Source organism: Silene latifolia, chromosome Y (assembly GCF_048544455.1).
Source record: "Silene latifolia isolate original U9 population chromosome Y, ASM4854445v1, whole genome shotgun sequence".
In the NCBI taxonomy this organism is placed as follows: domain Eukaryota; kingdom Viridiplantae; phylum Streptophyta; class Magnoliopsida; order Caryophyllales; family Caryophyllaceae; genus Silene; species Silene latifolia.
The window spans coordinates 33,559,938-33,632,026 of NC_133538.1; the positions used below are offsets into that span (position 1 = coordinate 33,559,938).

Here is a 72,089-nt window from a genome sequence, read left to right on the forward strand (position 1 = left end):
TTATTGAGGAGTATTTTCAGTTCGGTTTGGTGAGTTTTGTGCCAAATGAAGGGCGTATGTGCTTAATCCTAATTGAGTTGGAAATGGATGTTGTCATATGGTTTTGTTTAGGTACTAGCTTGGCCGCCTATACCTCCACATTTCCATAAAAGTTTTGCCTTTTCTTACCCATTGCCTCACTTTACCATATTTTTGTAAGCCCTCGGCTGTGACAGGACCTTGTTTGGTTGGAATGTATGTACGGTAGTTAGAATTGTCTATCATATTAGTTGCATGCAAGTTTATGTGGGTCGTAGTCTAGGTGAGCGGCTATTTCTCTTCCTCTCTTACACATATATGCTTACCCTTTGCTTCATGAGAGAAGAGTGACCCGTGAGAGTCCAATTTTAAAGGTCTTGCAAGGTCGACGGTTCAGCGATTGTTAACGACTACATAACTCGTTTGCATGATTCATAGTTCTAATTGATTGTTGATTTGTAGCATTAAACTGGTTTAGGCTTTATAGTTGCATTTCGCTCTGAGATTGAAATCGTTCCAATTAGGTATTAAGACCGAGTCTAGTTCGTGCTTGGGGACAAACAAGGGTTTGGTTTGGGGAAGTTTGATGCGTGTCAAAAATATGATGTTTTACACCCTCTTTTACACGCATTTTAGAGCTCAAATGCGTAGTTTATGCTACTATTTTCCCTATTTCCGTCTACTTTCGTGTTTTTTGTGTAATATTGCAGAAATGTGAAGAATCCAGCGGAAAAGAGCCGAATCCGTCCCCGAGTGTTTATCATAGGACCTGACATGAATTAGTGACTCGAGAGATGAACTTGGTGCGCGTTTCAAGGCCTAAAAGATAGCAAAAGCATGGTTGCGTACAAGTTGCAAAGCTTAAACAAGCGAAGAAGTGCTTCTCGACATTGCAGCCTTATTCAGATGGCTATATCTTGAGTTCTAGAGCGGATAATCGACTGATTCTACTTGGAGGTGAAACCTTATCCTCCTATATTTCCAACGCCGCATAGAACGCTTGATTTGACCAAGTAATGAAGAAATGGCAGCTGTTTTAAGATCGGTGCGCGCTGCAGTAATTGTCAGAATGCATTATTGTACAGCGCCTGTGGTCGATCGACTGGTCCCAGTAGTCGATCAACCACTCCATGACCCTGACGCGCAGAATTACAACGAGACTAAGAAGCCCATATGTAATTAGGTTTTTAGGAAATAAGAGTTGCGTGGTATCTTATATATAACGTGACTATGATTCAGTTTGAGGGGGATATCAGAGACATTAGGTCTCGATTTTAGCATAGTTTACATTCAATTCAAATACTTTAGTTTCTCAATAAAGTTCGCTATTTTGCATCTGGATTTCCTTTCTGCCTTCAGTTTCGGTATTTCTCAATCATAATTTCAGTCTTTAACTTTATTATCTTTGTAGTTAGAATTGCTAGATTAGTTCCCTTAAGCCCTAATTTTCTTTATTGCGAATTTACTGTTAAATCGTTTTAATCATGCTTTCGTTTACTATTTTAATTGTTTTCGTAGTTGTAGTTAGAATTATTATGAGTAGCTAAATACCCTTTGATAAGATGTAGGGGATCTATGGCGTAGATGGCATTAGAATAGATGACCCCGAATTAGGTCTTGGTCGATCGACTGAGCCGGTTTGTCGATCGACTGGGGTAGCTGGTCGATCGACCGACTTCGTGTCTGATTAGCACCGTTGGATTCGTTAAGTGCAATATTTAACAATGAGACCGAGAGGAGACTTGTTAGATGCTTAGTTTTGACCAACCCGTAGATCGAGAGATAAGGAAAGGCATTAATTAATGAATTAAGACGACTAAATTGCTAAGATCGAAAGATAAGTGATTTAGGCTTAGGAATTACTTTTCAGGGCGAGAGCTAGTATTAGTGAGACTTAGGGACTGGTAGCATAGGCCGAAAGGAGCTACTAGTTAACTTGGACCGAGAGGACTTGTTTTACCCATCCCGCATGACTGTATTTCGGACTTACCTAGGATTATGTGCCATCACAGCTATAGTGAACCGACCGTTTTAGCATTTCTTTTATCATAGTTTACATCTTTTGCTACTATTATTTGTTTATTTAGTTTATGTTATTAGATTAAGTTATAATTCACATCAAAACCCCCTTCACTGTTACCGTTAGACTAAAATTAAAAGCAACTATAATCTCCCTACCTCCCTGCGGATTGACCATATTACCACTAGCTTCTGTTAGTTCTAATAGGTTTTATAAATATTATTTTTGGTGCAAACAACTACATGCATCAATTACTTTAACCACGCAGCATAATTCTACTAATAGCACCTTCACTACTGCTAATAACATCCAATTTTCATGACAACATAATGAACGACTAACAGGAAATAAGATCTAACAACATGCTATTCTATTCAACAATTATAAACTGTTACTCAATTACACAATAACCACTACAAAATCATCTAAGCAACCATTTAAAATACTTTAAAATATCATGAAAACACTATAAAATTGTTATAATTACGTCATTTTTTCTTTGCCACATTACTCTTCCCCTCTTAAAAGGAACTTCGTCCCCGAAGTTCGCCATCAAACAAATTTCTTGTCCCACAACCCATACATATTATTCCACATTGACATTACTTACAAACCACAATGCAAACTTTGACTCATGTTAACCAATATACTCCCTTGTCACTACACAACATGACTCGCATAAATATGAAATCATCGAATACATAAATCACACAACATGGTATACCATCATCAATTAGCAGCCATGTCAATTACTCTTTGTACAACCATACATACTATGCAACGAGAGTTATAACCCCAAAATATGGCATTACCTGAGGCAATTTGGTTTAGTATTTTAATTTATATATATATATATATATATATATATATATATATATATCATCGAAACTTGTATAATTCGCAAGACTATGTGCAACAATATAGCCACAACAAGAAATACTATAACAATAACCAACGACATGATGATACAAACAAGTTTCTAAACGAAATGAAGCTGTAACATTGTTACTCGATTGAGTTCGTGAGGCACTCGATCGAGTTCGTCAGTTACTCGATCGAGTTGCCTGAGATCAGAATACTCCCAAGATGTCTCCCCTACATTTACTCGATTGAGTGAGGGGCACTCGATCGAGTAGCCACAGGTCATACCCTCCCAAATTCGTCACTTGCAACGTCTAAAGTAATAAATACACGAGTCAAAAACGTGTTTCCGACAAAAAAATCCTACACCAAAGTCTGAGAAGCATTCAAAGTACGGCCTTATGGCCACAATACAAACCAAAGTGTATGAAATGTACTACTAACCAAATGTTAACAACCAAAATCATCAACCAAGTACGAAACATAACAAATCCAAGAGAAAAAGTGTATATAAAACAAGACCAACAAATTAAACATCACTCTCTGGCCTGCTCCTCCATCTCCTCATCACCACCACCGGCTCCGGACGTGCCTGCTCCAGCTGCATCCTCACCTGTGACACCACCAACACCGGAATCTGCTCCCATACTCCATGGGGCCAAGCAACCGTAGGGGTAACTCAAAGGCTCTCCCCATGTAGACAGCTCCACGCCAAAGGAATGGAAGACTCCCCTGTGATCCCCAACGCCCCTCCACCACACCGGCTAAGCTGCCTCGGTCCCGATGCCCTGCACATGCGCCATCTCATGGAGGTTCCGGAGTGGCAAAGTAGCAGACACCCTCTCCGTGAGTTCGCTCAATCTCATCTCAGGGATGTAGAAGTAAGGGTAGCCGGAAAACTACGGCTGTGAAGATACAGGCTGCGCTGGCTGGGTCTCAGCCATCCTCTCCCTCACCATGCGTGGTCCCCTCCCTACTCTAGGCTGTACACCCTCGGGTCTGGCCTGATCCCTCTTCGTCGGCTCAGGCATCACCTCCAAAATTTCATCATCAATGAGGTAATACTGCCAATCGGGGACCTCTTCCTCATCATCAGAATCGGCTGCCACCACTGTCGCCGGTAAAGGCTCGGTCACGGGAAGGTGCTCAGGGTCAGGTATCCTCATCCAACTCATCCCCTAAACTCTCTGATACGTGCATATTGTATAGTCTTTTTAGCCTATTTTAGCACGTATTTCCATGCATTTGTGTACTGTTTATATAGTATTACGCCCCGAATTGGCTACTTTGGTTTGTTTTGTCCGTTTTGTAGAAATGAACGCAAAAGTAGTAGAAACGTACCATTTTTCGTCCTTTTTGCATGCATTTAGAGGAGACGGGATTTTCTAGAGTGAGATACTGCATCGGAATGCGTCAAGACACGGTTTACGAGGCAGTCGGTGACGAGTTTAGGCTAATTTGAAGGAAGAAGACTCGATCGAGTTGTTTTATTACTCGATCGAGTTGTTTTATTACTCGATCGAGTTGTTTTTATGGCCTCAGTTGATCGATCGAGCAATTATTTACCCGATCAAGAGGTGCTGAAAAGAGAGGTTACTCGATCGAGTAACTATTCTACTCGATCGAGTAGATTTTCTGGTGTTTTGCTCGATCGAGTGGATTTATTCTACTCAATCGAGTGGTTTCTGTTGGCGTGAGCTTTAATTAGCCCGTAAGATTGTTTTACCTTTTGGACTTAGTTTATTTTCTATTTAAGCATTACGTTACTAGGTCATTAGGAAGCTATTATATTACCATCGACACTTTATTTCAGTTTTTCATCTATCATTTTCATCCTTCACTGTAACTTTGATTTCGGGATTATTTCGCTTGGATTTTTTCGTTCTTTACGCCGGATTCGCACGATTGTAATCTCTTTCTCCTTTCTTAATAATAATCGCTCTATTGTTTACTCTAATTGTTTGTTTTACTTCATTTAATTTCTGCCCTAATTCACTTTTATGCAATTTAATTATCGTTCTAATATGTTGAATGCTGGTCATTTATCTGCTGTTAGTTTTGATAATATTAATAGCGATATGAGTAGCTAAATCTATTTCATGTTGGGATTAGGGGATCTACGGTAGAAATGTGACGATTTAGTAAATAGGTTAGATGAATTACTTGTGAGATTCTGTCACCATAGCAATTTAACTTTATTTTTACCGACTTAGTTGAGTGCACGCTTCTGAGTCATCCTTTAATCTGGCTAAATTTAATCCTGGATCGGAAGGTTGGACTAAATAGGCCTACTATGAACAGTAGACTACTCTGACGAGGACGGAAGTTAAGTTAGTGGATGTTTAGGGTAGAAAGTGGACCGGAAGGACCTTTTCATATGCGTCTCGCATTAACTTGTCTAAGTTGTTTACAGTTGAGTCACTGGACTACCGTAGTGAACTGAAATCCTGACATGTCCCTTCTCTATCTGATAGTTTAATTCTATTTTCTTACCTTTATTGCACTTATCTATGCTTCTCTTTCCTTTAAACCTTTTAGTTTTGAAAACCAATTTAAACACCGCCCCCCCCCCCCCCATTTGTGACCAAATAGATGGAACTCGACAGATATCTTGCCTCCCAGAGGAGATCGACCTGACTTCCCTAGCTATATAGTTAGTTTAGTTAGTTTATTTTTGATAGGTACACGACAGACGTATCACTCTCCATGCTAACCCACCATCTGTCAAAGTCCTCAACCACTTGGTGTCAAGAATGTACTCACGATTCAAGGTAGGCACCTGTTTCTCCTTTCTTAATAATAATCTCTTTCTCCTTTCTTAATAATAATCGCTCTATTGTATACTTTAATTCTTTGTTTTACTTCATTTAAGTTCTGCCCTAAGAGAGAGAAAATGATGAGAGAGAAAAGCTCTGAAATTCTAACCTAAAATTTACTGAGGATGATGGCAGTTAAGGCTACTGAAAACCATTTTTCGCCATTAATGTCTTCTTCAAAAACTACAACACCTGTTAAACATTCAATACTATGTCCTTCTACATAAAATACTACTCAAAATAAACCTAAAGATGCTACCTTTCAGGGTCCTTCAGCTATGGATACTGGTAAAACGAGGTCTGTTAATGAAATTAATGGAATCCCGATACTAAACCTTAGTGAGGGTGCTCCTGAACAGCTCAATGATGGGTGGATGCTGAAACAGCATGGAAGGTGTGTCCCAATCATGGAAACTATTTCAGAAGAGGAAGAGTTCTCAGATTTACTGCAATTCACACATGAGGATGTTAAACAAGAGGTAGCCTTTTGAAAAAACTCTATTTTTGCTATATTTTGGGTGCTAACCCTTCTGCTGAGATTATTGAGAATTTTGTGTATCGTATTAGGGACAAATTTGGGATTGAAAGAGTTTCATTCTTAGACAATGGGATTTTCCTTGTTCGGTTTACTAAGTTTGAGAATAGGGAAGCTTTATTAAAATCAGGGTATTACATCTTTGATAATAAGCCTGTGGTCATCCGTCCCTGGCTTCCCGAAACTGAGTTGATTAAGGAGAAAGTGGATATTGTTCCAGTGTGGGCAAATTATCTGGTATACCCTTGAGATTTTGGGGGGCTTGTTTGCCTAAGATAGCTGGTTTGGTGGGAAATTTTATTCGTATGGATGATGCTACTATTGATAAGATTCGTTTGAGTTATGCTAGAGTTATGGTTGAGGTGCCTTTTAACCAAAAGCTTATTGATAAGGGTAGGTTTCTGGATGAGTCTGGGCAACTGGTTATTGTTAATTTGGAGTATGAATGGAACCCTATCTCATGTACTAGTTGTAATGGGATAGGGCATGACATGTCTCAGTGCAGGAAACCTGTACCCAAGAGGTCAAAAGTGCAGCAACCTAAACCCAAGCCTAAACAAGTTTGGAGGCCTGTACAGAAAGCACAACCTGCTGAGACTTCTGAGCCCCCTCCTGCTCTTACTCCTGAAGTGTTCCCCCCCTTGTCTATGGTGAGGTCCACTCCTACTGTGAAAGCTACACCTGCAAAACAAATTATGTGGGTCGGTAGGCAGGAGAATATGGTGGGAGTAAGGCTCTCTGGTAAGTTCAGTCAGTACACTTTCCTGGATGCACTGAATAGTTCTGCTACACCTAGGGTCATGGTAGAGAACAGTGGTAAGCACCCTCCTAATCAAGTTAATCATGCATAACATTGGGTTTTGGAATGTCAGGGGTCTCAATGACCTGAATAAACAGAAGAGTGTTAAGTGGTTCATGCATAATAATGGTGTAGGTCTTTTTGGCTTATTAGAAACTAAACTTAAACCTAGTAATTTACTGAATAAGGCAACTAAAATTTGTGATGGATGGAGTATCTCTACCAACTGCAGTTGGCATAAAGGAGGGAGAATTTGGTTACTTTGAAATCCTACTTGCTTTGATGTGTAGTTCCTAAATTATGGCTCATAGTATATCCATATGTTAGTTCAGTCCAAAGTAGACAACAATAAATTTTTACTGACTATGATTTATGCTTCTAATGACCTGATGTAGAGAACTATTCTTTAGAAGTTTTTAAAAGAAACAGCTTCTACTTGCACTATGCCCTGGTTGTGGGTAGGAGATTTTAACACTGTTTTATCTCCCATTGAAAGATTAGGGGGTAATACTACAGATGCTGAGATGGAACACTTCCAGGAGCGTGTCTCTTTATGTGAAATGAAGGATATTAAGGCTACAGGGGCATTGTTTACCTGGTCTAACAAACAGGCACCTACTGGAAGAGTCTATAGTAGATTGGATAGGGCAATGGGTAACCCTGAATGGATGAGTCTTTATGGAGATTATGTGGCCCACTTCCATCCTGAGGGTATGTTTGATCATTGTCCATGTACAATTGTAGACATCAAAGTTGAGTTTAATGGAAAAAAAATCCTTCAAATACTTTAATATGTGGGGAGCTTATGAGAATTTCATTATAAGTGTAGATGGTGTGTGGAAACAGACTTATAGATGGACTAAAATGTTTAATGTGGTGAAGAAATTGAAGGCTCTCAAACCTGTTCTCAAGAATTTAAATAAAAAATGTTTTTCTGATATTGAAAACAGCAATAACATTGCTGGTACTGTGCTGCAACAAATTCAAACGAAAATGGTTGAGCATCCTGGGGATTTGGACCTGATTCAGCAGGAGTATGACCTAGCTAATGAACTAAAGGAACTTATTGTGTCCAGGGATAGCTTCCTCTCTCAGAAAGCCAAAATTCAATGGTCAATTGCAGGGGACCTCAACACTTCATACTTTCACCAAGTCATCAAGAAGAGAGTGATGTTGAATAAGGTAATGCAGATTGAAGATATGAATGGTAATGTTTGTACCACTAGTGATGCAATACAACAGGCTTTTCTGGCATATTATCAGAACCTGCTAGGCTCTCATACTGATACAGTGGGAGTGCAGCATCATGTAGTCAGCAGGGGACCTTGTTGTACAGCAGCACACCAGAATATTTTAGACACTCCCATCACTGCTGAGGAAGTCAAGAAGAGCATTTTCAGTATATCTAAGGACAAATCTCCAGGTCCAGATGGTTATACTAGTCAGTTTTATAGAGATACTTGGGCTATTGTGGGAGATGAAGTGTGTGATGCTGTAAGAAATTTTTTTGAGTCTGGCAAGTTATTAACTCAGATTAATGCTACAACTATTACACTCATTCCTAAGATGGACATGCCTACTAGTGTGATGCATTTTTGTCCAATCTCTTGTTGCAATGTCCTTTACAAAGCTATCTCAAAGATCATGTGCACTAGGCTGGCTGCTATACTACCAGACATTATTAGCAAGAACCAAGGTGCCTTTATTAAAGGTAGAAGTATTCTGGAGAATATTCTGATTTGCCAAGACATGGTAAGGCTCTATAATAGAAGTATGGTTTCCCCTAGATTCTTATTCAAATTAGACCTTCAAAAAGCTTATGATTCAATTGAATGGCAATTTGTGGAACAAATGTTGGATGCTTTGAACTTTCCTATCAAGTTTAAGCAATGGGTGATGTGTTGCATTTCTTCTCCTACATACTCTTTGAGTTTGAATGGAGCACAATTTGGATATTTTAAGGGGAGGAGGGGGCTTAGGCAAGGTGACCCTAATTCCCCCCTCCTTTTCTGTATTTGTATGGAGTACTTATCAAGGATTCTGGACTATGCTACTAGTAGATGGGTTTTTAGATACCATCCTCTATGTAAAAGTTTGAAGTTAACTCACCTCCTTTTTGCTGATGACCTCCTAATGTTCTGTAAAGGTGATGTGAAATCTATTATGCTGCTTCTTAGGGCTCTATCTACATTTTCTGCTTCTTCTGGACTGAGGGTTAATGCCTTAAAATCTAAAGTTGTATTCAATGGTGTAGCTGCTAACCTCAAATTGGATATTATTCAACTCTCAGGCTTTCAGGAAGGCTCTTTGCCTTTCAAATACCTGGGTATTCCAGTGCAGGCAGTAAGGTTAAAAAGAAGTGACTCCAAGGTTTTGATTGATAAAATTGTTTACAGAATGAGGGGAATTAGAGCAAGAAAGTTTAGCTATGCCGGCAAGCTTATTCTTATCAACTCAGTTCTTAACACATTGCATAATTACTGGACCTCAATCTTTCTGATTCCTAAAGGAGTTATAAGTAGGATTGAAATGATTTGCAGGAACTTCCTTTGGACTGGTGATGCTGAATATCATAGAGTTCCTCTTGTTGCATGGCAGAAAGTGTGTTGGCGTAAGAAGGAAGAAGGATTAGATGTGAAAGATGCTAGGATGTAGAATATTAGAACTGTGGGTAAACTTGTCAACTGGATCTATACAAAAGCTGATTGTCTTTGGGTTCTATGGATTGATCATGTATATATTAAAGGGGCAGATTGGAATAGTGATCAACCTCCTCAAGATTCAAACTGGAACTGGAGGAATATCTGTAAAGTTAGGACTATGCTAGCTGGTGGTTTTCAGGGCACTCAGTGGTTATCAAGTCCCACTGGATATACTATTGCTTCTGTTTACCAGTGGATGCAGAGTGCACACCCCCTGTCCCCTGGTTTAAGGATGTTTGGGATGGTTGGGCTATTCCTAAGCATTCACTCATAGGTTGGCTTATCAAACATGAAGCATTGAACACTAGAGCAAAACTGTTTTCATTGGGCCTGTGCAGTACTAACAGGTGTGTTCTCTGTGAGAAGGAAGAAGAAGGACATGGCCATCTGTTTGGGAGCTGTGATTATAGCTCTAGGATTGTTGCTGTGTTAGAGGATTGGTTACATGTTACATTGAGCACTATCACTGGTACATCCAAGCTTCAGAAGAAAGTCTATAGATTGATCAGACTGGCCTGCTGGTATGCAGTCTGGATGGAGAGAAACAAATGTCGCATTGAGCTTAAACTGAGAAGACCTGGTATTGTTGCAGATGAGATAAAAACCACAGTGAAGTCAAGGCTGCTACAAATTGTTCCTTGGCCTGTTTTAGTAGGAGATAATGATTGGCTTGTAAGCTTAGGACTTAATATTTGATGTTCTCTTAAGCCTAGATTTATTGTCAAAAGTGGACTAAATGGTATCATACTTTCGGCCCATATACCGAATCAATAAGGAGTATTATTTCCTTATTTTCGGTTTTGGCGACTATCGAAAATGAGGATAAAAATCCTTATTTTCGGTTATTCCAAAAATGTATAAAATGTGTTAAATATAAATTGTCATTAATATTATTCCGTTTTATTAATACAGGTCAATAATGACAATATCGTATAATTATCATTCGCTGATTAAATATAACCGATTACATTTAATTACGAATTAACATATAATTCGTCCAAGCTAACATTATATACACTAATTAAATATAACATATTATACTCAATTTTACGAATTTGACAATTAATTCGTCTCAGCTAATATTATTTAATCGGCATTAAATAATCGTCTCATCAACACATTGACTAACTGTTTAGTCATATAAGGCATCAATGTGATTACATTTCCATAACCACATCTCTCAAACACATCCTTTAGGTGTGACTTTTAGGGACCAGTTGATCACCGCCATCTGTATGATAATAACGTCAAACTTTCTAGCAAGCCAACCGTTATTACGTAATCGTTAATCAACTTATAAAATATGAAGTATACCCTTGTGAACCTTTAAGAGATTTACAAATGTTATCACACTAATTTGTGGAGGACACAAGCTCCAACAAACTCCCACTTGTCCTCACAAGTGTATGTGCGATAACCGATTCTCATATCCTAAAATTTCTCCCACTCAATGTAAAACAATTTGCAAAATCTGTATTCACAAAGGTCGTATTTTACAAGTGATCTTTATCAAGAGTGGTTTCCCAACTAGAGAGTAACTTAACTGATAAACGAATCATCATTCGAGCATGGCCATGCATTTCAGTTACTACTCCTCGAGTGGCCCTGAGAAATAACTATACCTGATCAAGGTTGGATATTTTCCTCAACTCGAATCCTGCAGATGTAAGCACAGTATGAAATGACCCAGAAAAAATCTACTTAGCCTCCAGATTCACGGCATCGTGAGAAAGAAACCAAAGTCACCCAAAACGCTTAATCTTAAGAGACAGTCGATAGTCAAAAGAATCGACTCTAGGAACACAATGGATGTCCTATCCACGACCTGGCACCGAATGTTTTTAAACATTTAGGACTCCATTACGTTGTCACAAAAATTTGTCCTACGAGGTATCATTATAATTTTGCATCTGTGATCGATCAGTCAACCGTTTGACTTATTGCTCATTGAACCCACCATCAATCGACTGCACAATATAATAGCCAGAGTTATCAACACATTAAGGCGGTTATGGACCAAACAAAATATAATGTAATTCAGTTCACTTTGTGGCGTTCAAAGTTGTGAGTACAATACACATGAAAAACAAAATATTATAAAAAACGATGAAGTTATAAATAGTATATAAAAAAAATAATGTATCAAATCCATAATCAACTACTACAACTCAGGAACACGTTTAATTCCCATGGAAATAACATGCCCTATATGGTTATCATAATTCAACAGTTTAGTGAGAGGATCAGCGATGTTAAAATCCGTCGCAAGTTTGTCAATCACTATCTCCTCTTGCTCCACATAATCACGGATCAGGTGAGCCTTCCGATGTACATGTCTAGATTTCTTGCTAGACTTAGGCTGCTTAGCCTGGAAGATGGCACCTCTATTGTCACAATAGATGGTGATCAAGTCATTCGAACTAGGAACTATCGTAAGTCCTTGTAAGAATTGACGCATCCATATCTCTTCCTTTGCTGCCTCCGAAGCGGCATAGTGCTCGGATTCAGTGGTAAAATCTGCTACAACACTCTATTTGGAACTCTACTAGCTGACCGCAGCATCATTAAGAGTAAAGACGAACCCGGACTGAGATTTTGAGTAATCTCGATCCGTTTGGAAGCTAGCATCTGCGTAACCGATTGCGCATAGCTTAGTATCTCCTCCATAAGTCAATACCCAATCCTTAGTCCTCCGTAGGTACTTGAGGATGTTTTTAACAGCTATCCAGTGTGTTTCACCTGGAGTCTTTTGGTACCGACTCGTCATACTCAATGCATATGCCACGTCTGGACGTGTGCATATCATGGCATACATGATTGATCCTATTGCAGATGCATAAGGAACACGACTCATGCGCTCAATACCTTTAGGCGTCGTGGGTGACTGAGACTTGGTCAACTGCATCCCAGACGTCATTGGAAGGTTCCCCTTCTTGGAGTTGGTCATACTGAACTTCTCAAGAATCTTATCCAAATAAGACTCCTGAATAAGTGATAACATCCGTCGTGATCTATCTCGGTAGATACGGATTCCCAAAATACGTTATGCCTCACCCAGAACTTTCATCTGGAAATGGTTCTTCAACCATTCTTTAACCGAAGTTAGGAGAGGAATGTCATTCCCAATCAAGAGTATGTTATCGACATACAATATCAAGAATATAATCTTCCTCCCACTCGACTTGATATATAAGCATGGTTCCTCGACCGATCGAGTGAAACCATATTCTTTTATCACTTGGTCGAAACGATGATTCCAACTCCGAGAAGCTTGCTTAAGTCTATAAATGGAGCGTTTAAGCTTGCATACTTTCTTAGGATGTTCAGGATCTATGAAACCTTTGGGTTGCACCATGTACAAGTCTTCCTCTAAATAACCGTTTACGAAGGCGGTTTTCACATCCATTTGACAAATTTCATAGTCATGAAATGCGGCAATCGCTAAGATTATCCGAATGGAACGTAGCATGACTACAGGTGCAAAAATTTCATCATAATGCAATCCGTGCACTTGAGTGAAACCTTTTGCCACTAGTCGTGCCTTATAGGTATCTGGTTGCGCGTCTACAGAACGCTTTATTTTGTAAAGCCATTTGCACTGTAGAGGTTTTACCATATTAGGTAAATCAACAAGATCCCATACGTCATTCTCATACATGGAGTCCATCTCGGATTGCATGGCTTCGAGCCATAGCTTTGAGTCAGAACAGGCCATAGCACCTTTATAGGTAGCAGGTTCATTACTCTCTAAGAGTAAAACGTCATTCTCCTCGACCATACCAATGTACCTGTCCGGAGAATTAGAGACTCTACCCAACCTCCTAGGTTCCTCAGGAATATTAACCGTATCATCAGTTGGAGGAACAACTTCCTCCATCTGTTCCTCGGTTGTTGCTTCTGGAATCTCCGACAGCTCGAAGGTTATATTACTTGTCTTGTTCTCGAGAAATTCTTTCTCTCAGAACGTCGCACTAGCCGCAACAAAAACTCGATGTTCGGTAGGCGAATAGAAGTAATGACCAAACGTTCCTTTTAGATAACCTATAAAGTATGTCTTGACCGATCGCGGGCCGAGCTTATCCTCGTATCTCCACTTGACATAAGCCTCGCAGCCCCAAACCCGAATAAAGGACAAGTTAGGGACCGTTCCCTTCCACATTTCATACGGAGTCTTGTCAACAACTTTAGTCGGACTTCGGTTAAGTATAAGAGCAGCTGACGAAAGAGCAAAACCCCATAATGAATCAGGCACTACCGTGTGACTTATCATGGATCGAACCATATCAAGTAAGGTTCGATTTCTCCGTTCGGATACACCATTTAATTGAGGTGTTCCAGGTGGAGTTAACTGTAGAACGATTCCACAGTCTTTAAGGTGTTGATCAAACTCATTTGAAAGATATTCGCCACCCCGATCTGAACGGAGTGCGTTAACCTTTCTACCCAGTTGGTTTTCAACTCTGTTTTGGTATTCCATGAATTTCTCAAAGGACTCACTTTTATGCTTCATTAAGTAGACATATCTGTATCTACTCAAATCGTCCGTGAAAGTGATAAAATAACTATAGCCATCTCTAGCGGTAATTGACATAGGTCCACAAACATCAGTATGTATGAGTCCTAATAGGTCACTAGCGCGCATTCCAACACCTTTGAAGGAAATTCGAGTAATTTTGCCAATGAGACATGATTCACACGTACCATATGTAGAAAAATCGAATGCGGGAATAGTCCCATTATCGACGAGTTTTTTTACACGTATCTCATTTATGTGTCCCATTTGACAATGCCATAGATAGGTTTGATCTTTGTCACCAACCTTTAATTTCTTATTATTCACGTGTAATACTTCTGTGGTTTGATCTAAGATATAAATTCCATTCATGGAAACTGCTTTGTCATAAATCATTTCATTTAAAGAGAAAATACAGCTATTATCCTTTATTAAAAATGAAAATCCGTCTTTATCAAGTACGGAAACTTAAATAATGTTCTTAGACAAACTGGGTACATAATAACAGTTATTTAAAAATAACTCAAAACCACTAGGGAGTTGGATTACATATGTTCCCTTCGAGACAGCAGCAACTCTAGCTCAATTCCCGACTCGCAGGTCCACATCACCCTTTCTGAGAGGTGTGATGTTTCTTAGGCCCTGCAAATGATTACACAGATGAGAACCACAACCAGTATCAAGTACCCAAGTTCCGAAACTTGCATTGTTAATCTCAATCATAAGAATATAAGATGACATACCAACAGGAACGACGCGTCCTGCTTTAATGTCCTCACGGTACACGGGACAGTTCCTCCTCTAATGTCCAGTCTTGTGACAATGGTGGCACTCAATGTCACCGTCCTTGCTCTTTGCCTTGCCCTGTGAGCCACTAGTCTCACCGGGCCCACTCTTACCGTTTCCTGGCTTCTTGAATTTTGGCTTACCTACAGTTAGGTCGCCTGGAGCTTTGCCCTTACCTTTACCCTTGTTGGAAATCGTGAGAACATCCTGCTTTATGCTCCCACTCAATTTCATATCTTTCTCGGTCTGTACGAGAAGGGAGTGTAGCTCATAAGGACTTTTTTTCAAGTCATTCATGTAGTAGTTAGCCCTAAAATGGCAAAACCATCGTGAAGAGAATGAAGCATACGGTCAATGACTATGCTCTCACTGATTTTACAATTAAGTGCCTCCAATTTCTCGACATTCTCAATCATGTTAAGAATGTGTGGGCTAACCGGTTGGCCCTTTTGGAGTTTCGCATCAAAGAAGCGTCAGGTATGCTCATAAGTAACGATTCTCTGTGCTTTTGAGAACTTGTTAGTGAGCGTGGTGAAAATCTTGTTCGCACCTTGGGCAATGAAGCGTCTCTGCAAATTAGTTTCCATTGCAAAGATGGGTACGTTCTTTATCGCACCCGCTTCCATAACGAAATCACTATAAGCAAGTGACTCGTTAACTCCCGTATTGGGGCCTGGGTTTACCGGTATTGGCTAAGTTAAGTACTTGAGCTTACCGTCAGCAATGGCAGCATTCCGTAGTGCTGCCTCCCAGTCCGCAAAGTTGGACCCATCATTCTTTAGTCGCGTGTACTGATTCATGTTGTCCATAAAAACTTTCAGCCAGGACTCGCATCCAAGTGTGGCACTTGGCATTGGGATTTCGTTATTTCCAGCCATTTGTTGTAACAGTAATATAAACGTGTTCTACACTACGAAAAGAAGAATAAATAATAAGCATGTGCATCGATTTTAATTTAAGTCTAATGCAATACTGTTATAACGCGAAGACTCATGCATTTATACAATTAACCTTCCTCAAGAATTATATAAATGATCTCAAGACTCAATTATCTGTAAATTGATAAGTCAACCTTTTGGCTAATTCTACTGTTAGAATTCTTGGTCGATAAATTTCTCAGAAATTCTATCTTTAGTCCATCATAATCACGAGAAACTCTTCGGACTATAATGTTGAGATAAACTAAGTCAACACAAACTACTTACCCAACGTAGAAGGGGTCATATTATGCCTACCGACGAAGAAGGGATTCATAGTTGTTTGCCCTTATAAAGACTAATCTCAATTTCCGTTTTAGAGGAAGATCCCATCAACTTTATTTTAATTCATTTTAAGTGAACTAATATCTAGCATGCGTGAATGAAGAAACTAAGGTGATGGCTTAATAAACATGTTACATCTGCATGTCTATGAAAACTAACATACAACCTATATGTGTCAATTTTCATGCATTTTAGTAGGTGGTTTGGTTTTAGGCGGAATATGATGCATTAACTAGCATGTGAATGAAAAGCAATAAGAACGGTAAAACGAAAAAAATAAAGTCCTAGTTTGGCCTATCCTATCAAAATGAACATAAGTACAAATTTGGAATCCGTCCTTGGACCCGAGAAGCTTGTCTTGATGTTCCATCTTGATCCATGTAGCGGGAGTGAGCTCCAATCTCCATCTTTAGTCTTCTCAAAATTACAATTTAAAATTACATAATAAACCTATTTACATTCCAATTTCCAAACCGTAATAAATAAAGAAAACCAAACGGAGATACGAGATCTCAAATTACATTAAAAATTATGTTCCCATCGTTACGAAAACATAATTTGACTAAGGCCACACTAAGTATTACAAATTATAACCGATTGCAAAAATACATAAATTAAACCATTCAAACGATTCATTCAACAACAAAAAAACACATCAACTAAAAAAAACTAAACATGCAAGACATAATTCTTTAATTATGTAGATTAATTTTATCCAAACCACCTATTTAATTGATCAAATTAAGTGACAATTCCTCAATTACTCACTATAAATTTAATCTTAATTCATATTAAACTTGTAATATGGATTTAATCCATCAATATTTTAAACTGCTTTAAAATAATTAGGTATCAATGAATTATGAACCGCTTCACAATAACTAATTGGCCGAAAAAAACAAAAAAAATCCTTTTTTTTTCTAATTTTTTTTTTCAGCTCGGCTGAAAGAAACAGAAATCAAAAAAAAATTTCTTTCTTTTTTTCTTTCAGCAATTCTGGAAAAAACCGAAAAAAAAAACACCTGATTTTTTTTTTTATTTTTTTTATTTTTCAGGCTCGGCTGAAAGAAACAGAAATCAAAAAAAAAATTTCTTTCTTTCGGCAATTCTGGAAAAAACCGAAACAAAAAAAAACCAATTTTTTTAGCAAAAAACGAAGAAGGAAAAAAAACAGAAACCCTTTTTTTTCTTTTGCATTCGGCAAACCAAAAAAACAGCCGTCAAATTTTTTTTCTTGCGGCAAAAATGCCCTAAAACAAAAAAAATTAAGATGAAGAAAATCGTTTATAGTTGCTATTAGAACACGATTAGCATATGAATTAATGAAGCGTGATTAACCATATATGCCAAAAACTATATAGCAAAAACGACTTTTATATCATCAACATGACGATTCCATTTACAATTTAATTTAATCCGAATTAAATCAAAGCATCTACAAATTCATTTTATTATTATCTTAACTGATTAAAACATCAATATGTATGAATCAAATGGAAATCAAAATATCAAAAACGAAAAAAAAAAAAATTCGGTCGATCAGTCGAGGCAGTCGGTCGACCAAGGGTACTGGTCGATCGACCAAACCGTGAAACGAAATCAGCTACGGCTTCAAAAAAAATTACAGACGAAACATTAATTTTCGAGACCAATTTTTGTTTACATCCAATTTTATGAAAATCGTCAAAATAAAATTCGTGGCCTCGGCTCTGATACCACTTGTGGGATTTATCTGTATGCATCCCTTTAATTTTAAGGATTATAACGAATTATAATGACGAATGCGAGTCATAAAATGAATTACTTAAACAAAAGGTAGAGAATTAAGGAATAACCTTCAGTCCTTGCAAAATCAGCCTAAGAACAATATCGGAATGATATTCGCCTATTAGTTGCACCCAAAATGATATATGATATGCCCTTAACTTGTTGCTAGAATCGATGAGAGGCAAAATTGTTTAGGGTTTTTCTGTAAAATTTCTGTAAAATTGTTTAGGGTTTTTCGTTTTTGTGTTTTTAGATGAGAGGCAAAAATAGGTTAGAATTAGGTTAAAAAATTACTCCCTCTCCTCCCTCTTAAACCGTGAAAGAGGAAGAGCAATAGGGTTATTTTTTTCTTCCTATTTTCGGCCCATATACCGAATTAATAAGGAGTATTATTTCCTTATTTTCGGTTTTGGCAACTACCGAAAATGAGGATAAAAATCCTTATTTTCGGTTATTCCAAAAATGTATAAAATGTGTTAAATATAAATTGTCATTAATATTATTCCGTTTTATTAATACGGGTCAATAATGACAATATCGTCTAATTATCATTCGCTGATTAAATATAAGCGATTACATTTAATTACGAATTAACATATTAATTTGTCCAAGCTAACATTATATACATTAATTAAATATAACATATTATATTCAATTTTACGAATTTGACAGTTAATTCGTCTCATCTAATATTATTTAATCGGCATTAAATAATCGTCTCATCAACACATTGACTAACTGTTTAGTCATATAAGGCATCAATGTGATTACATTTCCATAACCACATCTCTCAAACACATCCTTTAGGTGTGACTTTTAGGGACCAGTTGATCACCGCCATCTGTATGATAATAACGTCAAACTTTCTGGCAATCCAACCGTTATTTGGTAATCGTTAATCAACTGATAAAATACGAAGTATACCCTTGTGAACCTCTAAGAGATTTACAAATTTTATCACACTAATTTGTGGAGGACACAAGTTTCAACACTAAAATAATGTAATTATGGTTCTTTTATTAATCAAAGCTCACATTTTACTAAAAAAAATAATTTCTGCCCTAATTCACTTTTATACAATTTAATTATCGTTCTAATATGTTGAATGCTGGTCATTTATCTGCTGTTAGTTTTGATATATTAATAGCGATATGAGTAGCTAAATCTATTTCATGTTGAGATTAGGGGATCTACGGTAGAAATGTGACGATGTAGTAAATAGGTTAGATGAATTAAATGTGAGATTCTGTCACCATAGTAATTTAACTATATTTTTACCGACTTAGTTGAGTGCACGCTTCTGAGTCACCCTTTAATCTGGCTAAATTTAATCCTGGATCGGAAGATTGGACTAAATAGGCCTGTTATGAACAGTAGACTACTCTGACGAGAACGGAAGTTAAGTTAGTGGAAGTTTAGGGTAGAAAGTGGACCGGAAGGACCTTTCCATATCCGTCTCGCATTAATTTGTCTAAGTTGTTTACAGTTGAGTCACTAGACTACCGTAGTGAACCGAAATCCTGACATGTCCCTTCTCTATCGGATAGTTTAATTCTATTTTCATACCTTTATTGCTCTTATCTCTACTTCTCTTTCCTTTAAACCTTTTGATTTAGAAAACCAATTTAAACACCCCCCATTTGTGACCAAATAGACGGACTTCTACAGATATCTTGCCTCCCTAAGGAGATCAACCTGACTTCCCTAGCTATATAGTTAGTTTATTTTTGATAGGTACACGACAGACGTATCAAATTTTGGCGCCGTTGCCGGGGAGGCAATTGCCTTATCTGTCTTTGTTTCGTTTATTTTATCCGTCTCAGGGAATTTTTATTCGTTGAGGCAGTTCTTATTTATTTTTTTTCAGTGTTGTTTATGCCCAGGTCAGACAGGTTTGAGTTAGTTTCAGTTGATTCAGAGCCAGAGAGACTATTCAGGCAAAGACTCCGTCTGCAGAGTAAATCACGAAAGGAAGACGTGAGTACTTTCGAGCCAGAGCTACATCATTCTCGTTTCGCAGAAGACCAGTCTTTAGAAGAAGACATTCATATTTCTGCCAATCAACCAGTAAAGATGCCGAACATTGCTAGTCACTCGGAGCCTAAAGCATCGTATATTCCTAAAGGTTTCAATCTCCAGACTGAGGATGGGAATACATTTGACATCCGTCCTTCCTATATCAATCTGGTGGAGAGAAATCTCTATAGAGGTGTGGCAGGTGAAGACCCGAGGAAGCATATGGTGGTCTTTACGGACTACTATTATACTATCCCCACCACAAAATGGGGTAACTCAAGACAAGATTATGGAAGTTCTATTTCCTTTTTCTTTGACCGATGCAGCCAGGGAGTGGCTGACTGATTTAGACCGTACAGCTGCGGGGGTTACAAACTGGGAGATCCTTGCTCTTGCTTTTTATAACAGATATTTTCCTCCACAGCGCACAAATCAGCTGAGGGAAAAGATTACGAGTTTTAAGCAGGCACCTGATGAGACTCTCTATGAAGCATGGTCCCGTTTCAAGAAGTTGGTGAGGTCTCTTCCTCACCATGGTTTTGACCCGTGGTTTCTGTCTAACCAGTTCTACAATGGGTTGTATGATGATCATAGAGCCATACTTGATGCATCATCTAATGGGAGATTCCAAGAGAATACCGATGATGATAAGGGATGGGCCCTTATTGAAGAGATGGCGAGCCACAGTGCTGAATATGGAAACCCGAGGGATGGTATTAGAACAGTTCATGCAGTCGATAAGAAATTTGTGGCTCAGCTGGTAGCCATGAATGCTAGATTTGATAAGTTGGAGTTACATTCTGCTGGGGAGCCTCAGACGGTCCATATGCTTACTAGATGGGAGACCGTCACACGTGAGAGGTGTGATAGCAACGACGGTCACACTGCTGTTGGATGTCTTAGAGAGAAGGAACAAGTCCTTGCCTTTCAATAATACAGGCAAGGAGGGGGTTCCTATTATAATAACCAAGGGGCAGTCCATCCCAATTTGAGGTGGACTAGTCAAAATGTGCTCAATACTACCCCTCCTCCGCACCAGCAGCAGTCATATGTCCCTCCACATAAGACTCAACAAGGCTTTCAGAAGCCTCCTTCCATTCCAACACCTAATCAAGGTGCCTCGTCTTCTGGTGGCGTAAGTGAGATAGGTGAGTTGAAGACTATGTTGCAGTCTTTGACAAAGCAGTGGAAGTTAAGCGACCAACAAAAAGATGCTTCTATCAAGGCACTTGAAAATCAAGTTGCCCAGTTAGCCGCTAACCGGTCCACAAGGAAACCGGGTCATTTACGGTCACAAACTGACAAAAATCAACATGAGACGGTAAATTTAATTAATTTGAGAAGCGGTCATTCATATGAGGGACCGGAAGTGTTGAAATCAGACCCGAGGAAGGAAATAATAGCTGATGAACAGTGTTCTGCCAAAGGAAATGAGCTGACGGCTAAGAAGGTACTCGATCGACTAGTTTCTGGAGGTCGATCGAGTAGATTTGCTGAAGAAAGTGCTCGATCGAGTGAAATTTCTACTCGATCGAGTGACTCTGTTGAAGAAACTACTCGATCGAATGGGAATTTTGGTCGATCGAGTAGTATGGATAATGGAAAGCTTGATCAAGAGCCTGCTAGTGCTCGATCAAGTGAGAAATCGCCTGAAAGACCTCGTTCGAGAGGAAAGAAGCGTCCAAAGGATACAGAGCTTGATCCGGGTGACACGTTGGAAGAGAGAAACAAGGGACTCTAGATACCCATCACGATTCCCTTCCCGAGGCGCCTGGAGAGTACTAAAGCCAATCAACAATTCGACAAATTTGCCGAGATCCTGAGAAGCTTGCAGGTCACTGTGTCATTCGTCGAACTGCTGACGCAGGTACCCTCTTACCTTAAATTTATGAAAGAAATTTTATCGCGTAAGAGGCACATTAGTGATAATGAGACGGTAGCCTTGACTGAGGTAGGGACGGCCCTAGTTCAGAATAAGTTACCTCCCAAACAGTCAGACCCGGGTAGTTTTTCGATTCCGTGTCATATTGGTACCCACTTGATTGATAACGCGTTATGCGTTCTTGGCGCTAGCGTGAGTGTCTTACCGTTGTCTCTGGCTAAGAGACTTGGTTTGACAAAGTTTAATTGCACCAACATGACTTTTCAGATGGCCGACCGTAGCATATCACGGCCACTAGGTGTAATAGAAGACGTACCTGTTAAGATCTGGAGGTTCTTTATTCCCGTTGTCTTTGTTGTACTTGACATCCCCGAAGATGCGCATACCCCTATTATTTTAGGGAGACCATTTTTATCTACTGCCCGTGCAGTAATAGACGTCGGGGGCAAGACATTGATTTTTCAGGTTGGGGACGATGAGCTGATATTCCATCAGTCTATGTTCCGGAGGGCTCCCATGCAAGCTCAGCCTTGCAATCCCTCTCTTCTATTGACCCTATTATTGACACTCCAAATGAAAATTTGGAGCATTGTGCTGCTATTGCGACCCCTCCGCCTCAGGTTGAGAGGAAAAAGGAGGAAAGTTCGTCTGTTTTCCTTGCTGCAGGTACAAATGAAAACAATGAAGGAGCTGTCAAAGGGCATTGTGCAATTAATGTCAGTCAAAGTGGGAGTGACAGTGTTAAAGCCGGTGAGAAAGGAGCAAGGGTGAGAAAAGTTCGCGCATATGTGGATGTGAACTATTCTCCTCCTAATGATTCAAGTTCAAGCTCATGGAAGCTGTAGAGGACGATCAATGTTGCTGAGGTGACGTCCTCCATTCTGGAGCCCTCCAAGGGGCTACTGAATTGCTTTGGGAAGTGAGCGGGGAAATGCCCCGTGTACCAACTTGTATAAACAATTTTTAAATTTCCGTTGAATTTCTTTTATTGCTTTTATTTAGGACAATTAGAATTTAGATAATTTTTAGCGTAGATAGAGACTATAGACTGTTACTTTGCGTATTTGGTATTTTGGGATATTTTTGCAAGTGTTTTTATGCAGGTTTGGGGAATTTTACGCAAATTTAAAGGAAGAATGACGAATTCAAGAGCTTACACGAGAAAAAGATCTCGATCGAGTACTTTTTGTACTCGATCGAGTGGATTCTGTTCGATCGAGTAATGCCATATCAGTCGATCGAGTAAAGCAGAAATGGGGAGTTCTCGATCGAGTAAATTTCTACTCGATTGAGTAGATGGATCCATAAAGTCCTCGATCGAGTAGTTCTAAACCACTCGATCGAGTGAAATCGCAAGAGACGCAGGGCGTTTTTCCTTAACTTCCTTCTTTTTGGTTCTTATTTCATTTCATCCCGAATTTTTCCTACCCCTTCCCTATTTTGCGATCAAAAACCCCAAAATCCCTCATTTTTTTGCCCTTTTACCAAATCCGTCACCTACATTGTGTTCATTGTTAATTAATCGACAAAAGCCCTCTACTCTCCCCTTGATTCGTGTTGCTTTACTCGGTTTATTGAAGGAATTAGGGTTCTGCGGTTTTTGTTCAAAAAATCGCCTAATTTGCTTATTTCTTGTTGATTAATTGTTCTTTGTAGGACCTCTAGCATCACGTAAGTAATTCCTACACCTCATTGCATTTTAATTTCATTTATTTTGTATTTTTATGAGGTCAATTAGGTTAGGGTTTCGAAATTTTTTGCTTAGTCGAGTTTTTCGACTATAACTGTCATTGCTTGCCCTTCTTTTTATTACTTCATGATCAATCCCTATTCCTCATTGCTTTTACATGTTTAATTTCCAATTTTGCGAGAAATATGCGATAAAGGTTCAGTACAGTCGAAATTTTTCGACTGTCAGACTGGGTTTTCATACTATCAACTGGGTTTTCATGCTATCATGCTTAATTTACCTCAGTTGTTGCTTAATTTCATGCTTTGATGCCTGCTACCTCGCTCTATCGCCGTTTATACGCTTTTATTAGAATTTCTTGAGGAAAGTTGGGAAGTTTTGTGTTGTAAGTCGAATTTTTTCGACTGGTTAGGGGAATTTTCATGCCGAATTCATGCTGTTTCACGCTGTTTCATGTCTTATTCTTATCAAATTCCCCTGCCCAATTTCTTTAGGATGGATTCTAGCTCAATGCCTTCGTCGAGCTCTTCTGCTAGTCCGTCTTTGTCTTTGTTTGAGACGGTAGTCCCTGCTGTTACTGTTTTTACGCCAGCTAGCACTGCCGCTAGCTCTGTTTCGGCTGCCACTTCAGCCACATCCACCACCACTGCTAGCACTGCTGCTAGTCTTTCTTCGTCAGTGGTGGTCACAGTAGCCACAGCCTCTACTCCAGTCACGGTGAGCACACCCGTGGCGGACTCACCTGCAGTTGCAGCTGCCTTTAGAGCGGCCCTAGTTCCTCCCACCGTCCCTGGACTGGCTTCTACTTCGGGTTCTAGAGGTCGGGGCCGAGGTCGTGGACGTTCTCGTTCTGCACTAGCTTCTGCTACCTCTACTTCTGCTACTCCTTCTACTTCTGCTGATCCTTCTAGCACGAACACTGTTCGAGGGGATAACTCCCTCGACCCTCACCCAGATTACCCTCAGGTAATTTTCGTTAACGGTGTACATCGTAAGAGGTTTTATAATCTCCTAGGCTGTGAGTTTTTACCTACCATGTTTTTAGATAAACCGGCACTTGATAGACTCGGCATCTACGAGTCAGTTTGTGAGCTTTTACGGGGCACGGGGATGGCCGGATTCATTACTATGAGTGGCCGTACCTTTCTGGAGCTGAGTCTTGAGTTCCTCAGCTCCTTCACCTTCTCCTCCGGGGCACACGACGCTGCCCCCACTAGTTCTTTTGTGTCTTTCCGGTTGTTCAACCGGACTTTTTCGATGACTTTGGAGGAGTTTGGTAGCGGACTTGGACATTCCTCTACGGGCGACGCTACTGCCCCTAGGAGGGTCATTCGTCAGCTTTGGCGGACCTTGGCCCAGACCACCTTTCCCGAGCAAAAGCTCGCACAGGTCCACCTTCCTCCTGCCCGTTACTTTCTTAGACTGATGGGGAGCACCATTTTTTGGTCGAAAGGAGCCAAACAACATCAACAACAATGAGCTCTCCATCATAGGCGGTTACCTGAACATTGACTGCGAGGGTCCTTTTACCCTCAACATCGCATATCAGACCACCCAGTACTTCTTGGCCCATGGGCTGAAGGTCACGGGATCTATTGCATGTGGTGGCATGGCCACCATTCTTGCCCGTTCCCTTTTCCCCGCCTGGCCTCATGACTTACCGTACCTCCGGGGAGAGAGGTACTTGAGCCTGGATGCCATGCACTCTCAGCATTGGCTAACCACAGACTACCAGACATGGAAGATAGACGGTTCCTTGTCTGTGGACCTACCTTGTGACACTCTCCCCCGTCTAGCCCATTTGCCTACTGTCGCTAGAGGCGCCTGACTTCCAGCACTGCCTGACTACCACCTTCCACTCCGGCCACCTTTCACTTTACCCGCCGCCAAGAAGCGGCATAGACTTGAGACTGGAGAGGGGTCCACACCTTCTGGGAGTGTCCAACCCTCCACGGCTACTCCCTTCCCGACCCCTACCCCTACTCCTATGCCCGCACCCGCCGACCAGACACAGGCACAGCCAGTCCTACAGGATAATTTTGTACCTCCACCAGCCTTTGAGGCGTCCTCGGTCATGGACCAAGGACGTCGTGACGGTTTGTTAGTTGAGATTGCAGAGAGACAGGCTCGTAGGGAGCGGGACTTAGCTTTGACTTTGTTCCCTCTATACGAGTACCACTTGAGTCGACACCGTCCGATCCCAGAGGGTTGGGCACACCCTTCCTTTTACCGGTACCCAACTGAGGGGTACCCGGAGTCTGCTGAGGAAGAGGAGGAGGACGAGGACCCGGAGGTGGCAGCGGAGAGAGCTCGAGCTGAGTAGAGGAGGAGGAGAGAGGAGGAGGAGGAGGATCCAGAGTTTACGGTGGAGGACGTCGGTGACGACGAGGCTGATGAGTAGCTACTAGTCTACTCACTTCCCCAGTTTTCTGGCTGGTTTGGGAAAGTTCGTGTTTTGTATGTACATCTTACTCTTTTATTTTTGTCTCCTTTCTATTTTATTGCTTTTTAGTCTTTATTGGTTGTATATTCCCGTTCCCCTGTATATATCTGCTGGTGTATACTGGAGGACAACGAGGGCGTTGTCCGTTTTGGTTTGGGGAGTGTATTGCATCATTTTGAGTGTGCATTTGCATTTGTTTTGCATTCACGTTTATTTATTTCAGCTTGCATTGTTTGTTTATTTCATTAAAGAATTAAAAAAATCAAAAAAAAAATTAGAAAATTTGAAAAATTCAAAAATTCAAAAATATTCACGATTATTTTTGCTTATAGGTTGAGTCGGAACGGTAGATTTCCGTGATGAAACTGCACTATAACTTATCATTTTTACTTGAGCCTTGCACTTCTGTTGACAGTTATTAGCTTTGTCATACGCATAGTCTACGAGTTTCTGTTCAAATATAGCTGACTGTTTAGACTTGACCTGATAAATTGGCAAACTACTCCGTAAATTCTGAGTTTTAGAGCCCATAACTGGTGACACTCATGACCAGTTCATTAGTAATTGAGAGTAGTACTCCTTGCATAGCATGTTCATCATTTTTGCACTTTTGTGACATTCAATTTCTTGTCAAATGCATACATTCGGGTTTGTGGTTGGTGTCACATGCAGGGAGGTGCTTTCAAATTTCCCCTTTTCCTTATATTTTTCACCCATTTAGCTCCACTTAAGCCAATACTTGCCTTTTTGACCCATTAGCTACATCCCAAACTGAGCCTGCCTCGTCAAGCTAGTTCAGTATGTCTTTTGTGGTATGATTTTTCGTCTGCAGTTTAGCCCGTATTTTTTTGTATGGAGTTGATGTAAATAGGGGAAGGAGAAAAAGAAAGAAAGAAAGAAAAAAAAGAATTGAAAAAGAAAAAAAAAAAAAGGAAAAACGTGAAAGAAGAAGAAAAAAAAAATTGAAAAAATGAAAAAAAAAAAAAAAAGCTGATTTACGTGAAAAAGAAGAAAGAAAAGAAGTTTGAAAAATAATTGTTTTGTTTCATTTGATTCATTTAGACGTTGTTAAAAAGGAAAGTTTGTGACCGTCTAACTCCTCCATTCTTATTCCATATTTTTGAGGAGATTGTGTATGAGTTTAGTAAGCTGTGTGCCAAATGAAGGACACTTGTACTCTATTTTTCAGTCAGTTGAGATTCGGATGGTTTATTATGGTCCTGTTAGGAACTAGCCTGACGCTTTTACCTCCACATTACCTTAACTTGTTTTGCCTTTTCTCACCTGAACCTCACTATTCCCATATTATTTGTAAGCCCTCGGCTGTGACGGACATTATTGGTTGGAGTGTGTGCATTAGTACTTGAATTGTCTTTCATTTTTGTTGCATGCATGCTATGTAGGTCGCAGTTAGGTGAGTGACTGTCTTTCCTTCTCTCTTTTACATATAACATTCACCCTTTGCTTCATGAGAGAAGAGTGACCACGAGGGAGTCCGATTTTGTTGGTCTTGCAAGGTCGATAGGTTGGCTATATTTCTGAACAGCTTATAACTCGTTTGCGTATTGACTGCTTAGCTATAACTGTTAATTTTTGTTGCATTAAATTGGTTCAAGTAGACAAGTTAAGCTAGCTCTGAGTTATCATTTCCGTTCCATTAGTTGCATTTTAATTTACTCGAGGACGAGTAAAGGTTCGGTTTGGGGAGATTTGATACGTGCATATTGTATAGTCTTTTTAGCCTATTTTAGCACGTATTTCCATGTATTTTTGTACTGTTTATATAGTATTATGCCCCGAATTGGCTACTTTGGTTCGTTTTGTCCGTTTTGTAGAAATGAACGCGAAAGTAGTGGAATCGTACCATTTTTCGTCTTTTTGCATGCATTTAGAGGAGATGGGATTTTCCAAAGTGAGATACTGCATTGGAATGCGTTAAGGCACGGTTTACGAGGGAGTCGGTGACGAGTTTAGGCTGATTTGAAGGAAGAAGACTCGATCGAGTGGTTTTATTACTCGATCGTGTGGTTTTTATGGCCTCATTTGACCGATCGAGCAGTTATTTACTCGATCAAGAGGAGCTGAAAAGAGAGGTTACTCGATCGAGTAACTATTTACTCGATCTAGTAGATTTTATGGTGTTTTGCTCGATCGAGTGGATTTATTCTACTCGATCGAGTGGTTTCTCCTGGCGTGGGCTTTAATTAGCCCGTAAGCTTGTTTTAGCTTTTGGACTTAGTTTATTTTCTATTTAAGCATTACGTTACTAGGTCATTAGAAAACTATTCTATTATCATCGACACTTTATTTCAGTTTTTCATCTACCATTTTCATCCTTCACTGTAACTTTGCTTTCGGGATTATTTCGCTTGGATTTTGTCGTTCTTTACGCCGGATTCGCACGATTGTAATCTATTTCTCCTTTCTTAATAATAATCGCTCTATTTTTTACTTTAATTGTTTGTTTTACTTCATTTAATTTCTGCCCTAATTCACTTTTATGCAATTTAATTATCGTTCTAATATGTTGAATGCTGGTCATTTATCTGCTGTTAGTTTTGATAATATTAATAGCGATATGAGTAGCTAAATCTATTTCATGTTAGGATTAGGGGATCTTTGGTAGAAATGTGACGATGTAGTAAATAGGCTAGATGAATTACTTGTGAGATTCTGTCACCATAGCAATTTAACTGTATTTTTACCGACTTAGTTGAGTGCACGCTTCTGAGTCACCCTTTAATCTGGCTAAATTTAATCCTGGATCGGAAGATTGGACTAAATAGGCCTACTATGAACAGTAGACTACTCTGACGAGGACGGAAGTTAAGTTAGTGGAAGTTTAGGGTAGAAAGTGGACCGGAAGGACCTTTCCATATGCGTCTCGCATTAACTTGTCTAAGTTGTTTAAAGTTGAGTCACTGGACTACCGTAGTGAACTGAAATCCTGACATGTCCCTTCTCTATCTGATAGTTTAATTCTATTTTCTTACCTTTATTGCACTTATCTCTGCTTCTCTTTCATTTAAATCTTTTAGTTTAGAAAACCAATTTAAACACCCTATCCCCCCCCCCCCCATTTGTGACCAAATAGACGGAACTCGACAGATATCTTGCCTCCCTGAGGAGATCGACCTGACTTCCCTAGCTATATAGTTAGTTTAGTTAGTTTATTTTAGATAGGTACACGACAGACGTATCACTCTCCATGCTAACCCACCATCTGTCAAAGTCCTCAACCACTTGGTGTCAAGAATGTACTCACGATTCAAGGTAGGCACCTGTTGGATTCATTAATCTTATAAGTTTACATACTCATATATGAATTAATTTATTTAGTCATAAAATAAATACAAGACCTTATGCATGCAAACTTAATAAAAAGAGATGGAAAAACGGTTTCTCACCATCTTATTTTCGGCCATTTGGGCACCAACAAGTTCTCCTTCTTGTTAGTTCTTGAGCTTTGCAACAATGGATGAACAAGGTTCAAATTTGAACCTCTCCCAAAATCATATACCCAAGGTGTTACTCTTAATAATTAATAATATTATGAACTAGTAATATTATTAATCTGGATTAAAATTGACCCAAAATATTTATTTCGTTCTCCTCTATTTCGGTTTAGAGGAGAGAATTTTTGTGGTTTTTCTTTCTCTAAAATGTTTCACAAAATGTAGAGAGTAAAATGAATGAATAATACACTACTAAAATAGCAATACATGTAGTGTAAAAATAAGAGAAAACTCTTTTGTTTTTCTCTATGAAAAACCGGGTGGAAGGAAGGTTTTCAGGCCAATGCATGATGCTCATTTTCTTCCCAAGAAAATAGGTTTGCATGGCTATTATTAGGTGGGTAATCATTTTGTTTTTAGACATTTAAAATATAAAAACACAACCTTACTACTCCCTTCATTAAAACCGGTTATCCCATAAAATGGTAGTCCATTTTATTTTTGTCATTTGTCAATTGTGACATATGTGACATGTTACAAGACATGTTACATTATAATGCATTTTTAACATATTAAAAATCATCATATTAATTAAATATGTCACATACAAAAATAATTAGTAATTCACAATTACTTGTACCAAAATGGGTCATATAATTATAAACTACAACAACTTGTATTTATAATAAATTATTCATTCCGATTCAATTGTTTCGTAACCAATAATTTAATCTAAGTAATAAAAAAATTTGATTACTTAGATCGTAACTCATTTAATTGAATTACAATGAGTCACGTCAATTTTTACTCACAAAATCATCCGTCAATTTTAAGCAATTTAATTAACCCGTATTGACATACGATTAATTAAATAATCAATTAAGAGCGTCACCCTTTAGGTATGACCTAAGGGGATCAACTGATCACCACCGTCGCACGACAGTAATGTCAAACTCTAGTCAGCCAATCATTACCGATATGTGTTGACCAGTTGACTGTAAAATATTACATCCCACATGTATTCTTAAAATGAGATTTAAACATGTGATCATTATGATTAGAAACCGGTTTTTCCATCACTTTTTATTAAGTTTGCATGCATAAGATCTTGTATTTATTTTATGACTAAATAAATTAATTCATATATGAGTATGTAAACTTATGAGATTAATGAATCCAACAAGTCAGAGCCTTAGGTTGTTTGCATGCAAATCGGTTTATGGTTTTTCCGAGTTATAAGATTAACATACAAAACTAATTAATTTGGTTTATGAAGATAAAACTAAAGATAACTTTGAATGTTAAAAGATTCTGGTCCTAAGTGATTTTTAGGACATTTTAGTTTATTTATGGATTTTATTGTTCATTTTATATATTATTGGGATTAAAATGTGATTTTTATGATAAAAATGTCATTTATGGACGAAAAATAGCTAAACTTCGAATTGTTCAGTGGTTTTTGGATATGTTTTCACATATATTATCTACTGATGGCCTGTTAATTTTCATTTTAAAATAAGTTGTTTTGCAAATATGAATTTTTAAGTTAAAATCGTATTTAAATGGGTAAATAGGTTAATATGAGTTATATTTCGAATTTGATCATAGAAATTTAGTATGTTGTCACATGCAATTTTACAAGATGTGTATAAAATATTTGACTATAATGAAGTCTTTATGCATGATTTATGAATTTTTGATAAAAAATCACATAAATAGTGACTATAATTAGTAATAATGCTAAAACATACTTCATGACTAAAGGAAAAATGTCACATGTTGCATTTTATCATATATTTCAGATCTAAAAGTGAAAAGTTGATTAAAATATTTTTCTCATATTTTTATGGTCATATTTGTTAAAACTGATAAACCGCAACATTGTTTTTCTCGATAAATTTTCGAAATTTTTAACCTTAGTTTTTGAATATTATGAGTGTCATGGTATTTTTCCAAAATGTTCATAAGTTTAAATTTCAAATTACGAAATTATTTGAAATTTTTATAATTTAATTTTAAGTTTATAGCATAATTTTATATTTTTGGGTCCATTTATGAACAATATTAAGAAATCAAGTTTAATTACTGTCAAACTGTTAGTGAAGACTAAGTTTTGAGTCCTAATATGGTTAGGGTAATTAACTTCTACATAAATATTAATTTATGTAATTATTGTGATTTTAACAAGTTATAATCACGCAAATCCATGAAAACCGATAAATATACGATATTGGCTCTTAAAAGGCGATTTAGCATAAAATTAAGCATGTTCATACATATTATAATGCTGCATTTTATTTATGAATGTCATTTTAATTTTATGTAATTTTTGAATTATATAATATTACTTAGTATGGCCTTAGTTTTAATTGGTATTACCCGAAATGTATAGGAATATCGATTCGGTTGTAATTATTATGATCTCGTATCACCGTTTTGTAATTTAATATATTTATTTTTATTTTATTACAAATGCATAATAGGAAATTATGTAATTCATTTTATAATTTAATTATTCCGGAGTTCCTTGAAGACGGTGCCATTCGAGAAGACGGTCCATCAATGAAAGTGTTGCCTTGAAGTGCGTGCCAAGAACGAAGTTCAAGGGACCAAAGGAATTGGTTTTCGAATTTGTAATAGTTTATTAGATTTACTATTTTAGGAAGGCCATACTAGGATTTTATTTTTATGCTTTGCATTTTATTTATATGTTGCATGCATCGCTAAATCGCCATAACTAAACATGCATTTTAAATCGAGTTTATCGACCGTGTCAATTACAATTATCGTAGTTCACCGCTTTAGTTCATTTAAAACGTGATAGATAATAAATTGCCATGACCTCTCGCTAAAATGAACAATTGAGAATTAGCCTTACCAAAAAGTAGAAACCATGAAAACCTATTTCGTGAGGGAGTGCGCTCGGCCACACTGGGGTACAAACCTTGTTACGTAGGGGAAGTGGGTGATAAATGTCTATCTACCTAATTCATGTTGATAAGGGATGAATCAGCTACACCGTGCCCAAGTTAATGTGAATTTGGATCATGGACACATTTATTCGAAATTTGGGTTGAACTCAACAAAAGTATTCTCGACCATAACCGGATGTGTTTTGGGCTAAAGATAATTATTAATGTAATTTTATCGACCAAGAGTTCTAAAAGTAGAATCGATTAAATAGTTAATCCACTGAGTTATATTGATAAGGGATGAATCGGCTACACCGTGCCCAAGTTAATATGAATTTGGATCTTGGAATCATTTATAATAGTTGGGTAGAGGTCACTATATAAATGCTCATATCTTGTTAAAATTATTTACAAGTATGATTAAAAAGACAAATGTTAATATTTCCTTTTCCTCCATACTTGTAGTTCATTACAATGAATCCATCGAACGCTACTACCCCGATAACTATTGAGTCTTGCCACAATGTTTTTGACGACGTTTGCTTCAACAATGATTTCGACACTACTAGAGAACTTCATTTTGGGATAGGTTCGGATGGAAACATAAACTTCATCACTTCTTCTAGACCACCTACTACTACAAGATCTTTTGTGAGGCGGTCTCAGGAACACCGCCTCATAAAATCTATAGGATCTTTATCTTTGGAAGAGAAATATGCCAAAACTAGTGGGAGCTCAAGCAATCAAGCTCTTCCTTCTAAGGGCAAAAGGTTCAAGAAGGAAAAGAAAGGGAAAAACTTCAAGCAAGTTGAAGATGAGTGTCATTATTGCTATGGCATGGGACATTGGCTTAGGAATTGTCCCATATATTTGCTAAATATAAGGGAAGGAATCATCGTTCCAAAAGGTAAAATTCCTAAGGAAATTTATGTTATTGATGTAAATTATACTTCCACTACGACATGGGTACTGGATACCGGCATTGGTTCTCACCTTTGTAATCATTTACAGGGGTTAAGAGACGTGAAGAGGCTTAGCAAAGGAGATGTGGATCTACGCCTTGGAAATTGCGCTCGAGTAGCGGCCGAATCCAAAGGAACTTATGTATTGGCTTTGCCTAATGGATTTGAGTTGTATTTACATAATTGTTTTTATGTGCCTACACTTTCTAAAAACATTATTTCAATCGCCATGTTAGACATGGACGGTTTTTGTTTTGTCATTAAAAACAATCGTTGTATTATTTCAAGGAACGACTTGGTTATAGGCCAAGCTCCTTCCATTAATGGCATTTACATTTTAGAAACCTCGAATCCAACTAAAGACATCTACAACATTCAATCAAAGAAACTCAAATCAAGTGATCCAAATGAATCGTTCATTTGGCATTGTCGATTAGGTCACATAAACGAGAATCGCATCAAAAGATTCATTTCGACTAATGTGATTACACCATTTGATTATCAATCATATGGAAGATGCGAATATTGCCTTCTAGGCAAGATGACTCGTAATCCTTTTAGCGGCAAAGGAACACGAGCTAGTGAACTATTGGGACTCATACATACCGATGTGTGTGGACCAATAAGTATCACCGCTCGAGGAAATTATGACTACTTCATAACCTTCACCGACGACTTGAGTAGATATGGTTATATCTATTTAATGAAGCATAAGAGTGAAGCTTTTGAGAAATTCAAGGAATTTCAAAATGAAGTAGAGAACCAATTGAACAAAAGGATAAAAGCACTACGATCCGATCGTGGTGGAGAATATCTTAGCCATGAATTCGATTCACACTTAAAAGGTTGTGGCATAATATCACAAATATCTCCACCCGGAACACCACAACTCAATGGTGTTGCCGAAATAAGAAATCAAACCCTACTTGATATAGTTCGATCAGTGATGAGTCGAACCGAGCTACCAAACTCGTTTTGGGGATTTGCAATTCAAACCGCAATTAGATCTTTGAATAATAGTCCCACGAAGACAACTGAAAAGACTCCATATTAGATGTGGACGGGAAGGGTTCCTAATATATCCTATATAAAGATTTGGGGATGTGATGCTTACGTCAAGGCAAAGACCAACAACAAGCTTGCCCCAAGATCCGAAAAATTCATCTTTGCAGGTTACCCCATAACCTCTCGAGGATATTACTTCTACAAACCTCAAGAAAACAAAGTCTTTGTGTCTTGCGAGGCTGTCTTCTTAGAAAGAGAATTTATTTCTAAGAGACAGAGTGGGATAAATTTTGAACTTAATGAAGTTCAAGAGCCACAAACCGAGGTTGAGACGCAAGAAGATGTTCCTTCGTTGTCTAGTGCGGTGTCCCTCCTCCACTTAGAAGAACGGGCCGAGTTACTCGCCATCCTGATCGATATGTGGGACTTATCGAAGAAGATGGAACACTCGATGTGTTGCTTTTATAAAGTGACGAGCCCACCACCTACAAAGCCGCAATCTCTAGTTCAAATTCCTCCTTATTGCTTGAAGCCATGAAGTCCGAGATGGATTCTATGCATGAAAACCAAGTTTGGAACTTGGTGGATTTGCCTAAAGGGGCAAGACCTCTGCAACGCAAATGGATTTTCAAGGTCAAGAATGGCATAGAAGGACATGATGATGTCTACAAAGCTAGGCTAGTGGCAAAAGGATTTACCCAAGTCCAAGGTCTTCATTATGATGAAACCTTCGCCCCCGTAGCCATGCTGAGATCCATACGAATTTTGTTAGCAATTGCCGCATTTCATGATTATGAAATATGGCAAATGGATGTCAAAACCGCTTTTCTAAATGGGCATTTAGAAGAGGAGGTGTACATGATACAACCCGAAGGTTTTGTTGATTCTAAAAATCCTAACAAAGTATGCAAACTTAAGAGATCAATTTATGGACTTAATCAAGCATCAAGAAGTTGGAATCATCGATTCGATCATGTGATAAAAGAGAATGGTTTTACTCGAAGTGTTGAGGAACCATGTTTATACATGAAATTTAGTGGGAGTAATGTTGTGTTCCTAATCTTGTATGTCGATGACATACTACTCATTGGAAATTACATTCCGATGTTGTCTTCGGTTAAGAAGTGGTTAGGTAACCACTTCCAAATGAAGGATTTAGGAGAGGCACAATGCATATTAGGTATCCGGATCCATATAGATAGATCCAAGAGGATATTGGCACTAAGTCAAGAATCTTATGTTGATAAGATTCTTCGACGTTTTAGCATGGACAAATCCTAAAGGGGATTGGTACCTATGGTAAGTGGGACAATATTGAGCAAGTCTCAATCGCCCTCCAAACCCCATGATGTTGAACGCATGAAGTTGATCCCTTATGCTTCCGCTGTTGGATCAATCATGTATGCCATGATATGCACACGTCCTGATGTCTCGTATGCCTTGAGCATAACGAGTAGATATCAAGGAAATCCAGGTGAGAGTCAATGGATAGCCGTCAAGAACATCCTTATGTACTTGAGAAGAACTAAGGATTCTATCTTAGTGTTTGGAGGAGACACCGAGCTCCGTGTTAATGGTTACACGGGCTTAAGTTTTCAAACGGATAGAGATGACATGAAATCACAAGCTGGTTTTGTTTTCATGCTCAATGGTGGTACTGTTAGCTGGAGAAGCTTCAAGGAAGCTGTGACTGCGGATTCAACAACGGAGGCTGAGTACATTTCTGCATCAGAAGCTGCCAAGGAAGCTGTATGGATCAGGCAATTCACGGAAGGTCTAAGAGTAGTACCTATCGCCAATGATCTCATCACTCTCTATTGTGATAATAGTGGGACGATCTTCCAAGCCAAAGAGCCAAAGTCTAGTAATAGATCAAGACATGTACTTAGAAAATATCATGTAATTATAGACTTCATTGAAAGAAAGGAAATTGTGATATTTAAGGTTGGGACGGATGATAACATAGCTGATCCGCTCAACAAGCCTTTATCGCAGACTAAGCATGATGGACATGTTGCGTCTATGGGACTTAAAGGCATGCCAGTTTTATGTTAGATTTTGATATGAAATAAAAGAGTTCTTTTATTTGCTCATATGCATACTCACATTTGTCTTTTATTTTTCCATTACTTTGTCATATTCAAATGGGTTCTGGAGACAAGATTGAACCCCATTAAAGTGAACTAAATTGACATAGTAATCGTCCATAGTCACTTATATGAGGTGACGTCTCGAAGTAACTAGAGTCTGATGCGATTGATGGCAAGTTCAAGTGCCAAAGAGTCATATGAGAATGACTAGTCGATCACATAGGCAGACTGTTAGGAACACTTTGTCGGGCTAATGACTGCTTATAGAGTTCTGGCAAATATATATAGCCTGGTCGTGGCGAGAGCTACTATAGTATTCTAATGAGTCGATTCTTTTTACTAAAGACTGTTCGCCTAAGGTGGCACAGTTTCAGATTAACTTTGATTTATGTTACTACGACCTTCGTAAATGCGGTCAAATGGACATATTTTGGGTTATGATGGCTGTGGCTAGTCGAAGGGGATAGTGCGGTAGGAATTGTCCACCCCTTATCAGGGTTAAAATAATATCTCAGGCCCACTCGAGGATTAATGAACTGGAAATGCGTGGCCACGCTCGGAAGGTATCTATGGTAGATAACTCCGGTCAATCAGTTATTCTCCAGATCGAGGAAACCACACTCGATATGATCACTTGCAAGTACGACCTGAAAGACACCTTGCATTGAGTGGGAGATAGTAATTGGACAAGAGAATTGGTGACGCACACTTGTCGAGGACAAGTGGGAGATTGTTGGAATAAGTGTCCTCTGACAATAATGCGATCACAACTGTCGATCATAATGATCACATGTTTAAATCTCATTTTAAGAATACATCTGGGATGTAAAATTTTACAGTCAACTGGTCCACACATATCGGTAATGATTGGCTGACTAGAGTTTGACATTACTGTCGTGCGACGGTGGTGATCAGTTGATCCCCTTAGGTCATACTTAAAGGGTGATGCTCTTAATTAATTATTTAATTAATCGTATGTCGATACGGGTTAATTAAATTGCTTAAAATTGACGGATGATTTTGTGAGTAAAAATTGACGTGACTCATTGTACTTCGATTAAATGAGTTACGGTCTAAGTAATCAAATTGTTTTATTACTTAGATTAAATTATTGTTTACGAAACAATTGAATCGGAATGAATAATTTATTATAAATACAACTTGTTGTAGTTTATAATTATATGACCCATTTTGGTACAAGTAATTGTGAATTACTAATTATTTTTGTATGTGACATATTTAATTAATATGATGATTTTTAATATGTTAAAATTGCATTATAATGTAACATGTCTTGTAACATGTCACATATGTCACAATTGACAAATGACAAAAATAAAATGGACTACCATTTTATGGGATAACCAGTTTTAATGAAGGGAGTAGTAAGGTTGTGTTTTTATATTTTAAATGTCTAAAAACAAAATGATTACCCACCTAATACTAGCCATGCAAACCTATTTTCTTGAGAAGAAAATGAGCATCATGCATTGGCCTAAAAACCTCCCTTCCACCCGGTTTTTCATAGAGAAAAACTAAAGAGTTTTCTCTTATTTTTACACTACATGTATTGATATTTTAGTAGTCTATTATTCATTCATTTTACTCTCTAAATTTTGTGAAATATTTTAGAGAAAGAAAAACCACAAAAATTCTCTCTTATAAACCGAAATAGAGGAGAACAAAATAAATATTTTGGGTCAATTTTAAGCTAGATTAATAATATTACTAGTTTATAATATTATTAATTATTAAGAGTAACACCTTGGGTATATGCTTTTAGGAGAGGTTCTAATTTGAACCTTGTTCATCCATTGTTGGAAAGCTCAAGAACTAAAAAGAAGGAGAACTTGTTGGTGCCCAAATGGCCGGAAATAAGATGGTGAGAAACTGGTTTTTCCATCTCTTTTTATTAAGTTTGCATGCATAAGATCTTGTATTTATTTTATGACTAAATAAATTAATTCATATATGAGTATGTAAACGTATGAGATTAATGAATCCAACAGCACTGTCGGGGTCAAAGGGGTATAGGCCGAGGAGGCCACAAAGGTAGTCAGTCTCTCCGCCAACCGCGTGGCGATGGCACCACAACTTAAGAAGTGGGTGTCAGACGAGGTCATCAACGCTAAACTAGCACACACTATAGCCGGGGCATTGAAGGAGACTCTCTGAGCTGGGGGGGGGGGGGTGGGTGGGTTAAGATACGCCGCAAGCAACATTACCTCGTGTGAGTTAAGCTTACTCACATCTTTTCGATCTTAAAGTAAACAAGCTAAAACAAGAAGAAAGATCTTCAAAGTGACGTGTTGCACGTAATTGATAAGCATGTTACTAGAGGTGGGAGGTGGCTTGCCGGTAAAGCAAGGCATAAGACTACTGGCTATACACTCAATCAGGATGGCCCTAAGGGCTCCCTTCTCGGGTCTAGAAAGGCCGAGGTTGGTGGTAAACTTGTCCATGGTCATAAAGAAACTGGTGTTCATCAGACGGAACTCAACGGTCTTTTCCACTGCATCATACTTGAAAGAACTCATGAATTCCAAGGTCAGAAAAGCATAGGAATGTTTCCTAAGATGGTACAGCCCGATCATACCCAAGGTCTCGAATATTTGCCTCACATCAGTCTCAATTCCTAGGTCAGTCAAGATGGAAGTATCAATGGAACGGGTGGGTTTCATACGACGTCTCTGTAAAGCAACAAAAGCATCTCTTTGCTGAAAATCAACAAAGACAACAGAAGGGTACTCAGGCACTGCTGGGACCGTAGGTCCCTCACTCCCCTCACCTGCCTCGGACTCAGAAGCCCTCCCCCTCTTACTTTGACGGGTTCCAACACTTGGTCTCGGCATCTGTTTTCAACACATATCTTAGATACACAAACAACATATACTTGCAAACATATAAGCTTTCATGTATAGCTGTGGAAAAGAACTACTATGTACACACTTCCACCAAACAATCCCAAAATTGCAATTATAGACTCTTAATTTATCAGCAGACGGTCTCACAGCTACAACATTATGGCCAAGTATAACATCAATTAACAACCCAACTACAAATTTTAAGGATTAAACTTTCAAAATAGTTCCACAATTAGACATGTTTGACAAAGAGTATGGGGCGAATTTCAGTTTGGGGCACTTTTAAGACGGAGTTTTAAGGCAAAATTTTGAGCAAAAACCATCAAAATCAACTTTAAACATGGTACCCATAACATACATCACCTAATTTTCCCCCTTTCCTATGCAAAAGACAACCAACAATCATTTTAAAATTCCAAACCCTAGAAATTTTGGTACATACATTCCCCCAAATTGATTCGATTTTTGTATATCTAGCATCAATACTCAACAAATTAAAGCAAATAGATCATGTTACAATAATTACAAGCAAAATTTTATGCATATAAACCGAATTTTTTAACAAACACCAACTATTATACATGTTTAATCAATTAAAAACATAGAAATAGGGAGAACATTATTACCTTGGATGATTAGAAAGTAAGGAGGATGAATTAAGCAAAGAACACACCAAGATTCAAGAACCAAAACACAAGGATGAGAGCAAAAGAGAGAGATATGGGAATTTAGGGTTTAGATGAATGAAGAAATAAGAAGAAAATAATAGGGAAGAAGGGATATGAATCCCGTGTAAACCCGGGCACTGTTCACTTACTCGATCGAGTATGTAGGTTAATCGATCGAGTGTCCTCTACTCGATCGAGTTGGAGCTACTCGATCGCGTTTCCGCTGGCAGATCCAACTTTCTCGATGTCATAGCTTCCTAACTAGATCAAATAAGGTCTACTCGATAGAGTAAGTACTCCTACCCGGTCGAGCGAGATTAAAAACAAGGTCAAAAGTTACGGGTTTAGTTAACGTTTCCTGCAAAACAACAACTCGTGTCGATTGCAAATTGAATTTGGAAAACGTCACAAATTATTATATTCATGCACAACGCACTTATTACTACTCAAATGCAACACAACGGTTTCATTCAACCAAGATACATATTACTTCATTCTATGACGGACATTACGCAAAACGATGGACCACACTATTAGCTTACTCATGCATACATCCAACCCATTATTTTACTTCTAATCATACATTTGCAATTTTAACAATACAACTTATAGTTATATCACTCGAATCATTCATCTAACATTAAACTATCATTTATTATCGGAGTTTGTTAATAATTCAATCAAGTCACCACAAATTATCAATTACATTACTCAACTTACTATGCCATATCATGAAAGCATTCAACCATTCATCCATCGCACTTACCCAATACTACTTGAAAAATGTTACAACTAATCCAAACTTACTACTTACTATCATCACCACATGCAAGACTCACAATTCCTTTATAAATCCACACTCATAGAAAGATTTAGAAAACACTATTATCGCCACATCACACAACATTGTTACATACTATAAACAATTCACCACTTCCACTACTTCCATACACACTTCTACTCAGCCACACACTTACACAATTCCTCATCACAACTACACACACTAGCATAAATAAAGACTTCATCACATATATTTCTAACATAACCATTATACACACTAGGCACATAATTCCCGACTTGATATCCCATAACCGATGACTGGCTTAAGCATAATGGGGCCATGATTTTGAAATGAGGGCGCCTACTCACCCAAAATCTAGCATCAGCTGGGGCTCCCAACATACATACACCAGGTTCATTTTATTTGACTCTCTACGTTCATTAGGTTCATTTGTTACAGGTTCCAAAATCGTCTCTCTGATACCACTTTGTAACACCTCCTTATACCAATGAGCCTTAACAAGACCTTCCCTAGCATATAAGGGCGTTACCATCTCGGTTGCCCGAGGACAGTAATAATCAAACGTCGATAAAAGAATGTCTAAGTTATATTACAAACGATTAACAAAACTAACATTAAAATAAATGCAATAATGAGAGAGAAAGCTAGAGAGAGAAAGCTCTAAAATTCTAACCTAAAAGTTAACATTGACGGCTATTAAGGCAACGTAAAATCGTTTTTCTCCTTTAATAATTTCATTTTCTTCACTGAAAAATGCTCAAAAATCACAAAAACATGTTACTATTAGTGGTAGGAGTCATAAACGTCCGAAATTTACTACCTTTGAGGCTCCATTATCCTCTGATGCAAGGAAAACTCGGTCAATGCATGATATTCAGGGTATCCCTGTCTTACAGAAACCTGAAGATGAAGTGCAGGCAGTCACTGAGGAGGATGGTGAGCTACAGGAAGGTTGGATACTTCGCCATGGAGGAAAGGACATGCCTGTTATGCCAACAATCCATGTGGAGGAAGTACCTGAAGAGCTCTTACAGTTTATTCATGATGATATCAATACAGAGGTAGAAATTTGGTCTAATTCTGTTATGTGTTACATTTTGGGTGCAAACCCTCCCTGGGCAATGGTAGAGGATTATAGTTATCATGTCTGGGGTGGGTTTGGTGTTGAAAGAGTTTATTTTCTCCACAATGTGGTCTTTATTGTTAGATTTACTGAAAATGAGGATAAGGAGGCCTTATTACAGTCAGGTTACTATCTTTATGACAATAAACCTATTGTTATTAAGCCATAGACTGTGGATATGGAGCTTGTTAAGACAAATTTTGATGTTGTTCCTGTATGGGTGAAACATTTTAATATTCCTCTGAAATTTTGGGGGAGTTGTTTACCAGAAATTGCAGGTTTGGTGGGTAAGTTTGTTAAGAAGGACCAAGAGCCTCATGATAAAACTTGTTTAAGCTATGCTAGGGTTATGGTGGAATTGTCCATGGATCAGAGTGCACTTGTCAAAGTCAAGTTTTTTGATGAGTCTGGGCATATGGTTTTTGTGCCTGTTGAGTATGAGTGGAAACCTATCTCATGTACCAGCTATAATGGGATTGGGCATAATGTTGCACAATGCAAGAAACCTGCTAAAAAACCTCCTAAGCCTAAACAGAAACAGAGGCAAGCGTGGAGGCCATTTAAGACAGCTATGGTTCAAGATGCAGTGGTAGAACCTGTGACCACCTCTCCCATAATAACTCCCACCAATTTTCCTCCTCTACATACTGTTAGATCTGTTCCCATACAGTCTACTCGAGCAAAAAATATCATGAGGTTGAATAGGCAGGAGACTATGGTGGGGGTGAGGCTCTCTGCCAAATTTAGCAAGTATTCTTTCATAGATGCACTGAACAACTCTAATGATTCCAGGGGGGATTGGGATGTTGGGGTGTTGGGGGGGGGGGGGGGGGTAGTATAGAGTGGAAAGGACCCTCTTGGAGGCACTCTCAATGCATAGCATAGGATTTTGGAACGTGAGGGGTCTAAATGACCTGAATAAGCAGAAAGTGGTTAAATGGTTTATGCACAATAATGGGGTAGGCTTGTTTGGTTTATTAGAACCTAAGCTGAAACTTGGATCTCTTTTGAATAAAAATACTTCAATTTGTGATAGATGAAGCATTTCCACTAACTGCAGTTGGCATAAAGGAGGTAGAATTTGGATAATGTGGAAACCTGATTGTTTTGATATTAATTTTATTTCCTTCAGTGCTCAGCATATCCATATAGTAGTATGTTCTAGAGCTGATAATAAGACCTTCCAGCTTACAATGATATATGCTTTGAATGTTTTAGAGGAAAGGGTGGATTTATGGAATAATCTGAAGGAGATTTCCCTTAACTGTAATGATCCTTGGTTGTGGTTAGGGGATTTCAATACTGTTATGTCACCAGTGGAGGGATTAGGGAGTAATAAAACTGATGCTGAAATGGCACATTTCCAGGATGTGTCTCTATTTATGGCATGGAAAATATACCTTCAACTGGAGCTTTTTTTACTTGGTCTAATAAACAAAATCCTTCTGGTAGAGTCTATAGTAGGTTGGATAGGGCAATGGGAAATCAAGCATGGTTGGATGGGTTTGGTGATAGTTATGCACACTTTCACCCCGAAGGCTTGTTTGACCATTGCCCCTGTACTGTGTTGGCTAAACAAACTACTTTGGCTGGCAAGAAAAATATCAAGTACATCAATATGTGGGGATCTGCTAGTCAGTTTAAAGATATTGTGAGGACTGTGTGGAGTCTCCAGTTTCAAGGGACCAGAATGTTCTCCATCATTAAGAAATTAAAAGCTTTGAAGCCTGCTTTGAAGAGTCTAAATAAGAGCTCTTTCTATGATATAGAAAACAGCACTAATAGTGCAACTCTGGCCCTTGAGAATATTCAGAAGTTGCTGGTTGATAACCCTGGTGATCCTGATTTATTGCAGCAGGAAATGGATATAGCTCAGGACCTAAGAGAACTTATCTAATCCAGAGATAGTTTTTTGATTCAAAAAGCCAAAATTCAGTGGTCCTTGGAAGGTGATTTGAATACTAATTACTTTCATCATGCTAATAAGAATAGAATTTACCTAAATAAAGTGTTCCAATTTGAAGATATGAATGGAATTTTATGTACTGATGGTGAATCTATTCAGCCTGCTTTCTTAACCTATTATCAGAACCTTTTAGGGTCTCATACAGTGACTGAGAGAGTGAATCAGACTGTAGTGAGATAAGGAGCTTGTTGCACTGCTGAGCATTGGAACATTCTGAGTAAACCTATTACAGCTGAGGACATCAAGCACTGTTTGTTTAGTATCCCTAAAGGGAAATATCTTGGACCTGATGGTTATGGTAGCCAACTCTTGAGGGGTGCTTGGGATATTATAGGAGATGAGATTTGTGCAGCAGTGATAAATTTCTTTGACTCTGGGAAACTCTTGTCTCATATTAACTATACCATTATCACTCTCATCCTAAAGATGGAGAGACCAACTACTGTCAAGCACTATCGACCTATTTCTTGTTGTAATGTGATTTACAAAACCATTTCAAAACTTATGTGTGCTAGGCTTGCTTTGATCCTTTCTGACATCATCACCAGGAATCAAGGAGCATTTTTTAAAGGAAGGAGCATACTTGAAAACATCCTGATCTGCCAGGATCTATTTAGACTGTATAATAGGGGTATAGCATCTCCTAGATGAATGTTTAAACTAGATCTACATAAGGCTTATGACACAATAGAATGGAAGTTTGTAGATCATATGCTTACAGCTCTTAGGTTTCCAATAAAATTCCAACAACTGATCATGGTTTGCCTTATTACTTCTACTTATACTTTGAACCTTAATGGAGCTCATTTTGGTTATTTTCCTGGGAAAAGAGGTTTGTGGCAGGGGGATCCTCTTTCTCCTCATTTATTTTGTATTTGTATAGAGTATCTTACAAGAATTATGATTTATGTAGCTGATAAGTGGTACTTTAGGTATCATCCTTTAAGTAAGAGTCTCAAGCTGAATCATCTTTTATTTGCTGATGATCTTCTGATGTTTTGTAAAGGAGACAATCAGTCAATCATGTTGCTTCTTAGAGTTATGGCTACCTTTTCGGCAGCTTCTGGTTTGAAAGTTAATGCTGCCAAAACTTAAGTTGTGTTCAATGGGGTGACTACTAGCTTGAAAGCTGATATTATTCAAGTCTCAGGATTTCAAGAGGGTAATTTGCCTTTTAAGTATTTGGGAGTTCCAATTCAGCCTTGCAGATTATTAAGGAAGGATTGCAGAGTTCTCACTGATAAAATTGTTAGGAAAATAAAAGGTATTGGGGCAAGGAAGCTTAGTTATGCATGGAGGCTACTACTTATTAACTCTGTGCTTAATAATTTGCACAATAACTAGGCATCTATTTTCCTAATACCTAAGTGTGTGATCCATCAAATTGAAGCTATTTGTCGAAATTTTTTATGGGAAAGTGGCACTGACTATAACATGCCCCCTTTGGTTGCTTGGTCTAATATCTGTTATACCAATAAAGAAGGTGGATTGAGGATTAAAAATGCCGGGTTGTGGAATGTTGCTAGTGTGGGGAAGCTGGTGCATTGGCTATATACCAAAGCTGATAGATTGTGGGTCTTGTGGATTGATCATGTGTATCTAAAAGGAGCTGACTGGTCTAGTTATCAACCATCTCCAGATGCTAACTGAAACTGGAGGAACATATGTAAAACTAGGTAGCTACTGTCTGGTGGTTATCAGGGTAATCACTAGGGGGTGCAACCTACTCATACTGGTTATACTGCCAGGTCTCGATACTGTTGGTTACAAGGAATACATCCCCTGTCCAATGGTACAACGAAGTTTAGGATCCGTGGAATATACCTAAGCAGGCATTTATTAGTTGGATGATTAAGAGGAAAGCTTTGAATACTCGAGTTAAGCTAGCACGATTTGGAATCTGTCTCTCTAATCGGTGCTTGTTGTGTGAAAATGCTGCAGAATCACATGAACACCTGTTCAATGATTATGATTACAGTTCAAGGGTGATTGTAGGGGTTTAATATTGGTTGCATCTTAATCTCAATGGTAGAGTTGGTTATTCCCAGACTCAGGTTAAAATCTGTAGAATGGCTAAGATGGAAATATGGTACAATATATGGAATACAAGAAATGTTTGCAGGCTGGAACATCGAGTGAAGAGGCCTGATATATTAGTCAAAGAAATTATAGCAAAATTACTTCAATGAGTCATTCAAAAGATTGATAGAATAGGTGCTTTAAAGGATAGAGATTGGCTAGCAATATTAAATATTCATCTCATGTAATGATGTAGACTATCTCAATAGTTTACAATGAAAGTACTATCATGTAATGGTTTCCTATTTTAATACAAAAGCAAACATTTAACCAAAAAAAAAACAAAACTAACGTTATAAAAGATACAACTCAAAACCACTATCAGCTTCGTGAACTACTTCTGTCGTGACTCGTGATATACTCATCCTGCCAAACACCGGGCTATGATCCAGATCACAACCTGCTAAGACTGACTGCTCACCATAGTGGATCACGGAAAACACAAAAGGAACAAACAGCAAAACAAAACCACACAAGGTCAGCAACTAAGGGAGAAAACATATAAAAACAGACACAACACACGCAAAAGAACACACACACCACATCCCCTCCAACCAACCACCATCACTGGCTGTCCACTAGACCATACCTACCAGTGGGGGACAGCATCCGTTTCCACCTAAGCCACGCTCATCTATCTGAGCGTTAAACCCTTGTCCATTAATGTGCACATCCCCTCCCATGGCGGGTTCTACAGAGGGCAAACTACGGGCATGAAGCCACTCCCGCAAGTGACTCCACTCAGCCGAGGGCGCACCTTGAGAACCACAGACAAACAATCACAATCAGCTGTACCACAACTACGATTATCAAAACAACACAAGTCCAACCAACTACTACAACCAATCATGAATACTGACACTAAATCAACCAAACAACATCCACAGACACTCTAGACAATCAACAGTACTGAGTAGGCGAACCTACCTTTAACAAACCGCACCGACTCCGCGTCCAACCAAAAGATACCAATCAACCAAGTAAAACACCTATACCAACAGTACAACCATCTATCACTATTACTACCAACCTAACTGAAAACAACGATGACGATGATGATGACGATAACATACCTGTACATAGCAAACCAGCGTCAAGATCGCTACTCGACTCATACATCCCATCCCCCATGGTGTAAGCATCCTCAAGGACCTCAAGAGCAAGGATTATGGTGAAGCAGAAGGAAGGTGGCGGCATCTAGGTTTATAAAGAATGGGCGGAAATAATTTGAGGTTTCACAATTATCGATTTATAAATCCCCGTTGTAAACTCGTTACTCGATCGAGTAACTAACTTACTAGTAAACCAGCGTCAAGATCGCTGCCCGACTCATGCATCCCATCCCCCATGGTGTAAGCATCCTCAAGGACCTCAAGAGCAAGGATTATGGTGAAATAGAAGGAAGGTGGCGGCATCTAGGTTTAGAAAAAAGGTGCGGAAATAATTTGAGGTTTCACGATTATCGATTTATAAATCCCCGCTGTAAACTCGTTACTTGATCGAGTGACCCCTACTCGGTCGAGCACCCAAGTTACTCGATTGAGTAGCCTCAACTAGATCGAGTCCCACACAAACCACAGCTCACATCATCACAAGACATCACTCATAAGGCTTCCGAAGGTCAAGATAGGTGTCTAAGGTCGATCAATGTTGGTCAACGGGTCCCTAAAGGGCGGGTATTACAGTCTTCCCCCCTTAAAAAGAACTTCGTCCCCGAAGTTTGACTAATCCTCCCCCGCGACACAAGACAAAGGAACCAAGGTCAATACCACCATTTACCCGACACAGGTCAACATTGTCGTTTAAGAATACCATCCCCCATATGTATGACCATCAAACATCGTCATCACCTACCTTAGCACATAATACAGAACACGACTCCCAACGAATTACCAACTTCCTTTTGAATCACCGAACACACATTGTCCACAAGAACGACTAACTTGACTATCACTTGCACTTACCACATAATATTACTCAAATATAAACCAGTGCAACTATCAGAGTATTCCTTTATCAATTTCTTGCCAACAACTAAGAGTTACAAAACACTCAAAACACGGTCCTACTACTGATTCACAACACACATTATTCATTCCACTCTATTACTTTAACCACGCAACACAATTCTACTAATAGCAACTCCACTACTGCTAATAACAGCCAATTTTCATGACAACATAACGAACGACTAACAGGAAATAAGATCTAACAACAAGCTATTCTATTCAACAATTATAAACTGTTACTCAATTACACAATAACCACTACAAAATCATCCAAGCAACCATTTAAAATACTTTAAAATATTTATGAAAACACTGTAAAATTGTTATAATTACGTCATTTTTCCTTTACGACATTACTCTTCCCCTCTTAAAAGGAACTTCGTCCCCGAAGTTCACCATCAAACAACTTTCCTGTCCCACAACCCATACATGTTATTCCACATTGACATTACATACAAACCACAATGCAAACTTTGACTCATGTTAACCAATATAATCCCTTGACACTACACAACTTTACTCGCATAAATATGAAATCATCGAATACATGAATCACACCACAAGGTATACCATCATCAATTAGCAGACATGTCATCAACTACTTTTTGTACAACCATACAAACTATGCAACGAGAGTTATAACCCCTAAACATGGCACTACCTGAGGCAATTTTGTTTAGTATTTTAATTTATATATATATATATATATATATATATATATATATATATATATATATATATATACATATATATCATCGAAACTTGTATAATTCGCACGACTATGCGCAACAATATAGCCACAGTTGAGACCGAACAATGATATAAGGCACCCTCAACAAGAAATACTATAACAATAACCAACGACATGATGATACAAACAAGTTTCTAAACGAACTGAAGCTGTAATAGTGTTACTCGATCGGGTTCGTGAGGCACTCGATTGAGCTGGACTTACTCGATCGAGTTCGTCAGTTACTCGATCGAGATGCCTGAGATCAGAATACTCCCCAGATGTCTCCCTTGCATTTACTCGATTGAGTGAGGGGTGTTGATCGTGTAGCCACATGTCATATCCTCCCCAATTCGTCACTTGTAAGGTCTAAAGCATCAAATACACGAGTCGAAAACGTGTTTCCGACAATAAAATATTGCACCAAAGTTTGAGAAGCATTCAAAGTACGGCCTTATGGCCACAATACAAACCAATGTCTAAGAAAAGTACTACTAACCAAGTGTTAACAACCAAAATCATCAACCAAGTACGAAACATAGCAAATCCATGAGAAAACGTTTATATAAAACAAGACCAACAAATCAAACATCACTCTCTTGCCTGCTCCTCCATCTCCTCATCACCACCACCGGCTCCGAACGTGCTTGCTCCAGCCGCATCCTCACCTGCGACACCACCAACACCGGAATCTGCTCCCACACGCCATACGGCCAAGCAACCATAGGGGGTAACTCTGAGGCTCTCCCCAAGTAGACCGCTCCACGCCAAAGGAATGGAAGACTCCGCTATCATCCCCAATGCCCCTCCACCACACCGGCTGAGCTGCCTCGGTCCCGATGCCCTGCATATGTGCCATCTTATGGAGGTTTCGGTGTGTCAAAGTAGCAGACACCCTCTCCGTGAGCTCGCTCACTCTCATCTCAGGGTTGTAGACGTAAGGGTTGCCGGAAAACTGAGGCTGTGAAGGTACAGGCTGCGCTAGCTGGGTCTCAGCCATCCTCTCCCTCACCCGTCATGGTCCCCTCCCCACTCTAGGCTGTACACCTTCGGGTCTGGTCTGATCCCTCTTCGTCGGCTTAGGCATCACATCCAAAATGTCATCATCAATGAGGTAATACTGCCAATCGGGGACCTCTTCCTCATTATCAGAATCGGTTGCCACCACTGCCACCGGTAAAGGCTCGGTCACGGGAAGGTGCTCAAGGTCGGGTATCCTTATCCAACTCATCCCCCAAACTCTCCATGCTAACCCACCATCCGCCAAAGTCCTCAACTACTTGGTGTCATAAACGTACTCACGGTCCAAGGTAGGCACCGTCGGGGTCAAAGGGGTATAGGCCAAGAAGGCCACAAAGGTAGTTAGTCTCTCCGCCAACCGCGTGGCGATGGCACCACAACTCAAAAAACGGGTGTCAGACGAGGTCATCAACGCTAAACTAGCACACTATAGCCGGGGCACAGAAGGAGACTCTCTGAGCTTGGGTGGGGTTAAGATACGCCGTAAGCAACATCACCTCGTGTGAGTTAAGCTTACTCACATCTTTCCGATAATAAAGTAAACAGGTCAAAACAAGAAGAAATATCTTCAAATTGACGTGTTGCACGTCATTGATAAGCATATTACTAGAGGTGGGAGGTGGCTTACCGGTAAAGCAAGGCATAAGACTACTGGCTCCACACTCAGTCGGGATGTCCCTAAGGGCTCCCTTCTCGGGTCTAGCAAGGCCGAGGTGGGTGGCAAACATGTCCATGGTTAGAAAGAAACTGGTGTTCATCAGACGGAACTCAAAGGTCTTTTCCACTGCATCATACTTGAAAGACCTCATGAATTACAAGGTCAGAAAAGCATAGGAATGCTTCGTAAGATGGTACAGCCCGGTCATACCCAAGGTCTCGACGATGTGCCTCACATCAGTCTCAATTCCTAGGTTAGTCAAGATGGTAGTATCAATGCAATGGGTGGGTTTCATACAACGTCTCTGTAAGGCAACAAAAGCATCTCTTTGCTGAAAATCAACGAAGACAACAAAAGGGTACTCAGGCACCACTGGGACCGTAGGTCCCTCACTCCCCTCACCTGCCTCTGACTCAAAAGCCCTCCCCCTGTTACTTTGACGGGTTCTAACAGTAGGTCTCGGCATCTGTTTTCAACACATATCTTAGATACACAAACAACATGTACTTGCAAACATATAAGCTTTCATGTATAGCTGTGGAAAAGAACTACTATGTACACACTTCCACCAAACAATCCCAAAATTGCAATTATAGTCTCTTAATTTATCAGCAGACGGTCACACAGCTACAACATTATGGCCAAGTATAACATCAATTAACAACCCAACTACAAATTTTAAGGATTAAACTTTCAAAATAGTTCCACAATTAGACAGGTTTGACAAAGAGTATGGGGCGAATTTCAATTTGGGGCACTTTTAAGACGGAGTTTTAAGGCAAAATTTTGAGCAAAAACCATCAAAATCAACTTTGAACATGGTACCAATAATATATATCACCTAATTATCCCCTTTTCATATGCAAAAGACAACCAACAATCAATTTAAAATTCCAAACCCTTGAAATTTCGGTACATACATTCCCCCAAATTGATTCGATTTTTGTATATCTAGCATCAATACTCAACAAATTAAAGCAAATAGATCATGTTACAACAATTAAAAGCAAGATTTTATGTATATAAACCGAATTTTTCAACAAACACCAACTATTATACATGTTTAATCAATTAAAAACATAGAAATAGGACGAACATTATTACCTTGGATGATTATCAAGTAAGGAGGATGAATTAAGCATAGAAAACACCAAGATTCAAGCACCAAAACAAAAGGAAGAGAGCAAAAGAGAGAGACATGGGAATTTAGGGTTTAGATGAATGAAGAAATAAGAAGAAAAGAATAGAGAAGAAGGGATATGAATCCCGTGTAAACCCGGACACTGTTCACTTACTCGATCGAGTAAGTAGGTTACTCGATCGAGTGGCCTCTACTCGATCGAGTTGGAGCTACTCGATCGAGTTTCCGCTGGCAGATCCAACTCTCTCGATGTCATAGGTTTCTAACTAGATCGAATAAGGTCTACTCGATGGAGTAAGCACTCCTACCCGGTCGAGCGAGATTAAAAACAAGGTAAAAAGTTACGGTTTTAGTTAACGTTTCCTGCAAAACAATAACTCGTGTCAATTCCAAATTGAATTTGGAAAACATCACAGATTATTATATTCTCCTCCAACCAACCACCATCACTGACTGTCCACTAGACCAGCCCTGCCAGTGGGGGACCGCAGCCGTTCCCACCTAAACCCCGCTTATCTATCCGAGCGATAAACCCATGTCCATTAATGTGCACATCCCCTCCCGTGGCGGGTTCTACGGAGGGCGAACTACGGGCATGAAGCCACTCCCGCAAGTGACTCCACTCAGCCGAGGGCGCAACTCGAGAACCACAGACAAACAATCACAATCAGCTGTACCACAACAACGATTATTAAAAGAACACAAGTTCAACCAACTACTAAAACTAATCATGAATACTGACACTAAATCAACCAAACAACATCCACATACACTCAAGACAATCAACAGTACTGAGTAGGCGAACCTAGCTTTAGCGAACCGCAGGGACCCCACGTCCAACCAAAAGATACCAATCATCCAAGCAAAACACCTATACCAACAGTATAACCATCTATCACTATTACTACCAACCTAACTGAAAACAACAATGACGATGATGATGCCGATAACATACCTATACATAGCAAAGCGGCGTCAAGACCACTACCCGACTCATGCATCCCATCCCCCACGGTGTAAGCATCCTCAAGGAGCTCAAGAGCAAGGATTATGGTGAAGGAGAAGGAAAGTGACGACATCTAGGTTTAGAAAGAAGGTGCGGAAATGATTTGAGGTTTCACGATTATCGATTTATAAATCCCCCCTACAAACTCGTTACTCGATCAAGTAACTAACTCACTCGATCGAGTGACCCCTACTCGATTGAACTCCCAAGCTACTCGATCGAGTAGCCTCAGCTAGATCGAGTCCCACACAAACTACAACTCACATCGTCAAAAGACATCACTCATAAGGCTTCCCAAGGTCAAGATAGGTGTCTAATGTCGGTCAACATTGGTCAACGGGTCTCTAAAGGGCGGGTATTACACAAATAGGGTTAAAGTGGTATTATTGCCTAATCAATATAACGACTTTACATTTGACTGTTTGTCTAGGTTTTGTTGTGATTTGTGTATGATATTTAACCTAGAACTATCGACTGACACAAGAGATTTTGGTGATGCGGAAAACACGATGTGGGAAACAACCGCGGGGGGAAACGGAATCCCACCAATATTTGTACTATAATCGAATTGAGGGTTACAGTTTAGAACGAAGCTAAACGGAGCTGGTGTTTGAGTATTCAAGGGTTTCTTGTGTGTATGCTAAATGAACCTTAGGTCTTGCGTTTCATTGCTTATATAGGGGAGGACCTCAGCAAGGGTTCCTTTGCTTGTTCCTCAAGACTCCGGATTGGACGATGCTCATGCCTCTCTTATTCCATATTTGGGCCTGCCAAGAAATAAGCCCAATTCAGGCTCCTCATTTCCCTTTACTATGTCTGGGCCATATTGCTTCCAAGTCTACTTCCTTGAATCCGGCCCATGGTCAAAAAATGTGCCCCTACAAATATTTAGACGCAGTTTAGTAAAATTAACTTTTCATTTCAGCTGGCTAAATAAGGTATATACCAAGCACATAAAATAAAAGGTAGCCAGAATTTTATTTAAATAAGCTATTTTGGACTAATAAGCAACCTTATTTGCCTGTTTAAACTACGGCTTAAGGTGGAAGTCACATAATCAAATTTTGAGCCTAAGGTAATTCGATTTCTATCATGATCTAAATTCATATCGAAAATTTTCAGGCATTTTAAAATTTAATAACGGCCTCAACAAATGATCTCAAAGACAAAAATATGAAATTATCCACGAATTGGCCACTGCGTTTAGGAGTTTATCTACTAGGAAAAAAGGATATGGAAATATTTCTTGTGAAATGCGACTTACTTTAAGCTTAAACTCTAATTGCATTATGATTCCGTGATCTTAATCCACAAGTCTTAATGTTGTTATGCCCACCTTATTGACCTTAGTCATTGTTTGGGCTAAAATATGCACTTTAGCCTAGCTGGAGATGGACCCCTCTGAAGAATTCGACCGCGGGGGTAGGTCAATCACAGTAAGCCCAATAGCAAGAGGAATCCGCTTAAGGAGTTGGGCCAATAAATAAAGCAATAGAGGAGAAGCCCGCTGATGGAAGAGTCCCGTGTTTTGGAAAGCCTTGAGGAAGATGTTAGGGAGAATTCGGGGAGATCAAGGAGAGTGGAAGGAGACGACCCGTTATGGAAAGAGTTGCAGTAGAAGTAATATTCCTTACCATAAACGAGGAAGATTATACCTAGGGTTCTTACCCTATAAATTGCCAAAGGGGCAACCAAGAAAGGGATTCAAGATTTCACGCATACACGCGACATATTGTGCTAGCTAAATTTACATATCGTCTCCATTGTACTCGTTCTCTCATTAAAAAGCTAGTGTAATACTTGGAAGGGTGTCGTCCTTTCTCGCGGTTGTTCCCACATTGGGTTTTCCGCGTCACCAAATCTCACGTGTCAACCTTTATTTACGTACTTAATTCTTTTATTTAGCATTAAACGCAATCATACAATCAATACATAACGAGTAAGACCGCATTAACCTCATACAACATAGTTCGGTAAAAATCACCAAAACAGTTTGGCGCCCACCGTGGGGCATTGTGGTCGTCAATAGTTGATTAACTCGGATATATAATGGACAAACAAACATCAGCAGCCGTGTCAGGGAGCGGTCATCCGTCGATACCACCCAATCCAATTCAGAATCCAGCATCGGCGGAACAAACTCGGGCCCCTAGACACACTCCAAGAACCACCTCCGTGACAAAAAGTCACTTTACCTCCCAGAACTCCTGCTGTGGCGGCCCAAACTAGATCATACAAGGGCACAGCAAGTTCAGGCCTTACTCCACCACCCAGTCCAACACAAACCTTACTTAGTGGCATGGAGAACCTTCAGAAAGTAATGGAAGATATGCGAGAAGACCAGAGAAAGGCAGAAGCTAAAGCAAAGAAGAGGGACAGGGAACTCTGGGCACATATAGACTTTCTGAAGCAGTAGACCAGTATTCCAGCCAGCACGGGAATGAAGGTCGGGTCCCGGTAGTAGATATTACCCAGGGGCATCAGGGAGCAGGAGTCAACCTCGACAGATACCAGCCGAGCTGGTAACAAGACTAGATCTAAAGACAGTGTCCGTAGGAGAAAGGATAACCCCACAAGGGTTAGGATACCTCACACCAGACAGCTGGCAGCCAGCCGGCTGCGCAGAGGCACAACCAGGTAATCTCCCACTGGATAATCTCGTGATAACTAACCAGACACATGGCACAGGATCCGCAGGAAGCCCGCAGGTAAACTAGCATCAAGGAACGCTCGTGAGATCAACCCCATTTGCTACCACGCCACACCAGAACCTTCAAGAGTTCAGACATGGAAGCTGTGCTCCAAGTCAACAGACAACAGACAAACGAATCCAGGACTCCGGAAGCCTGACCAACCAGTAGTACCTGGATTTAGGAGAGATGTTGAGTAGGGTCCCAGGATTTCCACCTCTACTTGAAAAGGCGGCACCCGACATTTATGCTGACTCGCCGTTCGTGGATGCCATATGCATCGTGGCCATGCCAAGGGGATTCACCAATTTAAACATACCTCTCTTTGATGGCATGACAGATCCCTTTGACAACATGAGCCAAGACAAGCAGAAAATGATGACGGTAACGGCTGTAGGACAAGTAAAAGAAGCTTGTTTGTGTAAAGGTTTTGGATCCACACTGTCGGGACTAGCACTCTGATGTTTCGTAAGCTTGCCCAACAGGTCAACATCCACATTTGCTGACCTGGTAAATGCTCACTCAGCAATTTGCACGCAGCCGGAAGCCGCAGAAGCATGCAGGAGACTTGTAGAGAATTGTTCAGGGAGCTGGAGAGACTATTGGAGAATACAACACTAGATTCAACAATGAGAAGGTGGCAGTACGGGAGTGTGACGTGTCGATAGCAGTTGAATCCCTCAGGAGAGGCCTATACCATGAATCTGCCCAACATAAGCAGCTGACTATGCACCCTTATCATAGTTTTGAGGCGATATAAGAGAAAGCAACAGCTGCAATCAGATTAGAAGAAGATATCCTGGCCAGAGCCAGCATACCAAATACACCAAGTGTATCCAGCACATCAGCCATGGAAAAGCCTGGTTGAAAGCAACCCACTAGCAAGAAGGATGAGAGATACATGCCATAAGGTAGGGGAGTCAACAGAGAAAAGAATAAGCAACTCCCCGCACCGGCAGAATATGGATTCACAACTGGCGTCGGAGGAATCTTGAAAGCACTTAGAGAGATGGTAGATGGGGTAAGATGGCCCAGGCCACCAGTAGAGGGACAGGCATGGCCAAAGGACAACAAGAAAAAATGTGAGTTCCATCGTGACATTGGGCATAACACAGAGGACTGTTACACACTACGCAGGGAGATGAAACGCATATATGAGCAGGGAGAACTAAGCCACCTATTACCACGTGGGGGCAAGCAGCCGGATAAGGTAGGCTCCACAAAGCCTGCAACTCCACCTAAATGCACCAAGATAATAAACGTGATAACAGGCGGCTCAGACATAAGCGGGTTAACATATTCAGCAGCCAAAAGGCATGCTACCGAGATGAAGGGAGACAGACCAGAAACTTCTTGTAGAATTTCTCCTAGTGATCTACCTGTGGTTGCTTTTGACGAAGGAGATATACGTGACGAGGAAGAGCATCACGACGCACTCATCATAACTCTGTCAATGGCCAACTACATAATCAAAAAGGTCCTAGTGGATACTGGTTGCTCGGTCAACTTAATCATGCTTAAATCCATAGAAAACATGGGGTTCAGTGATAAGGATTTGCAAAAGAAGACCATCCCACGGGTAGGGCTCAGTGGAGAGGTAACCAACTCGTTGGGTGAGATAGTAATCCCAACCTAAGTAGGGGGAGTCAACAAACAGGTAAGGTACTTGGTCATAGATGGACCCTCTACCTACAACGTCATTCTTGGAAGACCATGGCTGCACCTGTTAAAGGAAGTTCCCTCAACATATTACCAATGCATAAAATTTCCCACACCATGGGGAGTAGAAACAATACGAGGAGACCAATAGGAAGCTAGAGGCTGCTACAAGAAAGCATTGAAATGCATAGCCAGCCCCCCAGCGTATCAATTACAGAAGCAGCATGTCCAGGACGAAGACATTGAGCCCCCAGCTGAGGAGTTGGATCAGATCAACCTTGATAAGCAACACCTTGAAAGGACCGTGCTAATAGGGGCAGGATGCACAGGAAACCTCAGACAACACCTAGTCAAGTTCCTGCAAGCCAATATGGATTGTTTCGCATGGTCCCATAATGACATGGTAGGGATAGATCCGTCTATCATAACACACAAACTCAGTGTGGACCCAGGATGCAAACCCATCCAGCAGAGATGAAGAAAGTTCGCAGCTGAGAGAAATAAGGTGATCAACCAGGAGGTAGACAGCCTGCTACCACCAAACAAGATAAGAGAGGTTGGAGTGGCTATTATTAAATCAAGATGGATCCTCAACAAAGCATGTCCCAAAGATCCCTTCCCACTACCACACATTGACGCAATGGTGGATGCAACAGCTGGACACGAGATGTTGACATTCCTGGAAGCTTGGAGTGGCTACAATTAAATCAAGATGGATCTTTCAGACCAAGAGAAGACAACATTCATGTTTGAGAGAGGAATATACTCCTACAATGTCATGCCCTTCGGCCTAAATAACGCAGGGTCGACATATGAAAGACTGGTCAACCGTATGTTCAAAGAAAAAATAGGAAGAACCATGGAAGTATATATTGACGATGTTTTAGCAGGATTTTCCCTGAATGGGTCCGGCTTAATTTGAAGAAGTAATTTGGGTATCTAGTTCTATAAGTTTGGAATATTGTAAATGAATAAGAGAGAAAGACTAGAAAAAAGAATAATACTGTTCAGATAAGCTGAATACGAATTTGTTTTAGTAATTGGATGCTCATAAAAATGATAAAAGACAAGTAGTGAAGTAGTTCGATATTAATGAATGATGGATCCCTTTACAAATGTTAGTATTACAATATTTATAGTCATAAAAATGAACGTTGTATTAGTCTTCAACGCCCTTCCCTTTTCTCGGAGCTGTTGCCGGATTAATAGGGCATATTCCCTATTAATCCGGTTGACTCGTTCCTATTTGGTTGATATTTAGCTTTCTTTCCCTTTGCACGTCCAGATTCATGGGCAATATGGTTTCATAATTAGACTTAGTCTTCCTTGAGGATAGGACACGAATGTATATCTTTATATTACCGTTTTTCTTATTTTTAGCTCAATCTAGCCCGCTTTAATACTCTGCCAGGCTATTCTGTACTTACCATCAGGCTTCTCTTCCAGGATTAGGCAGCCTGAGTGCTATAATATTCTTCAACATCTAAATTTGTCCGGTCTTCGTCTCCTCCAATCAGCCTTGTAAGGTCAGGCCAAGTTATGGTCAGGCTAGGCTAATCTGGGCTTAACAATTGCCCCTTGACATTTTACCCGTGCTGGATCAGGCCAGGGGTGAGATGTCAACTTTACCGGGTTAAATAACAAAGAGAATCATATTTAATCAATGACTCTTAGACTCCTAGTTACCGTTGAACACGGTAACGGCTAGGTGATGTCATGCTGAGAGTTTTGCAATTTCTAGGGGTTTCATACCGTTATACACCTTCTATAAATACGGTATTTGTGACGAATTTGTTGTCCACCAATTTTCTTCCACTTTCTTTGCTAAATTTCTCTCTAGAATTCTTCTCTATTTCTCCTGAGTTCTACTCTGCTAACCTATAATTTCTCAATAATTAAGCTTTATCACAATAAATTAAATAGTAAAGAATATGGGAGCCAAGAAACGTCCTGTAGCCCAGAAAACTGCTGCACTTCAGGAGGCTGCTGCTGAGCCTGAACCCACAGATGTCCAGGAGGAAGAGGTGATGGAAAGTGATCCTCCTGCTCGTGCTGTGGCTTTTAAGTACCAGGATTTTGTTTTCACTGCTCTTCAATCTCTGGATCCTTACTTTCCTGAAGAGAGCTTGTTGAAAGCAAATTATGACAAGATATTAAGGGAGAAGAAAATAATTCCTGAATCGACTGAGGTATGGATTCCGAATCTTGTCCATCGAGCTAATCGGGTGTCACCTGGTTGGTTCTGTATTTTTGAATGGGCGTTCAAAGCAGGCTGTAAATTACCTTTTACCCCTTTAATGATCGATACTATTCATGCAATGGAAGTATCACCTTTTCAGATTATGCCAATGGTTTGGAAACTTATCCATTCTGTTGAAAATTTATGTGCTAAGCACAATCTCACAATTACCCTTAACGATATCAAGGCAATTTATCATATGAAAAATCCAGTTAATGGTCGTTTTAATTTGAGAATCAAGTCGAAAATGTCTCCATTAATTACTAACCTGGACTCTGGAGACGATAAAAGTTGGGCAAAGACTTTCCTGTTTATCCGGACCGAGACTGCGGGATCGGGGCTTTGATTATCGAGATATCCTCCCTTGAGAGTGGTAGGTTTCTGTACTCTTATTTTGCAATATATATTACATGAAATTAATAGGTTTTGATTTTCACCGTATTTTCCACGTTTTTGCAGCCCCCGATTGGAACTTTGATCCTCTAGACGAGGAAGTCATTTCCCGGGATAAAGGCTTTCCTTGCTATTCCCGAGGAAGAGAGGACCTGGCCAGCTAGTTTGGGCGCGGGAATTATTGCCCCGATATGAAGACCAAGTGATCAGGGGTCAAGGTGCCCAAAGGCAAGCCTAGCTCTCTTTGCTCTTTCCGTATGTCTTCTATATGTTTTTAGGTTAATTGATATCTTCTTGTCGCTTCTCATCCGATACTTACGTGTATTCTTTATGTATTCGGTATTTAGGTCTTCCGCTAGGTTGGCCAGCTTTTCGCAAAAGATTTGAAGCCTGGGGTGGCTAGGATTGCTTGAAGTCCAAGAGCCGGGAGGCTAGTGGGAGTGACAAAACGCTTGATATTCTGGTTTCGATGTCCACCTTCCCAAGATCCACCCAGGCTAGTGTCACCGGAGGTCGTCCAGGCTCCAAAAAGGAAGAGGGAAGATGTTATCCTTGAAGAGGAGGAGGGAGAGAAAGAGCTTATCCCTGCTCAGCCAATCAGGAGTATAAGGCAAGTGCCTGCTAGGATTGATGACATGGTCGATGCCCGGGCACGGATAAATGAATTTTCTGCAAAAATGGGCGGCCAGCTCTTGTCTGCTAATACTCTTGAGTCGTCTACCAGAGTGGTTTCTATTCTGACTTCTCTTGTGACAAAGGCTGCTGAACTTGCTTCTCAGGCTAAGGAGGTTAGTTGTAAAGGGATATTTTTGATTGTTCATGTGCTTTTTGTTTTGCTTTGTACTTGGCTGATTGATTTTATTATTATTATTATTTTTTTTTGTAGGGATTGGATGTCGGGTTGGCTACTGCTTGTCAGCTCAGGGTTGCCCAGGCCAGGGTTTCTAGTTTGGAGGAAAAACTGGATAACCTTAATCGTGACTTGCACACATCCAGGAGTAATGAAGTAGTACTTCAATCCCAGCTGGGGACAGCTAGAGAGGCAACTAGGGCTGCTATAGTTTGTGAGGTGGCCGCAAAAAATGCTGAGAAGGTTGTCAGGCAAGAGTTGGAGGCTGAGAAGCAGGTAATGCAGGATCAGTTGAGAAAAAATGAGGAGCTTGCTGCTGAAAAGGACTTAGTGGAGGCGCGGCTGGCTGATGCTGCTCAGTACTTCTTTGGGAAAGGCCGGGTTGATGCTATGAGGGATCCGGAATCTGACCGGGCTAATTGGGATCCGAACCGGGATGAAACAGCATTGGACGCTCAGTATCCTGATTTGGCCAATATGGGTCAAGAAGAAGAAGTGGATTCTCCTCCTTCCAAGGCAAAATCTGATGACCAGGAAATGGTGGATGGTTGTGAGTCGGTTACTAGCTCAAAAATAACTTAGATTTGTGTTTTTCTTTTAGGTTTTGGTCTATCCAGGGGGAATGTCCCTGGAATGAATATTTAGGAATTTTTTGGCCCATCCAGGGGGGATGTCCCTGGAATGGATGATTATTAGGTGTGTGGTAGGGCCAATTATTTTGGTTGAATAAATATTTGGTCTTTGTTTGTTTCTTTTTGTGTTTTGACAAGGTACTTTTGTAATGTTGGATGTGTACTGGATCTAACCAGTTATCAGACTAGATCGGGCCAGTTTTTGTGCTGGATCTGGCCGTTTTTTTTTTTTTTTTTTTTTTTTTGTTATGGGTGGGGTTGTTGCCTGTCTGGAGGGCTTACGTCCCCTGCCGGTCTGGAGGGCTTATGACCCATTTATGTTATACAAGTCAGGAAGGAGTTTTCCAGATTTGTATGTTAAGTGGAGCTCAATATTTAAAGGCCTGTTTTGCAACTGAATTTTGGATATCAGTTGGATATTTGGTGGGGGTGGCCCCCAATCTTTGAGATTTGTTTTAAATAAAATGCAGTATGTAAAACAAGTATTGAAGATTCTACTTGGTAAAAGTAAATATGAGAACATAGATAAGTACTTTGGCACATAATTTGAAGAAATCATATACGACATTTATTCATGTAATGGCAAGTATCATACATGTAGTTTCATATCAAGCCAGGCAAGAAATGTCAAGGTGAAAAATTATACCTGGATTGAGAGATATATTTTATATGTGAAATAGTTTTAAATGTGCAATATTCCAAGCTCTTGGGATCATTTCGCCGTCCAGGGTTTGTAAACCATAAACTTCCCTGGCCGACTATTGAGTCAATCAGGTAAGGACCTTCCCAGGTTGGGGCCAATTTGCCAGCATTCTTTTCTTTTGTGTTTTGGAAGACTTTCCTGAGGACAAGGTCTCCTACCCTGAATACCCTGGCTTTGACAGTTTTGTTGTAGCTTTTCGCAACTCTTTGCTGATATGCTGCTAATATGATACTGGCTGCATCTCTTAGCTCTTCTGTTATGTCCAGGCTGTCCTCCATTAGAGGTATATTGCTTGTTATTGTGTTCAGGCTGCATCTGGCTGATGGAATGTCTACCTCAGCCGGGATTACGTCTTCACATCCATAGACCAAGGAGTAGTGGGTTTGGCATGTGGATGTTTTAGGCGTGGTTACACGGCCCGGAGGGACTAGGGGAGTTCTTGACCCATCTGCCTTTTCTTCTTTCCGCTTCTTCTTTATGCACTGATTACCACCTTATTACTGGATTCTTTGACCGTTAGCTTTTGGATATCATGGTGTGGATGTTACCGTTTGATGTTCCATTGAGCACGGAAGGCGGTTCATTCTTTTTCCCACAAATTGCGTGCCATTGTCGCATACTATTTCGGAGGGGATGCCATATCTACATATGATGTTGTGTTTGATGAATGCTATGACATCCTTTTCTTTGACTTGCCTGTATGAATCAGCTTCTATCCACTTGGAAAAGTAGTCAGTCATTGCTAGCATGAAAACTTTTTGTCCGGGTGCTTGAGGTAGTTTCCCTACTATGTCCACGCCCCATTTCAAAAATGGCCAGGGTGCGGATATGGAATGTAGTTCCTCAGATGGCTGATGGATATATGGTCCGTGAATCTGACAAGCTTTACATTTAGAGCTGAATTCCAGACAATCGGCCCTCAAGGTGGGCCAATAATAACTGTTCGAGTACTTTGCTTGCCGGCTTCTTCCACCTTTATGATTTCCACAAAGTATCCTTCATGGATTTCGATAATATCTGCTCGACTTCTTGTGGTTCCAGGCATCTGAGGTACAGCCCAGCCTGCGATTCCTTAAAAAGCACGTTGTCAATAATAGTATACGAAGCAGCTTTTATTTTTAGTGCTCTGGCGTCTTGCTTATTTAGGGGAAGGATTCCTTGTTGTAGCCAGTCATAGTAGGGTTTTGTCCAAGATTTGGCAATATAAATTGGGAAACTTTCATCTTGTTTATTTATTGCAGGTTCTAGTAAATGTACGATGGGTATTTTTTCGAAGTCTAGGGGACTAAAGTTAGATCCTAGGCCGGCTAGAGCATCGGCCTGGGTATTTATGTCCCTGGGAATTTGGTCAATATTGAAATTTTGAAATTTTCTTTTTAAACTTTGAACAACATCCAGATAAAGCATCATTTTGGAGTCTTTTGCAGTATATATCCCATTTACTTGGTTGGAGATAAGAAGGGAATCAGTACGTACCTTTAGGTTTTGCACACCAAGGTCAATACATACCTTTAATCCGGCTATTAGGGCTTCATATTCTGCCTCATTGTTGGTGGCCTTAAATGCGCAGCTTATAGCCTGTACTATCTTATCCCCCTGTGGCGATTTTAGTACTACCCCCAGGCCTGTGCCCCTCATGTTGGCTGCACCATCGACGAATAGGGTCCATTCTAGGTCTGTTTGGTCGCTGGTCAGTTTATTCACTTCTTTTATTAGGTCGGGTTCTAGGGTCGGACTAAAATCAGCCACAAAGTCTGCTAATGCTTGTGACTTAATTGCTGTCTTTGGTTCAAATGTTATATTGTATGTGCTCACTGGATGACCATTTGCACATTCGTCCAGGACAATTAAAGCTTCCTAAGTACGGACTTGATAGGAAGATTGGTTTTGACTATTATAGGGTGGCTTTCAAAGTATGGTCTTAATTTTGTGCAACTCATAATTAAAGCTAAAACTTATTTTTCAAGCAGGCCATACCGATCTCTGCATCCGATGGGCTCTTACTTACATAATAGACAGTCTTTGTTGTCCATCTGCTTCTTTGACCAAGACCGCATCTTGATAGCGTTTTGTGGATCGATTATCTTGTCGGGGTTCATTTTTGATTGATTTTGCCAGCAAGGGAGGAGAGGATAGATATATCTTTAGGTCTTCAAAGGCGGCCTGATGATCAGGGGTCCATTGAAAGTCCTTGTTCTTCTTTAGCAGGTTATAGAATGATTTGCACCTCTCTGATGATCTTGAAATGAACCTGTTCAGGGCCGCTATTCTTCCAGTCAGCTTTTGTATGTCTTTGACTGTCTTTGGTGGTTCTAGCTCCAGAAGAGCTTTGATATGTTCAGGGCTGGCTTCTATTCCTCTTTTTGTCACCATATAGCCCAGGAATTTGCCTGCTGAGACTCCAAAGTGGCATTTTTGTAGGTTGAGATTCATATTGAATTTCTCCAATATTTGAAAGGCTACTTCCAGGTCTTTGACGTGGTCTTCTGCCTTTTTTGACTTGACTACCATGTCATCTATATAAACTTCCATGGTGTCTCCTATCTGGTCTTTGAACATCATGTTGACTAGCCTTTGGTAGGTTGCACCTGCATTTTTTAATCCAAAGGGCATAGCAGTATAACAATATATATACCTCTTTCAGTAATGAAAGCTGTGCTTTCCTGATCTGCAGGGTGCATTTTTATCTGATTGAATCCGCTGGAGGCATCCATGAATGTTAACATTTCGTGGCCTGTAGTGGCATCTACCATTGCATCGATGTGTGGTAGGGGAAATGGATCTTTTGGGCATGCTTTGTTTAAGTCGGTGTAGTCTACACAGACTCTCCATTTGCCATTTTTCTTTTGCACGACTACTACGTTTGCAAGCCAGTCAGGATACATTACTTTCCTGATCATTCCCATGTCCAGTAGCTTGTCAACTTCTTGGTTGATGATTTCATGCCTCTCTGCAGCGAATTTTCTTCTCTTTTGCTGTACAGGCTTAAAGAATTTGTCAATATTCAACTTATGAGTAATAACATCAGCATCTATACCAGTCATATCAAAATGTGACCAAACAAAACAAGACATTTTAGTTTTTAGAAAGCTGACCAGATGGGGTCTGATTGAGTCGGGTGCATCTGACCCTACAAGTACGTTCCTGTCAGGGAATTCTGGGTCCAATATGACCTCTCCTGTTTCCATCTGTGATTGTGCTACATATTCTTCCCTGACAGGTGACTTTAATTGCTATGCAAGGGACTTACCTGACTTTGAGGGTTTCAAAGCCTGAGTGTAACATTCCTGAGCCGTCCTCTGTTCTCCCCTGATGGTGGTTATCCCCCATTCTGTTGGAATTTTCACACATTGATGGTATGCTGATGGGATTGCTTTGACATTGTGGATCCATGGTCTGCCCAGGATTACATTATATGAGGATAGGCAATCCATTAGTCCAAATCTTTCATATGAAGCCACGCCTTCCACATAGGTTGGCAGGCTGATTTCTCCAAGGGTGTTCTTTATTTCTCCGCTGAATCCAACCAGGACGCTGGATTTCTTGATAATCTTTCCTTCATCTATCTTCATAGCTTTGAGGACGTCAAGCATCACCAGGTTGATTGAACTTCCTCCGTCTATCAGGATTCTTGATACCTTTGCTGTGCCAATTTGCATGGTGATTACCAAGCTGTCATGGTGTAGATATGATATTCCCTGCAGGTCCGAGTCATCAAAGGTAATAGCAGGCAATGACTTGGGCCTCGAAGGAGGTTGAAGTCTGGATTCCCTGGATATTCTTTTGGCAGCTGAGCTAGTCAGACCACAAATTTCTGATCCTCCATTTATGAACTTGACTTCATAGATGGGGGGAGGAGGAGGGGGATCTCTGCCGTTCCCTGAATCTCTCTTGTTTTGTCCTTAATCTTTGTTCTTTGGCTGCTGGATTAAATCCTTCAAGAAGCCTTTCTTTAGGAGATATGCCACCTGTTTCCTGAGCTGGATGCATTCTTCTGTGGTGTGCCCGATGTCCTGATGGAAGTCACACCATCTTGTTGGGTCTTTCCTGGGGTTGTCTGATTTCTTGGGCCATCTGACTGTATCTCCTAGGCTTTCTAGGCGTTTAAATAATCTTGCAGTATTAATAGAGAAGTTATATTCAGGAATAGTTGGTAGGCTAGAAAGGTTACCTTTGTGTTCTTGTGCCATGTTGACTTCAGATCTTTCAGGCCTGGAATAGGGTGCTGATCTGGGTTGCCTCCTTTCTAGTAGGAGCTTTTCCTGTTAGTGTGCCCATAGCCTTGTTTTCCGCCGGATGAGTTCGTTCTGAAGTTGAGATCTTCTTCCAATCTGACATGCTCTAAGGCGATAGATTGAACAGTGGCAAAGGTTGGGCATGCTTTCTTGGTCAGGTCTGCATAGATGTCACCGTCACAGACTCCTTGCTGAAAGGCTTCTACCGCTGTTTCTTCATCACACCTGGGAATGGCCACTTTTTCTTTGACAAATCTGGCCAGGAATTCGTTGAGAGATTCTTCAGGAAGTTGCATTACCCTGAACAGGATACTGGGTCTCTTCGCCATATCTCTGCTGCTTGCGAATTGTTGATTGAAGGCATTGATTAATTCTGCAAAATTCTTGATACCTCCGTTTGGGAGATTAATGAACCATTGTAATGCTGCTCCGGTCAGGGTTGTACCAAAACCCTTACACATGCAGACCTGCCTGAGTTCACTGGGTATTGAGGCAGCCAACATTTTCTGTTTGAATATGGCAACGTGATTTTGTGAATCAGAGGTTCCATCATAAGTTCTCATGGATGGAACAGTAAATTTCTTGGGGAGATCAATCTTTGCAATTTCATCTGCAAAGGGTGAATCTCGCAAAGTCATCAACTTCTACTTGACCACGACAGTGGTCCGGCACTCCGGTATGTTTTCTATTTTATTGTGGAGTTTTGAATTTCTGAAGCATGGCCATAATTATTCTTTTTTGATCTGTTTGTTTCGTCATTGGGAATGGTTGGGGTACCAGATAATGTATCCTTCTCCGGGGTTCCAAAATTGGAGAAGTCAACGTTTTTGATAATGGATGAGAATGGGGTTCCTGGTTCAAATCTTGTTTTGGAGCCCGAAGCCTGATTTTCCAATTTTTTTTCTCAGGCTAGACTCAGACTCCTTCAGCCTATTGATTTCTGCTTCTACTTGGGCTGCCTTCTCTTGGATTGTTTCCAATTCTTTGATCTTGGCCAGGGCAGCCGCTAATTATTGTTCTGAGGTGAGTTCCACCATTTTTGTGTGTGAATATTAAATAAAAGATGGTAAAAGGAATTATTTGATTAAAGAACTAGATGCCCCACGGTGGGCGCCAATTGTTTTAGCAGGATTTTCCCTGAATGGGTCCGGCTTAATTTGAAGAAGTAATTTGGGTATCTAGTTCTATAAGTTTGGAATATTGTAAATGAATAAGAGAGAAAGACTAGAAAAAGAATAATCTGTTTTGTTTCGAGATAAGTTTGAATACGAATTTGTTTTAGTAATTGGATGCTCATAAAAGTGATAAGAGACAAGTAGTGAAGTAGGTCGATATTAATGAATGATGGATCCCTTTACAAATGCTAGTATTACAATATTTATAGTCATTAAAATGAACGTTGTATTAGTCTTCAACGCCCTTCCCTTTTGTCGGAGCTGTTGCCGGATTAATAGGGCATATTCCCTATTAATCCGATTGACTCGTTCCTATTTGGTTGATCTTTAGCTTTCTTTCCCTTTGCACGTCCAGATTCATGGGCAATATGGTTTCATAATTAGACTTAGTTTTCCTTGAGGATAGGACACGAATGTATATCTTTATATAACCGTTTTTCTTATTCTTCAGCTCAATCTAGCCCGCTTTAATACTCTGCCAGGCTATTCTGTACTTACCATCAGGCTTCTCTTCCAAGATTAGGCAGCTTGAGTGCTATAATATTCTTCAACATCTAAATTTGTCCGGTCTTCGTCTCCTCCAATCAGCCTTGTAAGGTCAGGCCAAGTTATGGTCAGGCCAGTTTAATCTGGGCCTAACAGACGATATGGTGGTGAAATCAGAGAAAGCTACGGATCACATGCGGCATCTGGCAGAAACATTCAGCACCCTCAGAGAATACAAAATGAAGCTAAACCCGTCGAAGTGCACCTTTCGAGTTTCCTCCGGCAAATTCTTAGGCTATATTGTTACTCAAAGAGGAATAGAAGCTAGCACTGAGCAGATTAAAGCCGTATTACCGCTGGAGTCACCAGAAAAACCAAAGGATGTACAAAGACTAGCTGGTAAAGTGGCAGCTTTGAACAGGTTCATCTCAAGATCCTCAGACAAGTGCAAACTATTCTACAATATATTAAGAAATAACCAGAAGTTTGAGTGGACTGCAAAACACGAGAAGGCATTCAGGGAGCTAAAGCACTACCTTAGCACCCCGCCACTACTATCAAAACCGGAGCAAGGGGAACCATTGTACCTATATCTAGCTGTCACAGAGGTAGCAGTAAGTGCAGTTCTAGTCAGGGAGCAGGATATGGAGCAAAAGTCAGTCTACTACGTAAGCAAGTCTCTGCTGCCAGCAGAGACCAGGTACACAACTCTCTAAAATTTAGTACTAGAACTGGTAGTTGCATCTTACAAATAGCGCCCCTACTTTGAGTCCCAAACCATACATGTTGTAACCAATTACCCATTGAAATCCGTATTGAGGAAGCCTGAGCTGTCAGGCAGAATGTCGAAATGGGTTGTACATCTTAGTAGATACGACATCAGGTATGATCCAAGAACATCAATAAAGTCGCAGGCGAAGAGATCTTAACCCTCAAAGGGAACAAGGAGGCAGAAGTCTGGCAGATGCACATCGATGGAGCCTCCAACCAAAAGGGGGTAGGTGTAGGACAAATCCTGCGGTCACCGCAGGGAGATCGGATAGCACAAGCAGTGAGATGTGAATTGAAGGCAACTAACAATTTAACAGAATACGAAGCCTTGATACTAGCAATGCAGCTAGCTCTGGAGTTGGGAGTCAGGAACCTGCAAATATCTAGTGACTCTTTGCTAATAGTTAACCACGTTAATGATGAATTCATAGCTAGGGACTCAAAGATGATCGCCTAATTGAAAGTGGCAAAGGAGCTGAAGCACAAATTCAAGGATTTCAAGCTCAATAAGATCCCTAGAGATCAAAATGTGGAGGCAGACGCCCTAGCAACTCTAGGGGCAACTTTCAAGCCATCCGAACTGTCCAGCATCCCCATCGCGCACATGCTGGAACCTTCTATCCAAAAATTAGAAGAGGTGGCCAGGGGAGAACTGGAGGACCAGCAAGATGAGGTGGTAGTTCAGACAACTACAGATAGCCAGGCAGCCGCTCAGCCAGACGACCAGCTAGTCGGCCAGACAGCTGACCAACCAGATGATCAGCCAGATGACCAGCCTGCTGACGAGTCAAATGACTGGGACTGGGACTGGGACTGGCAGTCAGCTGACGAGTCAGAAGGAAATAAAAGGTTTCAAAATGAAAGCCTCCAGATTCATACTAATTGATGATATACTTTTTAGAAAATCATTGGCATGACCCTACTTATGGTGCCTGGACAAGCAAGAAGCACCGACTGTGTTGCATGCCCTCCAAAGTGGTGAATGTGGAAACCATGCAGGGGGCAGAAGTCTATCAAACAAAGCCCTCAGACAAGGCTACTTCTGGCCAGAATAAGGGCAGACTCAGCAGAATATGCCTGCAAGTGTGATGCCTGCCAGCGCTCAGCGCCAATGATCTATTAGCCGGCAGAGCTCCTACACCCCATCATTTCTCCTTGGCCATTCATGACATGGGGAATGGATATAGTGGGTCCTCTGCCTAGAGCCAAAGGAAATAGGATATGGATGCCAGCAATGATAGATTATTTTCCAAATGGATAGAAGCAGAAGCATTCACTGAAGTAAAAGAGAAGCAGGTAATCTCTTCTATTAAGCGAAATATTATCTGCAGGTTTGGTATCCCATAAAAAATCATATGCGACAATGGGTCACAATTTATCTCAAACGATGCCGAGTGATACTGTGCCAGATGGAACATCACCCTAAAGAAATCAGCACCCAGGACTCCATAATCCAACGGGCAAGCTGAATTTAGCAACAAAATAATCATGGATAACTTGAGAAGGAGGCTACAGGAGTAAGGAGGAAAGTGGGCAAATGAATTGCTACTAGTATTATGGTCAGACAGAACGACACCAAAGACAGCGTCAGGCCAAACACCCTTCAGCCTGGTGTTTGGTGCAGAAGCTCTAATTCCTTCAGAGAGGCTAGTTCCAACTCACTGGTATGGATATATGACAGGGGAACTGAACAATGCAGAGATGGCCAGGAGCCTGGACAAAGTAGACGAGCTGCGAGCAAGTGCAAAAATACGTCTCGCTGCCTACAAGCAGTCAGTCGCCAAAAGCTACAACAAGAATGTAAAAGTTAGGCTCCTGGAGGTAGGAGACCTGGTTCTCCGTGAAGTGTTTCAAAACACCAAAAATCGAAAGGCAGTCAAATTCGCCTACAAATGGGAAGGACCATACCAGGTAGAAGGCATTGTTGGCCATGGGGCGTACAGATTAATGACCATGGACGCTCAGATCATACACAAACCATGGAACATACTTCACCTCAAGACGTATCACTTTTAATAATAAGTAGAATTTAGTGTACAGAATAGTGTGTTAAGAAAAGCCAAAAAAAAGCACAGTAGGCAAACTACCAATTTTGTGTCGTTTTCTTTTCTTTTATTTCTTTTGAACTTTAAAAAGCTACAATTGGAGTTGTATGGTCTGTAAGCTTCCAGGGACCATAATTGCTCCGTCACCCCACGAGATGGCACCAGGTACTTCATATCGCTCTAATAAGATTTTCTATTTTCAGGCTTCTTTAAATGCATCACTCTGAACTCTAATATCTATGGTACATTTAAAGTATATCTAGCAGGACTGTCAACTGCAAACGCGGGATGACAAGGCACATGGCACTCCAACATGCCTAACCTACATTTCTCCATTAGGAGCACCCTCACCAGGCGGCCTGTGAAACATACGAAAGGGAGCCTGGCTGACAGCAGAAAAAGCTTATCCAACTACCCTAGATACCACCCTCTGGACGTAGCTCGCAATTAATCAGGGCCCCAACATGCATGCACACACATATGGAGCGTAGGGATCTTTGAGCTACCAGAATCCTGCAACGTTCTATTGCTCCTAGAATGACGATAAACTTGCCTAAGGTACGCCCCCGTTGGCTTTAAATATGATGAACAAACCTTGCGTCATGAAGAAGGTTAATTAGTCAAGTGCGGCGCACGCCTAAATTAATCGTTAGACTGACATGGTAGCTAGCTGAGTCTAAATCAGCCTCCTCAGGCTGACACGACTGGTCTAAATCAGCCTTAAAGGTTGACACAGCCATCTCACCCTGAATGCGGCATAAGCCTAAATCAGCCAGCAGGCTGACACGGCAGCTAGCTGAGTCTAAATCAGTCCTTCTAGGTTGACACGACAGCTTCTTAATATAAGTATAAAAAAACACACACAAGATATGATAAAGCTTGCCAAACTAAGGTAAGGGGCATTTCAAAAGTTGGCCAAAAACAAGGCCCCAAGTTCCAAACCCGCCAACACGGCGGGAAGACGTAAACAGAAAAATGTTTAAAAAATTTTACAAATCTGCCCACACAGGGTCAGACCACCATCCAAGAGTTCAAAATAGAAACTTTTAACTTTAGTTCACATTGATGACCTCCACTTCAGGCACCTCCTCTGCCTCCTTCACCTGACTCCCCATTTGAGGTACAGGTCCAGCTTGCACGCCCTCGGCAACAGCGGCCTCCTAAGCTCCCTCAGCAAGAGCAGCCTCCTGAAATGAGCCAGCCTCCCTAGCAGCTACCTACTCTGCCAGTGCATTAGAATTCACCTCGCCAACTTCAGGCATCAGGATCCTCAAATCAGGCTGAACCGGTTACAGGGTCTCTAGCTGCCTTTCTTCCTCCTCAATAGCTTGCAGGGTTGGAGGCTCGTCAAGTGCAACACACATCCCACTAATATTTCCCCGCCAGGTAGCACATGCAACAATATTGGTGGCCAGGGAGATCAGCTCGTTGATCCTCTCATCAGAGCGCTTGAGAGAGTCAGAGACGGTAGTGCAGACTTCCTGGGTACGCGCCAGCTGGTCAGCTCCATCCTTTAGCTTCTTCTTGGTGCCAGTAAGCTCAGCTTTGAGCTCCACCACCCGTCCCCTCAAGTCAGAACGCTGATGCTCCAACTCAATAATAGTCCCCATC

The 72,089-nt window shown here is 40.2% G+C and overlaps 2 protein-coding genes and 1 non-coding gene across 3 annotated transcripts; 2 read left to right on the forward strand and 1 right to left on the reverse strand.

Annotated features, from left to right (window-relative positions):
* Positions 1-20,529: 20,529 nt before the first annotated feature.
* On the reverse strand, positions 20,530-20,635 carry LOC141635492 (small nucleolar RNA R71). The gene has a single exon (XR_012540176.1). It is a non-coding gene; the product is annotated as a small nucleolar RNA R71 (small nucleolar RNA).
* A 21,534-nt stretch (positions 20,636-42,169) lies between these two features.
* Positions 42,170-43,888, forward strand: LOC141627820 (uncharacterized). The gene is made up of 3 exons (XM_074441035.1): positions 42,170-42,741; positions 43,124-43,363; positions 43,444-43,888. The coding sequence occupies exons 1-3, from the start codon at positions 42,170-42,172 to the stop codon at positions 43,886-43,888; spliced, it is 1,257 nt and encodes a 418-aa protein (XP_074297136.1).
* Positions 43,889-44,713: 825 nt separating this feature from the next.
* Positions 44,714-45,607, forward strand: LOC141627822 (uncharacterized). The gene is made up of 4 exons (XM_074441037.1): positions 44,714-44,789; positions 44,871-45,023; positions 45,108-45,205; positions 45,302-45,607. The coding sequence occupies exons 1-4, from the start codon at positions 44,714-44,716 to the stop codon at positions 45,605-45,607; spliced, it is 633 nt and encodes a 210-aa protein (XP_074297138.1).
* The last annotated feature ends 26,482 nt before the right edge of the window (positions 45,608-72,089 follow it).

Coding starts and splice junctions, on each gene's coding strand:
- LOC141627820 (XM_074441035.1), top strand. CDS start 42,170: ATGGAGCTTGTTAAGACAAATTTTGATGTTGTTCCTGTATGGGTGAAA. Junction 42,742..43,123: donor CTCTCTGCCAAATTTAGCAA/GTATTCTTTCAT, acceptor TATTTCCTTCAG/TGCTCAGCATATCCATATAG. Junction 43,364..43,443: donor ATGGCACATTTCCAGGATGT/GTCTCTATTTAT, acceptor TCCTTCTGGTAG/AGTCTATAGTAGGTTGGATA.
- LOC141627822 (XM_074441037.1), top strand. CDS start 44,714: ATGGTTTGCCTTATTACTTCTACTTATACTTTGAACCTTAATGGAGCT. Junction 44,790..44,870: donor TTATTTTCCTGGGAAAAGAG/GTTTGTGGCAGG, acceptor TGATTTATGTAG/CTGATAAGTGGTACTTTAGG. Junction 45,024..45,107: donor TACCTTTTCGGCAGCTTCTG/GTTTGAAAGTTA, acceptor TTCAAGTCTCAG/GATTTCAAGAGGGTAATTTG.